Below are 70,572 nucleotides of genomic sequence, written 5' to 3'. Positions count from 1 at the left end.
GCAGAGCGCCGGTGGGTCCCGGGACAGCTGGGGAAGGACGGCTCCTCTCTTCTTCCGGGATTGGAGCCGTCTTGCGGCGGGAGGGAGTCCCGCGCCAGCCTGGAGCTCAGGGGGTCGAGAGAGGGGGTGGGCTCGTGCAGCCGCGCTCGCCGTGGGTGGAAGGGCGCGCGCGGCCGGTGGGGTTCTGCGGAGCGAGCAAGGCGCGGCCGAACACGCGAGCGTCCCGCGCGGGCACAGGCTCCGAGCGAAACCGGAGAGCACGCGCCCGGCTTTGGCGGGAGGACGCGCGGCAGGGATGCGCAGAGCAGGGAGGAGGCGGCGCGAGCGGCGGGCGGCGCTGCGGGCGTCCGCCCAGACGGCCACTGTCGCCGGAGCGCTCGGGGCGTGAGCTCGGGCTTGTGTTGCTGACAAACGGCGGGTGTCCGGCTGGACGAAGGCTGAAGGGGGCGACACCCGCTGCAGATGGGCACGGGGAGTGGGGGGCGACCCTGAAGGGTGGGAAGGGACCTGGGGCGAGTGTAGGCGGGCGGGAGGAGGAGAGAGGGGTTCGGAAGAGTTTGGGGGCGTGAACTCTCCAGGCCCTGAGCCGGCCTTAGGAGTGGGGATGAGTTAGGAGAAGGGAGAGAAGATTCCAGAAGACTCTTGGATGTGAATTCAGTTGGAAAGACGGAGGGAGAAACCATGATTGCCTTGGACTTGCCATCTTACTCGTTTATTCAACCTTGTGGTTCTGCTTTCTCCTTCAAATCATTTTGTGTCCTTATTACGTATAGAGCATTGCATTTCGGAGAGCAGAAGAGCAGCAGCGTTTCCTCTGCTGCTACTGCTGCTAAGTCAGAACAGTCGTGTCCGACTGTGTGTGACCCCATAGACGGCCGCCCACTAGACTCCCCGTCCCTGGGATTTTCCAGGCAAGAACACTGGAGTGGGTTGCCATTTCCTTCTCCAATGCATGAAAGTGAAAAGTGAAAGTGAAGTCGCTCAGTCGTGTCCGACCCTCAGCGACCCCATAGACTGCAGCCTTCCAGGCTCCTCCGTCCATGGGATTTTCCAGGCAGGATTATTAGAGTGGGGTGCCATTGCCTTCTCCGAGCGTTCCCTCTCAGTTCAGTTCAGTCGCTCAGTTGTGCCCGACTCTTTGCGACCCCATGAATCGCAGCACGCCAGGCCTCCCTGTCCATCACCAACTCCCGGAGTTCACTCAGACTCACGTCGATCGAGTCCGTGATGCCATCCAGCCATCTCATCCTCGGTCGTCCCCTTCTCCTCCTGCCCCCAATCCCTCCCAGCATCAGAGTCTAGGCAGGGTTTAAAATCTTATTGTTACAAGAATGCAGGGTGGATGGATGAATGAGTGGATGGGCAGAACATATAAGTCAGAAAGCATTCCTTCCTTACTTCTTCACGGGAATTTCTGCTGCTGATGCCCAGAAGGCATGACTACCGAGGAATCACTACCCCATCCCGTTTATCCAACGATTATTACAAGGTACCAGTACTACCTTGGGCTGGGCGGCTTATTCTTTCTCTCAGCCCTTGTGGCATTATTGTTTTCACCAGGGAACAGTGTATTTTCATATCTGGTGGGTCTAGCCCCTTGCCCCCACTGGCCCCTTTCAGGGCTTTGGTGCTAGCTGAACGCAGGCTTCAGGTCATCTCTTGGACAGTCGTTCACACTGGTGTTCACACTGGCCCCCTCTTGCTGCTAGATTTCCCAGGGCACTTAAGTGACTGATTTGCGTCCTGTGGTTCCAGCTGTTCCCTGCGTGTCTCCTCCCTTGGCTGGGTGTTCAGTAATGCAGGGACAGAATCTGAGCCACCCTGGGAACACCACATTCAGAAGGATGGTGGAGGAGGTTCTGGACCCACCCCCAAGCCCCTCTCTCCTGCCACCTCCTGCCTAGACTCGGTGCGCCTGTTTAGTGAACAAAGAGTTCACTTGGCCGGGAGTCAGGGCTTGACATTTGTTCTCTCTCAGCCACTACCCAGTCTTGACCTTGTGCCTTCCCCTCCGGGTCATCCTAGCCTAGTACAAATTCTGCCCCGAGAACAGGAAGAAACCGGCTGCGGTACAGGCAGTCCCTCCAGCGGGCCAGGTCCTCGGAAGCTATGAGAGCTGTGTGGCCAGAGCTCCCTCCAACCTTCCCTCCCCTTCCCTCCCTCACCAACACCCCCCTCCCCACCCCCCAACCGCCACCTTGAGAAGCTGCAGAGCAAAGGACACGGTTTGTTCCAGGAATCTCTCTAAACACATTTTTCAAAATATCCCTGTGCCCAATCCTGAATGGCACCTCACAACATTTGGGGAAATAGTTCTCAGGGCTCTGCAGCTTGGTCTCTCAGCTGGAAGAGTTAGGCCATGCGCCATCCTGCATACCCACCCGGAACCTTCCAGCCCCCCTCCCAGCCTCTGCTCCTGCCTTTCTTCCACCTACCCACACATCCTAATCCAATGTTGGTCACCCACAAAGCCCCTCTGTCCTGAACTCCTCTTGCTCAGCAGCCCAGAACCAACAGAATGTTTCCTTCTCCTTCACTTTCCTGTATCTTTACTCTTCCCTTGAGATGATTCCTTTACCTTTGTGGCAGAGGTTGCTCTGGAATTTTCTAAATCCTCTGCAGCAGATACACAAGAACTAATTTTAGCTTACTGATTGATTACTGGAGAGAGTTCTCTATAGAAAGGCCTACAAAGGACTGGGAGATCTGAGGATTTGGGGTTGAGATTGGGAGATGTGACCAAGGGTGTGGGGGGAGGGAGGGGAACTAGGAAGAGTGCCCAATGGGATCCTGGATTGGCTACTGAAACTTGAAACGGACATCAATGGACAACTGCGTAAATTTGAATAAAGTCTGTAGATGAGTTTATATATCAATATTAATTTCCTGGTTTTCATCATTGCATGACAGGTTCAGTGTTAATATTTGGGGAAGCTGGGTAAAAGGTATATGGGAACTTTATTATTTCCAAACTGTTTTATAAGTCTGAAAAGTACTTTAAAAGGAAAAGTTAAAAGTTGAAAACAAATGAATCACAGTGGAAGCCCTCAGACCTTCCTTTAGAGATTCTGATTCAGTAAATTTGGGGAATGGGCTTGGGGATTGTACTTTTAACAAACTTCCTAGGTATTTCCAGTATTCAGCTGTAAATTCTCCTGGATCAGGTAACCATTAACATCTCTTTGATTCATTAGCTCAAGAAGTATTTGAATAGTCCACACACATTAGTGGGTGAAAACAGAAATAAATGAATAAAAAACAGGTCAGGTGTGCAATGCAAGGGCAGTGGGAGTGGGCAGTTTTATAAGTTTCTGTGTCATGAATACATATAACTTCCAAGTTGTTAGGTTTTTTTTTTTTTTTTTTTTTTAAATAAAATGCTCCCTATGAATCAAGACACTTTCTGCTTTAACTGAATCCCCAAATTCTTTTATTCAAATATGTTATTAGTGGTTTTCTGTGCTAGTTACTGTGATCTGTGTCAAGGGGACAAAAGTTAAAAAGACACAGCTCCTGCCCCCAAGGAGTTTATGGTTCACTGAGTAAGACACATAATTGGAACTAACTCTTATAGGGGCCAGAGTGTGGACAAAACTGAAAGCGGGCTTGGATTTGGCCTGAGCTTGCAGGAGAGCAGGGAGCAGTTGGGATTCTGGAATGTGGGGGAAGGGAGCAATCTAAGAGGCAGTTGGGAGCCAGTCCTCAGTTGAGAAGACTGTTGGGAGAATGAGAAGCCTGCTGGAAAGGGATGGTCCAGGAAAAGTTTCAGATCTTAGAGAACCTGATAAAGGAAGGATACAGTGTTGTGATTCAAAATGGGAGGGCAGGGAGGGGATACTGGCTGGAGAGACAGGTAGGTCCTGTGTTGAGTGTGCTCGGGTCTTTGAGAGGCACTGGGAGACAGTGTGTCCTCCAGGACCCCACACTGGGGATGGAGACCAGCATGGCCACCCTTCTAGACAGAGTGAAGTTAGGAGGTACAAGGCATGAGTTACCCAGGCTCAGGCTAGAGGAGGGGGCTGGGAACTTGGGACTGGTTAGGCTTCAGAAGAAGACAGACATCCATGTAGAGACTGGCCTTTGGAAATGTGGGTCTGTTGATCAAAGAAGATGAAGGCCAAAAACAAAAAAATTGAGATTGGTCATAACTGCCAGAGGAGGAGTTATTAAGGGAGAATATGTAACTTGAGAGTCATGGAGGAGCCACAGAGTCCTGGGCCATCTCATTAGGAGGCTGTATGAAAGTGTGGTTAAGAGAGGGGTGCTTGATCCAGTAACCCAATTCAAACCCTTACTGGGTGCATGTAAAACTCTGTCATTGAGTTTTCTCACCTTTAAATCAGGGAATGAATAGAACTGATCTCAAAGCATTATTGAAGGATTAAAAGAGCTTGTGCTTTGATATGGGTGTAGTACTCAACAGATGCTAGCATTAATTAGGGGAAAGAGATCGAAGGAGTAACTCAAAGAGATAACCAAGGCGGTGCTATCTTACATGGAAGAACAAGGGTTAAGAAGTAGAATAGTCTAGACACCAGGTGTAGAATGTGTCTTATCACAGGCAATTCTTATCTTATGAGGGAATTTCTGTTATGGTCCCTACCCTATGATGGAACAAGCCCAAGGTCATGAGAGCATTGACTTACATTTCCTGTTCTGACCTAGACCTTGAGTCTTAAATGGCCCCTGTGTTGAAGGCTGGCCTCCCATGGATATGGTCAGCTGGAGGAGACCTTCCAAGGCCAAGGCTCTACGAAAATCCTGGTGACCCTGAGATGAATGAGCTTCTAGTCTTGCCCTCAGCAAGCTCCCTGGGTAAGGGTTCCTATAGCCCGTTCCTCCATTGAACCATGTCCAATATCCCAGAAGGCCTTTGCAAGGCCCAGACTTCCCTCTGGTTCCGATACATTCTATGGCTCTCTGTGGCCTCCAGTCCAGGATCTGAATCAGCTCTACCAAGCAGTCCTCTGTCTGCTGTCGGGGTCTTGTCTATGTTCTGAGCCACTCCGCCAGTGAGTGAGTGAGTGAAAGTCGCTCAGTCATATCTGACTCTGTGACACCCGTGGACTATACAGTCCATGGAATTTTCCAGGCCAGAATACTGGTGTGGGTAGCCTTTCCCTTCACCAGGGGATCTTCCTAACCCAGGGGTCTCCCACATTGCAGGTGGCTTCTTTATGAGGTGAGCCACCAAGGGAAGCCCAAGAATACTGGAGTGGGTAGCCTATTCCTTCTCCAGGGGATCTTCCCAATCCAGGGATTGAACTGGGGTCTCCTGCATTGCAGGCAGATTCTTTACCACCTGAGCTCAGGGAAGCCCCGGGCCACTCCCCTAACCCAGCTTTATCTCTCACAGCTCCCCAACACTTAACTTGGTTCCCTCGTCTTAACGAATCCCCTTCCTGACCTGTTAATACTCTCCATTCATCTTGGCCTTTTTGCCTGAAACCTGCTTCTCCCTCCTCCAGCCACTGAAATCTCACCCACCCCTCTCACAAGCCCAGCCTGCAGGAAGCCTTCCCTGGCTACACTTTTGTCCACACTGATGTTTTTCTCTTCTCTTTTCCTAGATTTAGAGATGGTCCCACAGCGTCACTCAAGGTGAGAGGTTATATTTGGGTGATATCGTGTGTGTGTGTGTTGAGTTGTTTATTTGGGTAGAAGTTCCTTGAGCCGATGGTACTTTCGCCATCTCTGGGATACCCACTGTCCTTGCACTAAGAGCTATGGGGGAAGTTCCAAAACCCCATCAAACTCCCACCACCATTTATGGCTATCTGATGCCCAGGCCCAGTTCTGGGTGCTGTGGGAAAAAGAGTACTAACTGGGAGTCAGTATCTTGAGGTCTGTGCCATTCCACCCAGTGCAAGTCCAGTGATGCTGAGAAAATGGACTTTTCCCTCTTGCTTCAATCTCTGCATTTCTAAACTAGATTTGGCACTGGACTGAGACCACCCTAAGGGCCCTTCTGGTTACTAGGGCCAGCATTCCTCAAACTCTGATATGCACACAAAACCTCTGGGGATCTGGTTAAAATGCAGATTCTGATTCAAGAGATTTGGGATGAGTCCTGCGTTTCTGCATTTCTAACAAGTTCCTAGGTGACATTGATGCTGCTGGTCTGTGAACCACGATTGGGTTACAAAGGCCTAGCTCAGTGGTTCTCAACCCTAGCTGAAAAATGTGGTCTGAGAGGTTGCTGCTTCTCCTTCATTTTTTCCCCATTAAAGAAACATAAAGATTTTGTTGGGAGACCAGAAAGTGTGATGCTAGGATTGCACCCTGGGACAATCAGAATTTCTGGGGGTGGGATCCTGGCGTCACTGTTCCTATAAATCTCCCTAGGTGAAGCTGATCTGCAGTCAAGGTAAAGAACCACTGCTCCACCTCGTGGACAGAGAATGTAACAAAGGAGCTGTTTTCTGGTCAAACTGTGGTCTTCTGCTGCCGTCTGCTGGCAGCAGAGATTTCTAGCTCAAGCTGGTTTCCCCCAGATGAGATAGGAGTATCAGAAGGCTAGAGAAAACAATGCTGTTGTCCAGGGTGACCGGGTTTCCCTGCACCTTCAGGACCCACTCTGCTATGAGTGAGGACATATAACAACCATAACAGCCTGCAGGGATCTTGCTGCTTCCTCTGAACGTGCAAAAACACTTCTTGGCAAGACACCTTCATACTTTTTCTCCTTTCCTGGGATGAATTCTGTTTCTTAGGGACAAAGGATGGTTTAGGCTTTGCTGAATCCCTTGCATAAGAAATATTTCCCACGTATTAAATTCTCAAGTGTCCAGATTGTGGACAGGCTTGTGAGTGTTCATGGGCAGGGTCAAGGTACGAGGGCTGGGAGAGTCACAGGAATCCCACTGGAGATGGACCTGGTAGGAGAGGAGAGCTGCAGCCAGGAAAGGTGGGTTGCTTCTCCAGGTGGACAGCCACTGTGACCCATGGTGAATTAGGATGGATGGAGGGAGGAAGAGGAAGCAGCTGGGACACGGGACTAGTGAGAAGGGGTATTGGCTATGTCTGTTCCACCCCCAACAGGTGCCTTCCCTTCTCCCCACATCTGTCTACCTGTTTCCTCCTCAAAACTCAGCTAAAACACCTTGTTTGTCATTAGAGCCCCTCTGACCCATTTCCATGGTACTTGGTCCTCCTTTCTACCAGCTCCGTCCCACTGCCTTTCATCAGATCTTTGTCTCACTGTGTTTCTTTTTCTGCCTCACTCAAGAAATTCCACGGAGGGAAGAACAAGTACCTTGTTTCTAGTCCTCGAAGTACTGTATCCAGTGGCTGGTCATATAAAGCCATCAATAGATGATGCTGGGCTAGGGATGCAGTAAGAGAGAAAAAGGGTCTTGTACACGATGGATATGGTTTTATCATCAGTTGGAATCCTGGGGATTCTCCCAGGGGTAATCTAGAGAAAAAAGGAAAATCTCTCCAGGAGGGGTCTGCCCTGAATCCAACCCTCAGCTTTCCTGGGTGGGGATCACAAGAAATCTTAGAGGTAGACCTAAGGTTCGGAGAATGCAATGGCACCCCACTCCAGTACTCTTGCCTGGAAAATCCCATGGACGGAGGAGCCTGGTGGGCTGCAGTCCATGGGGTCGCTGAGAGTCGGACACGACTGAGCGGCTTCACTTTCACTTTTCACTTTCATGCATTGGAGAAGGAAATGGCAACCCACTCCAGTACTCTTGCCTAGAGAATCCCAGGGACCGGGGAGCCCGGTGGGCTGCCGTCTATGGAGTCGCAGAGTTGCACAGGACTGAAGCGACTTAGCAGCAGCAGACCTAAGGTTTGGGTTACTTAGCAATAGCCAGCAGATGGCGCCCTGGCTCCACCTAGATCTTAACTTGGGTGCCCTAGTCCTCTCCCTCCTGACCAGAGATGCTGACTCCAGTGGCAGGATGCCCTCAAGCGGAATTTTAGCAACTCAGAGCCTCAGGCCACGGCTTCCTGTAGCTGGCTGGCTCCTTTCCAGGCTGAGTGCAGTGGGGAAGGAGGGCCCTGTCCACAGAGCCCACTCTCTGTGGGATGGAGAGGAAGAAGGTTCTGATGATGTCACCAGATCATGAATGCACCTTGGCCCAGGCCAAGAGCTCAGGTCTATTCCCTACCTCGCCACTGACTTTGTGATCTCGACATGTTCAGTTCTCCACTCTGGGCCTGTTTCTCCTCCATCAGATGGCAGGGTTCATCCCATCCAGCCTGAAATGGAAAAAGCCACCCTTGCCCAATTGCAGGCATCCGATATCCAGTCAAGAAAAGGAGCTGGGGCTGTTTTAGAATGAGTCCATTAGGGTCCAGATATGGGCAGTATAATGCCTTTTCTGTAAGTTGTCAGAACTCACTGGGCAGGTACGACATGCTGATTTCTGGCTACACTAGTGTCCCATACCAGTAAGAAATATCCAGAGAAAGGATGCTCTGTTGACTCATATAGTGATTGTCCCAGAGTAGGGGTGGGTTACGGAAAGGAAAAGCAGGGTAGTGGTGGTGGGTGAGCTTTAGAATAAGGTTTACTCATTTAAAAAACTAATCTGGCGCACACAGGGCAAAGGGGCAAATATCCATTAAATCTGGTGGGCTGTTGTTTTCTGAAACACACATTTTAGATCTGAATACATGTAAAGTAGAACAAAAAAATGTGCCTCTGAACAGTTTCCCCAAATGCCATTTCTTGACTGTCACAGGCCTCTGGATACAAAGGTGCCCTGCTGGGTGGTTTTCAGCAGGAACCCCGTGATCAAATTAAAGCTCGACCACCAGGAAGTGAGGACACAGGACGAACCCAGGGGCATGAATGTGCAGCATCATTCCCAGTCAGAGGAGGAAAGTGAAGTTTTCCCCTGCAGGACCGCTAGACCGCCTTGTCCGCAAGCAACCTCTTCCTGTGAAACAAAGCAGAGAGAAACTGAGGGAAGCGAGGAGAAGTTTAATGAAGGAAAAATAAGGAAACCTCAGGGATTCGCCACTGCTCATTGATTTCTAGGTATTGGCTGGCTTCTGGCCTCCAAGGAGCACAGAAAAGGTCCCGGCGGATGGAGTGAGCAGGCAAGTTTGGGGGACCCTAAACGCACAAGTGATGGACCTTGGCGCTGACTTGCTCCGTGAACCAGTAGCTCCGACAGGTGCCACAGGCAGGCGTGGCTGCAGCAGAAAAGGAGCAGCCAGCCGGAGAGGCACCTGCGGAGACCCACGCTGCGGGGAAGGTCGGGACGGGGTCTTCTCTGTGCAGACGCAGCGCCGGCCCGTGGGAGGAGGAGCTGCCCACGCCCCACGCTGCGTGTCCACGTCAATGTGTCAACCTCAAGTCCGCACGTCCTGTCAACGTCCTCACGTCCACGTTCTTGACTCCGCGTCTGCGCCGAGGGCCGCCCTCCGTGGTGCGCGGGTGCGGGAGGGCCGGGTCGGGCCCTTCTGAGGCTTTTAGGCGGCCACTGCGGAGGTGCGAGCTGGGTCCTTCCGCGAGTGCCCACGGGGCTCCGGAACCTGAGGCTCCCGGCCTGCGGCTCTGGCACTCGCCGGCTGCGTCGCCTTGGAAAAGGTGCCTGAACCTTTTTGTGTACTCCAGTCTCCTCCTCTGTCACGTAGTGACTCCTGGCAGGATGACTATGAAGTTTAAATGAGGTAATAAGTGCTGAAGCTTGTTTTGAGCGGGTTTTTTTTTTTTTTAAGAAGTATCTTTAAAAGTTTTGAAATACACTCTGCAAAGAGTATCTGACCTGAGTATCCTCGGGTGCCTGGCATTGCAGGGTTGACTGAGGGAGAGTGGTTGCGAATGGCCATCAGGGCTTTTTGACCCCCCCCCCCTCGGCCCCCCGCTTCAAAAACGGCAAAGCTTGGGAGTCTTTGGGTACGATGTTTCCTCTGCCAGGGAGCCGGTCTCCAGACTGAGCTGCTCAGAGGGGTTGTGACTCGAGTGGATGCCTCAGGGATTTGAGGTGACTTTTGGTTGGGAGTTTTTTAGCCTCTGAAATACTGACACTTGGGGCTGGATTGTTCTCTGTCGTGGCGGCAGTGTGCTGCCCTTTGTATTGTGGGATGATGAGCAGCGTCCCTAGCCCTCCCCACGAGATGCTAGTAGCATCCCCTCCAGTTTGTGACAATCAAAAATGTCTCCAGACATTGCCAGATATCCTCAGGGAGGAGAGATGGGGACAAGGTTGCCTCTGGTTGAGAACTACTGCTTTGCAACATTCCCTGTGGAGTGAGCCCTCAGAACGCGACTGTTAGGCGCTCTGGCAAGATTACTTTTCTGAACCTTGGTGGTCTCTGCTCACTTTTCCTGTGCACCGTCTGGAGGGTCCAATGAAGGCATGGCAAAAATGTTTTCAAAGGTGACGGACGCAGACTTTTTAAACCCTAGCCCTTTTAGATGTGAATTACTGGTTCCTAAATCTGGTTGGGTATCCCCATGGGCTAGAACTCGGTTTTTATTGTATTTCTTTTTACTCAAATCCAAAGGGTTTTTATTAGAGCATTATATGTAGTGCTCTAAATCCCTAAGTCCTTTACTATTAAAATAATTCTGTGGAGAATAAGGTCTTGAGATAATCTTGTGTGGTGAACACATTTTCTTTTTAACCACAAACTTCAGAAGTGGTAGTTGCTTATTCAGGGGAGAGACCAGAGGAGAAGGGTTTTAAGGAGGAGACCCATGTGGAGGATGAATTGGAAGCATTTGAGGTCCCCACTATTTAGGAGGTGATGTAAAAGCGCCGTGCACTTGCGGTGCCGTCATGCTGGGGCATCCTGGATGCCATGAGGATCTTTGGCCTTGTTTTTTTTTTTTAAATGATGATTCGTCCTCCATAGTCGAATCAGGCTTTCTTTTTCTTGCTTAATTCTTTGTATAGCTACTCCAGCACTTCCCCAGGGATTCCAAACCCCAGGATGTGTTGCTGCTCAGGAGTGAGGAATGTTCCTCCAGGCTTTGGGAGTTTTTTGTTTGAATGCTCATGTGTGACCTGCTTTGGGCAGTCCTTCAGTTGTAGGTCTGCCAGCCTGCGATTCCCTCACTGTGGGACTGTGATGTCTGGTACCAGGCAGCAGAAGCAAGTTTTGGAAATGCTCAGGGTATATGTAGCAAGGAGCACCTCCAGGTGAGGTAACTGAGTGCCAGTTTTTGCCTTGAATTGCTTCTGCACTCTATGGGATTTGGGGATTTTGACAAAGACCCCAGGCATAAGAGCTGGCATCAAGTCAGGCTCTGGGAAGTGCGTGTCAGTAGCGTTGAGTGTAGCCGTTTGAGTCGCTCTTTCCATTGTGTGTACCTGGATGGTTGTCTGCACAGCTGTCCCTGTGACTTCGATAATGAAGATTGCAGCTAGCGCCTTGTGGACATCACGGCTGTGCCGCGACAGATGTAATGTACATGGAGGTACATTGGGAAAGATGTGTGCACCCTGGCAACATTGCTGGGTGCTTTAAAGCATGGAGGTGGTTCTCTGCGGAGCAAATGTGGCCATTATCGTGGAGTCTCTAAAGATGCCACTGGGATGTTGAGGGCTGTGTGTTACAGACCAACTCGAGGTTGCAGATCACCACCGATGTGTAGGTTCAGAGGTTCTGGTTTCCCATGTGAGAGGTAGCCGTGAAGCCGGGGCTATCAGTCTTGGTGTTAATTGCAGATGACCCCTCTTCACGCTGGTCAGACTGCACCAAGGATTGTGGTGTGAATAGTTACAAGAGTGTGGAGCCCTCTGATTTGCTCTGTAGACAGCAGAGCCAATGCTGGAGTATGCCCAGGCTCCACAGGGTGGGACAGGCCCCATCTTAGAATTCTCACTTGGAAGAGTCAGGGAGGATGGCTGAGGAAGGTGATGATGGGGTTGGCCCGGGACTGGCCATGTTTGTGGCAATTGAGTTGGTTCCCCTTTGATGCTATGGCACTGGCTCTTCTCCATGGCTTTGCAGAAGTGAAGGGTTTCAGCAGAGCACAGCTATGTGACGAGACCTTGGGGGAGTCCAGGGCAAGGTGTCAGGGCTTCCTCTGCAGGCCGGGACCCCAGTTCAGGCTGGCCTCCTCCAGTGAAGGGCTAGGAGGGGCTCATGGGCTGTCTCATCAGTGATGGTGGAAGAAACAGTTCAGCCGGTGGTCTTTACAGGGGTCAGATAGTTGCTGGAAACCCAAACCTCAGATTGTCGTCTGCGTAGACTCTCTTGGGCAAAAGGAAGTTCTTACTAGGTGGGGGGTGGGGAAAGCACAGGTTGTATTTTCTCAGTAGGTCTGAGGGGAACCATAGGTGGGAGGATGCAAGGGGGTGCAGGGGGTCTTCCTGGTGGCGTGGGTGTCTTTGTCTCCATGTGACCGTGGAAATTGTGGAAATGACAGGCAGCCTGTGGCATCCAGCTGCCTAGAAGAGGAGGGTTTGTTGCATCTGTAGCGGGACCCAGCTGAACCATCCAGGAGCGGGGGGGTGCCACACGAGAGGCCTCAGGTGACCGCTGGGAGTGGTTGTTGGGGCTTCCAGTCCAGGCCAGGGTCCTTCAGCAGGGGGAGAGCCCCCACCCCCAGATTTCACCCGTTCTGATGGTTGGACAGACCACAGGGACCTCTGGTCATCGCAGGCATCTTCCAGGAAATTTCTGGCGGACTGCTTACATCTTGGAACTTTTTGAAGAGACACAGCTTGTTGGAGAGTCTCTCTTTTTTTTTGATGTGTTTGTCCTAAAACATGTCTCAAGTTGGCAGTTCCCACCTCCTCTGTGGCAAGAGCTCTTTTAACATCCTGTGCCCAGAACAGGAGTTCGCGGCTTTCCTGTTTAGATGGCAGATGTAAAATGTAGAGGATCTTGCTTGTTTTTCTAATTTTTTTCTCCAGGTCTTGGATTTTCTGGTGGTCCGTCCTGAATTTCTCAAGGAGCGTCTGCTCTTTCTCCTTCCTGGCTGGCTGGCTGTGCACCAGCGCAGCCTCGGGGCTTTGGCTTCATCTGTCAGGGTGCATCGATTGGCCAGATGCAGGGAGCTCTTGCCTCCTTCCCTGTTCCCTTTCCTCTTCCAACACTTGCCCGCTGGACACATCATCACACCTGGGACTGGGAGGCTGCGTCTTTTTTCCAGCCATTCCCTTTCTCCCTGATTTGTTTGTGTTATAGACCCATGACTTGCTGCTGCTGGCCTCTGAAGGCCTGTGTGACTTGCCTCTTGATTTTCCGGTAGAAGGTGACCTATGCGCCTTCATTGTCTCTCTGCTATGACACAGTGATGACCCCTGTCTCCATTTGGATGGGAAAGAGGCTACCTTTTTTGAACCGCTGTGGGCAGTCTTTTGTTGTGGGATCATTTCATCATGATCGAACTCATCAGACTTCTGATTTTCTCACCCTGGGATTCAGTTGCTTTCTGGCTTGTGGTGCATTGGATGCTGGGGTTGGGGACACGGGGTCAGGGGTGGGGTGTGAGCTGCAGGAAATGGCACCAGGAAGTTGGGGTATTTACTTGCCAACTCCAGTCTCTCCTTGATTGAGGGATGCTTCTCAGATGATAACTCTTCCGATTGTGTGGCCTCCCTGCGTTTTGGGGTCTGTTTCTTTCCCCTTTATACTTTTGCCTGGGGCTCTTCAGCTCTTTGCCAGTTAACCCAGCTATAGTTTCAGCTGCTTAGTCTTTGATACAATAACCTACTTCAGAGGAGTGCCTCCTGACGTCAGTGATCTTTCAGGAAAGTAGAAGCCAAGAGAGGGGAGTCCGGAGCAGCAGCCTCCTTCCTTTAGGACTTAGAGAGGCTCCCTTGGGGTGAGGGGAGGCATCCTCCTCTCGGCTACAACCTGAGCACAGCTGGCACCCCTTCAGTTTCATCTCTCGTTTGCTGACAGTATCCCCCTGAGGACGCACTTCCCTGACCACACTTGTCCCAAAACTGGGCCTGCTATGCAGGCTTTTGTGATTGAGAGTGTAGTTTTGTGGTCATGAAGCACCCTTCACAACTTGAGTTTGGTTTTTAAAATTAACATTCAGGAGCCTTGCTTTTCTTTAACTGTTAAGTTTCATTTGCAATGTCTGCTCTAACAAGTGTTAGCGATTTCTTCTATGGGGAGTTGTTGAGATTCTGGGTCCCGTTGGGGACAGGGATGATAACCCATCCCCTGCTTATGACAGGCTAAGGGGTCACAGACTGATGGTTCTCTTCTGCCCTGGGCTGATGGTCAGTGAGCTGATTTCTGTCTCCACATTGCAGGGCTTTTGGAGTGCACACTTTGAGCAGCCACAAAGGGCCCCAGGCTTGGTTTAACACTCTGCTCTCATTGCCTTGTAGTTCTTCCTAATTTTCTGAAGTGGGAGACCCCCGGTTTTCTTTTAGCGCTGATCAGCCCTATAAATCATTTGCCTGGTGAGTCCTGAAGAAGGGCAGTTACAGACCACAGTGTGTCCCTGGAATATTACTGAGGGCAGAAAAAGAGTTGTGCACAGAGGCTGGGGTTGAGGAGAGAGAGGAGGGTGAGCATGGAGGGAGAGGAAGAGGAACAATGAGAAATTGTATGAAAGATTATCTTTTGTATGGGACTCAAAAAAGGCAAAGACACCCCTGCAATCCAAGGGCGGGACAACCCCTGGAAGTATTTGCTGTCTCCTCCACTAGGAGCCCGATGCGGGCAGGTTCTTCATGATATAAACTGCAGTGTGAGTGTAGCTCACAGACTGTGGTTATTGCTCCAAACAGTAGTTGTCAAGTGATGACAAACTTCAGAACTGAGCTGAGTGACAGTGAATCTCTTGATAAGCAGCCAGGTCCTGATCCGTCAGGGCCCTGATTAAGCAGAAACCAGCTGGTCATTTGGCATTGATCACTGATATTTCTGTTGTTGGTTTAATGTGATGGAGCATGTACCCTTCAGGACATATCCATGGGATTTGAGCCTGTGGCGCTGACCCCGTGGATCTCTCTGCACCTTTTAAAGAACTTTCTTCTCTCAGCTCCTGGCACTCCAGTCAGGACTCTCTGTGTCTCTCCTGGGTTCTTTTTCCTCCCCACCCCCTCACTGTGGGCACCATGGTGCTCCAACTCGTGCACCTTTTGAAGACGTACACTGAGCAGGACGACAGACGGTGCGGTTGCTCCCTCCAGCCACTCTGTCACTTCCTGCCTATTTCCAGGTTAGGTGCCTGCGTCCCGCCTGGCCAGTGTTCCCAGCCTTATCCCTGCAACTATGCAGCCGCTTTGGTCAATGCAGGTGGTCCATACACGATTAACTTGCTTGCATTGCCTCTCTGGTGTCCACCCAGCCCCACCTGCCTTCCCTCTCCTGGGAGCTGCTCCCTCCAAGGCCAACTCTCCCCTGCTCTCTCCGTGTGTGGGTTGCTGGAGAAAATTCTCCAGGATGAAGCACCTTAGGAAGGTGATGATGCTCGGAGCCCAGGACAGGGGTCTCTGTGTGTGTCCTGGGCAGCTGCAGCTTCCTTTGGGAGGGGGCGTGGGAACCTTCAGGGCCTAGGGTGAATTTCAGCACACTTCTTAATCTGTTTCCTTTCTCATCTAACACAGCTTTCAGGCAAATGTGGTCTTCCGCTCTACATTCTTAAAACTCATTGAGATTACCCAAAGAGCTTTTGTTTATGTGGGTTAAAACTATTGGTATTTATTGCATTTGATATCAGAATGGAAACATTTGGAGAATTATTTATTGAGTCATTTGAAAATAGCAATGATGAACACATTGGGTTGACATAAATAACATTTTATCACTATTATGAAAATAGTTTTGACCTCACCAAGACTCCCTGTCCCACAGTAGAGGGTCAGTTTGTTCCCCAGAGTGAAAGGTCTGTCGTTTGTTTGTGTTACTTTACACTCTCTTTGTCTGGAAATAAACTCTGCAGTGCATTCTATTTTAGCAAAGTTTGCTCAGGTTGGCTGGGCTTGCCTCGTTGGTTTACTGATTAATACCATTGGCTGTGATTGCAGCCATGAAATTAAAAGACGCTTACTCCTTGGAAGAAAAGTTATGACCAACCTAGATAGTATATTCAAAAGCAGAGACGTTACTTTGCTGACTAAGGTCTGTCTAGTCAAGGCTATGGTTTTTCCTGTGGTCATGTATGGATGTGAGAGTTGGACTGTGAAGAAGGCTGAGTGCTGAAGAATTGAGCTTTTGAACTGTGGTGTTGGAGAAGACTCTTGAGAGTCCCTTGGATTGCAAGGAGATCCAACCAGTCCATTCTGAAGGAGATCAGCCCTGGGATTTCTTTGGAAGGAATGATGCTAAAGCTGAAACTCCAGTACTTTGGCCACCTCATGTGAAGAGTTGACTCATTGGAAGAGACTCTGATGCTGGGAGGGATTGGGGGCAGGAGGAGAAGGGGACGACAGAGGATGAGATGGCTGGATGGCATCACCAACTCGATGGATGTGAGTCTGAGTGAACTCCGGGAGTTGGTGATGGACAGGGAGACCTGGCGTGCTGCGATTCATGGGGTCGCAAAGAGTCGGACACGACTGAGCGACTGAACTGAACTGAACTGACAACATAGAAGGTTATTTTTTGACAGCAGAGATGTTGTGTCTACCAGAAAACTTTTTGGTGCTTTATGTTGAATTTATTTGTTGTATCCTAGAACAGACCATTTTGTCACACAAAACATACAAACTCCTTATTTGGTGAGTGATTTTTAGTATCTTATTAGGTTGTGCGGCCGTCTGCCTCGTTCCAGAACATTTTCATAATGAAACCCTACACCAGTTAGCACTCACTCCCCAGTACCCTTCCTTGTCCCCAGCCACTGCTCCAGTCTCTGACAACCATTGGTCTACTTTTGGTATCAGTGGATTTGTCTGTTCTGGACATGTCGTATGAATGAAACTATACAGTATGTGGCCTTTTGTGTGTAACGTCTTTGTGTAATGTTTTTGAGGTTAATCCATGTTGTAGCCTGTATTAGTACTTCATTCCATTTTATGAGCGATTAATATTCCAGTGTATGGATATGTACCACATTTTATTTATCCATTCATCAGTTGATGGGCATTTTGCTTTGCTTCCACTTTTTGGCTATTATGAACAACACTGCTGTGGACATTTGTGTGCAAATATTTATGTGGACTATGCCTTCAATATTCAGTATGCCAGTATTTTGGTCACTTGATGTGAATCGCTGATTCATTGGAAAAGTCCCTGATGCTGGGAAAGATTGAGGGCGGAAGGAGAAGAGGGCATCAGAGGATGAGATGGCTGGATGGCATCACTGATGCAATGGACGTGAACTTGGGCAAACTTCGGGAGATGGTGAGGGACAGGGAGGCCTGGTGTGCTGCAGCCCATGGGGTCCCAAAGAGTCGGACACGACTGGGCGACTGAACAAAAATGAACAACATGCCTTCAATACTCTTGGGTCTGTCTACTTTTAAATGTTATTTAAATGGGTAACCAGGGATTGTTTCTCAGGCACCCACAATCATATGTTAATCAAGTGTCTATATCTCTTCTGATCTCTCTTTGTAGATTTTGTCTTTTCAATAATAAACATAGTAAAAGAAAGGACACTTTCAGGATATCATTTACATGTACTGTGTTCTTTGACATTTATTTCTCAGAGCAGCCCTGGAAAATCACAAAGATTTGTTTTTGCATCTTATTAAAACAGAGGTGCCAGAACGAATTAGGTTTATTTAATATATTACTATTTTAAGATTTGCATAAGACTTGTCAGATCAGAGAGTGTTTTTGGCCTTCTTGTGGTTATGCTTATATAGATGAAATGTTAATGTAAGTGTGTTAGAAGCTCCTGTTTATGGAAGCTCCTGGCAACTTGTCAGTGCCTCACTGCCCATATATTTTTACCCTTAGGGGCGCGGTTCATCCAAAGTCTCATGAGATTGTTCTGTACTGTAGTCTGAGAGAGAAGTGTACTCTCCTCCATTCTGATCTTATTGGTTAGAGTAATACATTAACTGAAGCCATGAAATCTCTGTCGTCTCAGAGACGTTTTTGTTTAGTCTGGTGTTTGCCTGAAGGCTCTGCTCTAAGCTGCAGAGTGCTTGAGTCTTCAGTTAAAGAGGATGGTCTTAGAGCCTCGTAATAGAAGACTGTACCAGGTACTTCAAACTGTCCATACTTTATATGAAGAATAGACTCTTGGGCTTCTGAGTTGACTTCAGTTAGGTGGCTCTCAGACTATCCCCGTGGATTGAGTTGGGATTTCCAGGACTTTTTTGGTCCAGAAGCAGGTAAGAAGGAATTATAGAGCACTGCATGGAGGGATGTGGGAATTTCTTTTCTTTTCTTTTCTTTTTTTAATTTTTGGTAATGTTTTATAACACTGTGCTTACTGGCTCTATAAGGAAGCCTTTTTTCTTCTTCGGCTCCCTGTCATCCACAACAATTGAGTAGATTCTGTTTTTGTAAATGGGAATAAGACACTTAAAAATGACACTCAGTTTTCCACAGTGGCATTTCCCTAATGGCTGATGAGGTCAGTCATCTTCAGTGTGTTTATTTGCATTTATAAATACTCTTCAGTGAAATGTCAAGGGGTAAGAATTTGAAGGATGCTTGCACACTGTCCACTCCAAGCTTCCCATTCTACAGATGGGGAACTTGAGAGCAAAACCAGGGCTGTCTGGCCGGGTTCTTTTGGTTGACCGTGGTCTCTGAGTGGACACAAAGGACTGGCATAAGGAGGACGGAGCACCCGGAGCCAGACTTGTGGGCAGTTTCTGGGACCCTCATGGGCCTGGTGTATGAGGTCAGCTGCGGGGCTGCAGCAGACAGAACCGTCCCCTTGGCGTGTCTGCCAGGCTCAGAAGACTCCCACCCCTGAAGGAGGACGTGGTACACCAGGGGGGTATGCCTTCTCTAAAAGGTGAGACTTGCCAAATTTGGAGCTAGCTGGGTCCCCGTGAGTCCTGGGGCAGCCCCAGTCACACGGCATGAAGAAGAGGAAGCCCCCTGGGTGCCAGCCACAGCAGACATCATCCCCGCAGCTTCCAGTTAGACTCCATGCTGGGCCCCATGCAAAGCGTGTGAAGCCAGGTTGATCTGGATCCTCACAGAAACACTTGGAGGAAGACACGTCCTTACCCCTATCTCATAATGTGCCAGGAGCACAGATATGGAATAGGTGGGTCTGTGTTTTGGCCTGTGTTTCACTTCATGTTGCTGCTGTGTATTCACTTCCAGTTACTACAAACTTGGCTGCTTAAAACAACACAGGTTTATTACCTTACAGATCTGGAGGTCAGAAGTCCAGGTTGTGTTAAAATCAAGGTATCGGCAGGCCTGTGGGGCGGCTTTAAGGAAGAATATTCTCCTGCTTTTCCTAGTTTCTAGATGCTTCTCACTTATGCATCATTTTCATTCTGGGTTTGGCCTCCATCTTTCACCTCCAAGGACCTTTGTGATGACTTCAGGTGCACCTGGATCATCTGAGATAACCTCCCCAAAGTCAGCTGGTTAGCAACCTTAATTCCTTCTACAAGTAATTCCCCTTTGCCACATAATATACTCACTATACATCTGGGGATTAAGACTCAGACACCTTTGGGGTCACTCTTCTGTGGAGCTAGGGACACCAGGTGAGGAGGAGGCTGGGCGGACTGGTGCCCTCAGGTATGTGGGTGGCGCAGGTATGGGCGGGGCGGTAGGGTGAGAGCACTGCCCTGGAGGACTTGCCTTCACTGGGGAAGCGCCTGAATGCGCATCCGGGCATGTGGTCACGTGCTGTGGAGAAAGATGTTCCCGGGGAAGGGGTTATGGGGTACGGGGTGTGGATGAGTGGGTTGCAGCTTCAGGGTGGGCCTCATTGAGGAGGTGACAGTTGAGCCATCTCCTCAAGGTGGCTCCTCAACAAGACCAGAAGGAAAAGAGAGAAACTTCAAAGCAGCCTGGGGAGAGATGGCCAACTAAGCCTTCAGGGCTGCAGGGCCCTGCAAGAGCTGGTCCTCTCTGGTCTTTGAGCTTTATCCTCTGAGCTGCTCCCTTCTCAGCTTCAGCTCCCAAGGGACTAGCATTCACCACCAACCCCAGTCTCCACCCCACTGATCCTGGCTTCATCTGGCACTGGTGCCTGCCAGGCATTCTCACCAAGGAATTCCTCCACCCTTAGGGGCCTCTTCCCTGCTTTTTTCTGACCCACCACTTACCAGGCTGAGTTGCTAGTTTCCTCGTCTCGGGCCTGGGAGCTTTTAAGCTCTCAGCAGCCAGGCACTGGTCTGCTCTCTCCTTTGTCCCCAGCACCTGGCGTTTGTTTATCTTGCAGATGTTCGTCAAAAGCAAACACCGTTAACCTGCCGTCTATTTTCTGTTGGTGTCCTGACGGGCACCTGATATCAGGCAGCACGTCCCACATCCTGGTTCAGTCGGTTCAATCACTCAGTCACGTCCGACTTTTTGCAACCCATGGACTGCAGCACGCCAGGCCTCCCTGTCCTTCACCATCTCCCAGAATTTGCTCAAACTCATGTCCATTGAGTCGGTGATACCATCCAACCATCTCATTCTCTGTCGTCCCCTTCTCCTCCTGCCTTCAATCTTTCCCAGCATCAGGGTCTTTTCCAGTGAGTCAGTTCTTCTCATCATGTGGCCAAAGTATTGGAGTTTCAGCTTCAGCATCAGTCCTTCCAATGAGTATTGACTGATTTCCTTTAGGATTGACTGGTTTGATCTCCTTGCAGTCCAAGGGATTCTCAAGAGTCTTCTCCAACACCACAGTTCAAAAGCATCAATTCTTCGACACTCAGCTTTCTTTATAGTCCAACTCTCATCTCCATACACGACTACTGGAACAACCATAGCTTTGACTAGACAGACCTTTGTTGGCAAAGTAATGTCTCTGCTTTTTAATATGTTGTCTAGGTTGGCCATAGCTTTTCTTCCAAGGAGCAAGAGTCTTTTAATTTCATGGCTGCAGTCACCATCTGCAATGATTTTTGGAGCCCAAGAAAATAAAGTCTGTCACTGTTTCCATTGTTTCCCCATCTATTTGCCATGAAATGATGGGACTGGATGCCATGACCTTCATTTTATGAATGTTGAGTTTTAAGCCAGCTTTTTCACTCTCCTCTTTTACTTTCATCAAGAAGCTCCTTAGTTCCTCTTTTCTTTCTGCCATAAGGGTGGGGTCATCTGCATATCTGAGGTTATTGATATTTCTCCCAGCAATCTTGATTCCAGCTTGTGCTTCATCCAGCCCAGCATTTTGCATAATGTACTCTGGATATAAGTTAAATAAGCAGGGTGACAATATACAGCCTTGACATACTCCTTTCCCTATTTGGAACCAGTCCATTGTTACATGTCCAGTTCAAACTTGCTTCTTGACTTGCATACAGATTTCTCAGGAGATGGGTAAGGTGGTCTGGTATTCCCATCTCTTGAAGAATTTTCCCATAGTTTTCTGTGATCCACACAGTTAAAGGCTTTATCGTAGTCAATGAAGCAAAAGTAGATGTTTTTCTGGAATTCTCTTGCTTTTCCTGTGATCCAGGGGATATTGGCAATTTGGTCTCTAGTTTCTCTGCCTTTTCTAAATCCGGCTTGAACATCTGGAAATTCTTGGTTCATGTAGTGTTGAAGCCTGGCTTGGAGAATTTTGAGCATTACTTTACTAGCGTGTGAGATGAGTGCAATTGTGCGGTAGTTTGAGCATTCTTTGGCATTGCCTTTCTTTGGGATTGGAATGAAAACTAACCTTTTCCAGTCCTGTGGCCACTGCTGAGTTTTCCAAATTTGCTGGCATTTGAGTGCAGCACTTTCACAGCATCGTCTTCCAGGATTTGAATTAGCTCAACTAGAATTCCATCACCTCTACTGGCTTTGTTCGTGGTGATGCTTCCTAAGGCCCACTTGACTTCGCACTCTGGATGTCTGATTCCAGGTGAGTGATCACAGCATCGTGGTTATCTGGGTCATCAAGATCTTTTTTGTATAGCTCTTCAGTGTATTCTTGCCACCTCCTCTTAATGTCTTCTGCTTCTATTAGGTCTATACCGTTTCTGTCCTTTATTGTGCTCATCTTTGCATGAAATGTTTCCTTGGTATCTCTAATTTTCTTGAAGAGATCACTATAGTCTTTCCCATTCTGTTGTTTTCCTCTTATTTCTTTGCACTGATCACTGAGGAAGGCTTTCTTATATCTCCTGGCTATTCTTTAACATTCTGTTTTCTGGTGGATATATCTTTTCTTTTCTCCTTTGCCTTTTGCTTCTCTTCTTGCCTCGGCTGTTTGTAAGTCCTCCTCAGACAACCGTTTTGCCTTTTTGCATTTCTTTTCCTTGGGCATGGGGGTTTTGATCACCTTCTTTTAGACAGTGTTTCGAATCCCTGTCCATAGTTCTTCAGACACTCTATCAGATCTAATCCCTTGAATCTGTTTGTCACTTCCACTGTATAATCATAAGGGATTTGATTTGGGTCATACGTGAGTGGTCAGTGGTTTTCTCTACTTTCTTCAATTTAAGTCTGAATTTTGTAATAAGGACAAGGGGCTCTGGCTGCAGCAGACCTGGGAGGCACAGCGTGTGTCATAATTCCTCTTGGAGGAGGTGGCTGTTAGCCCCATCATAGAGCCACCAAGCATTGCCCCACAAACTGGAGAAGAATTACACCAAAGAAGTTCCTGAACTGTTGCAAAAGTTCTAGGACCACAACAGATATCCCAAGCTGGTGATCCAGCAAAGGGACTGAGAACCTCCAGGGCATTTGACTTGGAAGGCCAGTGGGTTTTGAGTACAGAACTTACACAGGACTGGGGAAATAGACTCTTGAAGGGCACAGACAAAACCTTGTTGTGCCGGGACCCAGGAGAGAGGAGCAGTGGCCCCACAAGAGACTGAGCCAGACCTGCCTGTGAGTGTCCAGGAGTCTCCGGTGCAGGCGTGGGTCAGCAGTGGCCTGCCACGGGGTCAGGGGTGCTGAATACAGCAGTCCTGAGAGCTGCAGCGTACTGGTGTGCTGGTGTAAGCCCTTTTGAAGGAGGTCGCCATTACCACCATGACCCCTACCATAGTTTGGCCTCAGGTGAAACTACAGGGAGGGAACACAGCCCCACCCCAACAGAAGATCGGATTAAAGATTTATTGAGGACGGCCGCCCGTCAGAGCAAGACCCGGATTCCCCCACAACCAGTCCCTCCCATCAGGAAGCTTTCACAGGCCTCTTACTCTTATCCATTACAGGGCAGACAATGAAAGCCACAGTCATATCCCGGTTACCCTTGGCCCATCCCCAAACATGCTGTCTGCCTGCTGGGTTACTGGCGTCCACCATGCGCCCAGTTGGTCCAGTTAATAGCCTTGGAGCCATTCCTAACTCATTTTTCTCCCATATGACTTATCCAGTCTTCAGCAAGCCCTTTTGATTCAATCCTAGAAACAGGCCCAGAATCTGATATTTGCTGTCACCTCCCATCACTTCTTGGTCCAAGTCATCAGCATTTCTCAGCGGCCCTGGTGCACTGGCCTCTTAGCTGATATCCCTGCTTTCCTAAGTTTAGTGTTGACACAGGGGTCAGAGCGGCCTTTGAGCTCATGTCACTTCTCTGGCGTTCCCCTCTCTGTGGCTTCCTTTGACACAGCCCTTTTTGTCCTGGCCTCCGCCTGGCCTCCCCCTTTTCCCCAGCCCTATTTACTGTTCACCCCGCTTCCGTTATTCTGCTGTGGCCCCAGTGACCACATTTCTGAGCTCGCCAGGAACTCTCCCACTTCAGGGCCTTTGCACTTGCTGTTTCCTCCATCTGGACTCCCCGCTCCACGATGGCAGCATGGCCCGCTCCTCTCACTTCATTCATTTCTCAGAACCTAAATAGGTTCTCTGAACCTAAAATAGATTCGTATATCTGACCCAGGTTTATCCACTCTGGGGGCTCTGTTGCTCCAGGTAGGTTCCTGGTTATCAAATGGACACTTCCAAAGTTACTTAATGTCTTTGCACTTTAGTTTCTTCACCTGAAATAGTATTCATTCCAAGGACTGTTGGGACATGAAATGAGGTAAAGTCAAAACTCATCTTGTAGACAGTCAAACCTGATAGCATTAAAAAAAGCACACACACACAAGAACAGTTTTCTCTCTATTCTGAAGCCTCAAAGAGTTCTCTGCACCCAAAGGCCATGCTGACCCTCGGGCACCTGATGTGTTGTTGTGGGGTAAATTGCATTTTGTGGGGAGAAGTTAAGTTTTTGGTGTCTGGAACTCCTGGGTGGAGGTCACCCCTACTCAGGGGACACCTAGTTCCATTACCACAGACTATATGGTATCCCTATTGTGAAGAGACATCCCTGGTGGTCCAGTGGTCAGAACGCCATGCTTCACTGCCAGGGACATGAATTCAGTCCCCAGTCAAGGAACTAAGATCCTGCAAGACATGCAGCATGGCCTATTAAAAAAGTGGATCCGATGCTCAGGAATCATACCCTGCCTCTGCGCTGCCAATTGGCCCTGAGACACGGGGCTCATTACTTAACCTCTTTAATCTTGAGTTTTCCTCATCTGTTCAGTGGAGACAGTCACAGCACCCCTCTCCAGGGACTGAGAGACACTGCAGGTGAGCTGTTTTGCACCATACCTGGCATTTAGTAAATTTGCAGTGAACTGATAACTGCTGTTATGATCTCAGAAACCTAGAAGCAAACAGGGAGCAGAAAAACGACAGGTTGATGGAGAGCAGGTGGTGCGTGGCAAGGGTGAGCCCAGAGCCCTGGGGTTCTGTGCCCTTGCTTCCAGTGCTTACACCCCGGTTGGGTGGTTCCCCTCAGCATCCCCACTCACTTGAGAACAGGCTCTCTCTTTGTCAAGAGTTGGCTGTAGAGAGAAAGTTGACCACTTGGCCAGAACTGGGAGAGCTTCCACAGGAGAACATTTTATTGTCTGTAAACTCTTCTTTGGTAAACAAGAAACCCAAAGGGAAAAGGCGCACACTGCATCAAGAAAAGGACAAGGCTGATGCCCACCACAAACAAGGAGCTCGGAGAGACAGCTACACCATTAGCGAGGTGGGGCAATGGGGCCTGGGGGGTTGGGGTGGCCGGTGGCATGGGGGAGAGGCGGAGGAGAGGGTCCACTCTGTTGGACATAGACGTCTAAATCATACAGCGAGTGAGCTCATGCATCACAGCAAAGAGAACCAGGGACCCCCGCCCGTGCCCCCGCCTACCTCCCACGAGGTTGGTGCCCCCCTGCACAGAGTGCTGTGCCCGGTCAGCCAGGGTGGGGTTGCAGGGGCTCCAGGGGGCCCGGCAGCAGCCCCTTCTCCATTTCTCCTTTCCTGCTCTGCAGGCTGGCATGTGCAGGTAGCAGGGACAGTCACAGGGATGCTCAGGATCTCTGGGTCTGGGTGGCAGTGGCAGGGCAGCAGGGGCAGGTTTGAGGGGGAGGTGGAGAAGCAGCCCCCATCCCCTGTTTTACAGGGGGGGCTCACTGCAGAGGACAATCTCCAGGTCCTTGCGGTAGAGCTTTCCCGCCTCAGCCAAGGACATGACGCTCTTTCTGTAGCTTGTGAGCTGTTGGATGTTCATTTCCTGTGAGACAGAGGGAGAGGTTAAGAGCAGGTTCAGGGGAAGGTGCCCCCCGCCCCCAAATGGCCCTCCTGTTCATTCACCAGAACCTTTCCCTTATCCCATCTCAGTGCAAGTAGCTGAGAGGCATACAGAGCATGGGCTTTGGGGTCTGAAAGCCCTGGGTTAAAATGCTCTCCCTTTCACTTACTAGCTGCATTGCCTTGGGGAAAGTATTCAGCTTTTTCTAAGTCTCAGCTGCCTCATCTGTAAAATCAGCACAGGAATAAGTCTGCCTCACTGAGGTGTTACGATGATTAGATGAGAAATGAATGTAAACAGCATCGAGCACAGTCCCTGACACTCAGCATGCTCGCCAAACAGCAGCTGTTGACCCCAGTCACTATCTACATACAGCCTCACTGAATTCCTCTACCTCACTGGGCTCCCATTCACTCGGTCTGCTGGGTCCCTTTGGGTGAGAAAGAGAATGCCAGGGAAACTCCGTGGTTTTGTCTTTGCCCTAAGCCTCACCCAGCGGAACAAGGAATTCTAATTCCTCTCTCTTCCAGGGGCAAAGCCTACCAGCCTACTCCTTGTTCACGGGCACCTTGAGGCCTTCAGAGGCTCTAAGACAGGTGACCCATGGTCTCATATAAAATGGAAAACTGAAAGTGATAGTCATCCAGTCGTGTCCGACTCTTTGAGGCCCTATGGACTGTAGCCTGCCAGGCTCCTCTGTCCATGGGATTTTGGAGGCTGGCACTAGACAGAACACCAGCATCTGATACGCCTTGTGTTGCTTTGGATGCAAAGAGCCAGTAGTACTGAAATACAGCAAAGTCATCATCATTGGAAAATCACTTAAGCAATTTTCTTTTTCTTTCCCTCCTTCTTCCCCTCTATACCTCTTTCCTTCCTCCTCCCCTCCCTCCTTCCTTCCTTTCCCCTTCTCCTCCTCTTGTATTGAACCTGTTGGCAGATCTTTTTTTTTTTTTTAATACTTCTATGCTACTGGGTCATTATCCCCATGAGAAAACTGAGGTGTGAAGACTAAGGTATTGGCTAAAGGATGGAACCAACCCTACAGCCACGAACAGTCTTAGTCCCCTGAGTCCTGAAGGCTGTGTAATTCTTTACCTGGCTCACCTGTACTCAGTGCTGGAGGGTCAGTCTTTTATTGCGTTCTTTGGTGACATCTCCTCACATGACTGATCTCTGGGTTTGTGCTACCAGCCAGTCCCAAGGCACTTTGCAAACATCTCTAACTTCCCTAAAGTTGTGGAGTTCCTGGAAATGTCACCTAGTCCATAACACTGAGGTGTGCCTGAGCGACCTATCCCTCAATCAGGAGCCAAGGAAGGGACCCCATATATCAGCCATGAGCCTGAGAAAATCCTGAGGAGTTCAAGCAGAATGAAGGGAAGAGGCTGCTTCCTTTCTCTATCTAGAAGCACTGTGTGAAGCTGGGGAAGGCTTTAGCAGTTGCAGCTGTCTTAGGAATGCTAAGAACATGTCAACGTTTGAGCCCATCAGCCTGTCCTGCAGGAGCCTCAGACATTAATCTGCTTCGAAACCGATTCACTGTCCATGTTCTGCTGCTGCTGCTAAGTCGCTTCAGTCGTGTCCGACTCTGTGCGACCCCATAGATGGCAGCCCACCAGGCTCCCCCGTCCCCGGGACTCTTCCAGGCAAGAACACTGGAGTGGGTTGCCATTTCCTTCTCCAATGCAGGAAAGTGAGAAGTGAAAGTGAAGTCGCTCAGTCGTGTCCGACTCTTAGCGACCCCATGGACTGCAGCCTGCCAGGCTCCTCTACCCATGGGATTTTCCAGGCAAGAGTGCTGGAGTGGGGTGCCATCGCCTTCTCCGCACTGTCCATGTGGGCACCATCAAAATGGCATGTGCATCTGCCATGTGGGGTCACCTAAAAATGGTCATTCCCTTCCCAACTCAGGTCATTTACAGGCATGTAGCTCTCTCTACTGATTCCCTTTTCTTGATCTCCATGTGCTAAGCCTGGAGCTTACTACTGGTGGAAGGTTCCCAGGTAAACCACTTTATTAATATCCTTGTTCTCTAACTTTCAGAATTTTTCTTAACCACAACACCTGACTTTGTGTTTGTTTGCACATCTCAGAAAGTCAAGCTGTGTAGCCATATGAGTTGTCTTTTGTGGGAATCAGGGGAGAGCCTAGTTAGGTGATGACCACGGAATTCAGGTCTCTCCTAAGATTTAATGCCTGCCCTCAAGGCCCATCAGCCTCGGGCGTAACGTCAGGTCATATGGAGAAAAACTATACCTCATTATTCCAATTCAGTTAAGCATATTTTTCATTATGATGCCCAATATCCCTTGAAAACATAAGGATACACAAACAATTTTCTCCTAGAGTTTGGTAGCAGGAAAAAGTTTGCCAAGTTCAAGCACATGATGAGTAATTCCTTCTTCCTAGGAAGTATTTGCACATGATTTATTTTCTGCCTCTTTCAAAAAGCTATTATAGGTAACATTAAAAAAAATAAACTTAGGGTGAAAGAAATGGATGATATCCAGGATAAAGATAAAGAGGTCAGAAGACACTTGGAAAGGGAGACAGACTCAGCGGCCACGATGATTTTTTTTCCTGAAATTAGGAGTTAAATTTAGTTCTTGCCTGACTGTCCAGGCAGTTAGACAACGCAGGGAATTATAGATCACTCATCATCTAATTAAAGAAAGCAGCAAAAAAGCTATTTGCCCAGAGAAAGACATTTTCCAGGAGGTGGAGGAAGATGCTGCCAAGACTTGTCTCCTGGTTCCTTTTTGGCCTGTGTCCTCCCATCCTAGGAACCGAGATGAGCCCCTGGGGACTGCCCAAGAGGCAACATGACCAGGCAAAGTAATGGAGTCCAGTTCCCAGCCTTTCCTTCCAGGGAACAAATTTGTCAGGGACTTCTGTTAGCCCCTTCCCCAGCTCAAGATTCTAGAGTCAATTCAGAATACCCTCAGCTCCCACTGGCCCTGCTCCTCCAAATCTCCCCTAGTGTAAAAGTCTTTTTTTTTTTTTTTGGCCACATGACTGACACTTCCAAGAAGTGTGCCACGTCGAAACTGCCATGGCCTCATAGCTGCGTTGTTGACATCAGTCAGCAGGTGGGGGCAACCCACGTGTCTGTCTGTGGACGAACAGATAAAATGTGGGAGATACACACTACGTTATTCAGCCTTAAAAAGGAAGGAAATTCTGACATATACTACAACATGGATAAACCTTGAGGAAGTCACATGAAGTGAAATAAGCCAGACACGGAAAGACAAATGCTGTATGACCCCACTTGTATGAAGTGTCTAGAGCAGGGAGATTCACAGAGACAGAATGTAGAATGGTGAGTGCCTGTGGCTGGGGGGAGGCAGCAAGGGGGAGTTACCATTTACTGGGTACAGACTTTAATTCTGGGGAGACAGAGTGCTGGCCACAGGGGATGGTTGCAGAATGCTGTGAATGTACTTGATGCCACTGAGCTGAACAGTTAAAAGTGGTTAAGGTGGCAAACTTTGGTATGTGTATTAAAAAAAAAATCAACCATGAAAAGAACCCAAAAAACTGCTGTTGCCTTGTTAGGGATAATCAGAGGGGAGCAAGATACACTCCTTGGGCAGCCTTCCCACTCCCACAGCACCTCCGTGACAGCACCCCACCTCTGGGCTCAGCCCCTCACCTTCTTGTTTTTCTCATACAGATCCTTCAGCAGGGCGTCCAGTTCGTTCTCATCAATGTAGCCACTTCCATCCTGGAAGGGAGCCAAGGGTCAGCACAGAGCCTCAAAATTCATGCTGACCCCCGACCAGAGTCTGGCTTTGCTAAGGGTCTTTACTCTGAGCAAAAGAGGTACCCAAATAACATGTCACTTCTGACTTTGCCAGTCACTGCAGCAATGTGAGGGCGCAGGGCAAACTGCTGGCAATCTTCCCTTCTGGTATTTTACATTTGCGTTGAAAATGTAAAGGAGGTTCAAGAAGCATTTTGCTAACTCCCTGGGTGTTGAATCCCACAATAGTATGTCAGGATAACATGGGGCTATTTACCCCAAACCTGTAGTTCTAAGGAAAACCACTGGAGTCACCAGGCAAGGGCAGCTAAGAGAGGGGTGACGGGTACAGAGGGCCTCTCACTCCCCACTTCCTAGAAGGACAGCAAGGTGATGGCCTCGTACCAGGGGGGCAGTACTAAGCACCTCCTGCCTTTGGTCCCCAACAGTGTAACCACATCCTAGTCCTGGGCATGACTCTCTTCCCTTCCACGAGTTACTCTCTCCTGTACTTTGAAGGAACCAAAACCTTGGGTCCCACAAGCCACACGTCCTTAAGGACATTTATCTTCTCATACAGCAGAAGATGCCGCAGGACATCCAAAGGGACAGGAAGGGACTGCGTGGCCCCGCCTGCGGCTCCAACGGCTTGCTTACTTCTAAGGACCAAGGCGGGCATTCTGGTGGGGGGGGGACTGGGATGGGCCTCCTGCCTTTCCATCCACACTGTCCTCTTATCTTACCTTGTCATAAAATGTGAAGATCGCGTTGAACTCCTCCGAGGTCAGCTTCATGCCCTAGAAGGCCCAAGGTATTAAAGACAGAAGCCAAAGCCCTGCAGAGTGTGTGTGTGTGTGTGTGTGTGTGTGTTTTGAGGAAGGGTGAGCTTAGCGGGATGAGGGGAAGGGAGGAATCGAAGAAAAGCAAAGTCGCTCTTTTACCTGAAATTTAAGCAGGAAGTTTTCCTGTACAGGCAAGAGTCTGGAAAGATAATGTTAGAGCAGTAATTAGGAGCTAGAGCAGAGGCAGCAACAGTGAGGACCTGGGGGGATGCAGAGGTAGAATCTAGTTACAGAAATGATTTCTGAGCACTTCAGAGGAAAGTTCAAAAAAGAGGGAGGTGGAACGTTGAGGTGATGATGATCACTATTTGATCCAACTTTGATTTGAGCTTTGGGACACCTGACCTGTCACTTTCCCCACTGGTTGATCTTGGTGATGAAATGGTAGCCCAGGGGTTATCTGCCAGGGTCTTGCGAAAAGTGATGCTGGGGTGAGTGAGGTCGGGCACTTACCGGGACATCTCCGAGAGGCCCAGTTTGCCATCCCCATTCAAGTCAAACATCCGTAGCTGTTGGGGACAGAAAGCGGTGCTTGGATTATTTGCTCTGACCTTCTCTCATGTGAGACCTTGCCCCGCCATCCCCTGTACTGGAGAGGGAGGAACATGGCAGAGCACGCTCGCGTGTCCTCTGAGGTCGCCTGGAGGCAGCGAGCAGCATGGGCTAAATCAGCGGGGACTTGGTCATGGCTCTCCTCTCCCCTTTCTGAGGGACAGGGCTGCAGAGGAGAGAGGCCAACACTGAAGGCCCCCTCTCCAAGTTTACCCTCCCCTGGAGCTGAGGAGGCTGTCACACAAACAGATGCTCTGGTCTTACTCTGGCCCAGGAGCATCTGGCTGAGTGGGAACCTCAGAGAGAAGGTGCTGGGGCCATGAACTGGCATCTCTCTTGCCAGCTGCTGCTGGGAGTCACTTCTCCCCGGCCTGAAGAATCAGCTAACTAATGACCCCGCAAACCCCAAATCCCACCGATTTGGGTCCCATGTCCTGTGCCCTGGCCACTCACTATGGTTTGGGTGTACTCTTGCAGCTTGGGTTCATCATATGGTCGGTTCGCCTTCTTCAGCAGATCAGACAGGAATCCCTGGAATATGAAAAGCCTCTTCAGAGCTCCTGACCCAGTCTCTCTGCCCCTGACTCCCTTACTTGTTCCTTCAGTCACTCGATCTTGTTTTCTGAAGCCATCATTTGCGTAGCTTGCAGCCCTCATAATCCCCTCACCCTCTAATGCTTGTGGAGTAATCCCAAAGGAGGCAGGAGCTGCTAAATGCAACCTCATCCCATAGGACAGGTGGTAGAAACCGGCTCTGGCTCCTCAGAGAGCTCAGAACACATGCTAAGTCATGCCTGGAGATCCCTGGGTCTAGAAGTGTTTGGTAGACGTACAAGCCAGAAGGCCAAACTGCTGGAAGACTTTGAGGATGCCTGTTCTGGGCACTGATGTGCTGAGGAGTGTAAACTGGTTGTAGTCTGTGGCCTTGCAGCTCCAGGTTGCTGATTTCACATGGCCAAATATGTCCAACCATTCAGAGCCAGGCCTGGGTATCCCTGATCAGGCCACACACCCAACTTCCTCACCCAACATCTCCTCCCTCCCCAGGTTCCTTAAGCCCACCACCACGTGGGCCTCAGGCCCATTCTCCATCTTTCTACACCCTCCCTGACAAGGCCCATCCTACCTTGAGCTCATTGGCTTCAATGTAGCCGCTTCTGTCTGTGTCATACTTCCGCCAAGCCTGCAACGGGAATGTCAACCTGTTCACAAAGATTTATCCACACCTATAAGCTTCCCTCCATCTCTATCTAGCGGGCCAGGCTGGGTCTTGATATTCAAGAATATCACAGTGGGACGGGGACACTGAGATGGTTTAGCCCAGTGCCTTCCATTTTGCAGATGAAGAAATGAGGGCAAGTGTCTTGGCCAAGGTCACATAGAGGAGAAACAAAACCCTGCTGGGACAGGGTCTGCCTACTCTAACTGGCTTTACGATCATCTTGTAACCAGGGTTACAGTCTTCTTAGATCCTAGCCAGGCAGATTTTACCAGGACTAGCACTAGGATCTGTGGATCCTATTTTTGTTGTGGGTGTATTGAGTGTCCTTTTACGGTTCTGGAAGCCTCTCATTCTCTGCGCGGGCCCTGGGGGCAAGGGTAAGACCCCTCTGGAAGGGGCAGAAACAGATTCTGGTTACTCCTCACTGTACTGTGTCCTCTACCCCTCATCGTGAGGCCTGTGGCAGCCATGTCTGAGGATGGAACAGAATTGGTAGTGTAATCAGTTTGTTTAGACTATCCCAAGGCCACTTCGCCATCTTTCTGATAAAAATCATCCCCCCTCCTTTGTTTTTTAGGAAACTACCCCTCTCTCGTGCTCAGTACACATGGTTCAAGAAGGGCTGACCAGTCTCCAGAGGTAGACATGTGACCTAGGCCTGGCCAGTCAGTCCCTTCCTGGAGTTCGCTCCATTACTGGTTCTGGGCTCTGATCTGAGTCCCAGTTAGTAGGTACATGCATTGGGTCCCTGTGAGAAACCAGGGAACTGCCCGCTGACCACAGCATCTGGAGGATCAGAGAGAAACAGAGCTTCAGCAGGTGACGTGGTTCTGACCGCCTCTTCCCTCTCTGTTCTGTCCATCTGAGCAGGCACAGACATTACACAGGAGAAACAGGATAAACAGTTGGAAGGGTTTTAAACTGTCCATAAACTCTCCACCTCCCTAATTCCCTTCTCCTTGAATGTGGACTGAACTCGGCGACTCACTTCTAATGAATAGGTCAGATGTGGCGGTTGTGGCTTCCCAGACGAAGTCATAACGGCAGTGAGGCTGCCTTCTTGTTCTCCCCCTTGGGTCACTCACTCTGGAGGAAGCCAGGTGCCATGGTGTAAGGACACTCAAGCAGCAGCATAGAAAGATACATGGAGTGAGCACCTGAGGCCTCTTGCCAACAGCCACAGGTGACTGCCATCTCGGAGGGGCATCTCCCAGCCCCAGTCAAGCCTTCAGATGACTGCTGCCCTGCTGACATCTTGACTCTGAGCCACAGCCACTTGGCTGAGCTTTACCAAATTTCCACAGAAACTGAGAGATGATAAAATGTTTGTTGCCCTAGGCTGGTAAATTTGAGGGGGCAATTTGTTACATAGCAATAGGTAACTAATAGAGTGGTCCTGAAAAAAATCTGGTCCTGAGCACCGCTGTCCTGAAACCCAAGCCATCTGGTGGGAGGAGGGAATGCCATGTTGAGGGGGGTGGTGATGGACGTGGGCGTGTCTGTGAAAAAAGGCCCAGGGAACCCTGTTTCCCTAAACTTCGGTCTGTTTTGGTGCCTGACCACAGTTCTTAGATTTTCTTTCAAGTCATCTTCCCTTAATTTTCACTCCCTTCTCCCCTAGCCCCAAACAGCATACCTAGACACCAGCAACACTTGATTTTTCTAAGAGTCATCAGGCACTCATTCTTTTCCCAGATTTGATCTCCTGCATCCCTAACTCCTCCACATCATGCCCTCCACTTAAAGAAATTGTTTTCATTATAGTTGATTTAAAATAGTGTTAGTTTTGGTGTACAGCATCATGATTGAGTTATGCATTCAGTTTATGCACACACACGCACACACACACACACACACACACATGTTCTTATGTTTTTTCCTATTGTGGTTTATCAGAGGATAATAAATACAGTTCCCTGTAAATACAGGGGCTTGCGTTATATAGTTTATCTACTCCATATATAGTAGTTTACATCTGCTAATCCCAAGCTCCCAGTCCATGCCTGCCCCCCTCGCCTCCCCCTTGGCAACCACAAGTCTGTTTTCTGTGTCTGGGAGTCTGTTTCTCTCTCATAGATAAGTTGATTTGTGTCATATTTTAGATTTCACATGTAACTGATATCATATGGTATTTGTCCTTCTCTTTCTGACTGACTTCAGTTAGTATGATAATCTCTTTCTCTATCCATGTAGCTGCAAAGGGCATTATTTCTTTGTTTTATGGCTGAGTAATATTCCACATATATGTGTGTGGTATATATGTACCACACATTCATCTGTCAACGGCCTGTCCCCCTTTTATTGTGAGGAGTGTGAGGATCTTTCCTCCCTTCCACCAAACTAGGCTGTGACTCTCACGGTATAAGGTTTGTCTTGTTCAGTCGCTCAGTTGTGTCCAACTCTTTGATATAGTACTGACTCAAAAAATTTGATCCTGGTTTTTTGGAAAGTTATGTTGCTTGTGGACTTATTCTACATGAAACTTGGATAGATAGCTTTTGACTTGGGTAGAGAACTTTCTTTGGGGAAAGAAATGCCCAGTGCCATCAAAATATTCCGTCTCATGCTCCGAAAGCCCACCCCGAGTTAAGCACAAAGAAATACGTGCAGATTTTCAAATATGACTTCACCAACCACCTGCATGCATTGAGTGCATTAGAATTTGGTTTCTAGGTTGAGTCTTGACTGGGAGAAAAGTTAGATGCCCCCCAAATTGCCTGAGGTTGGGGGGGTAACCTGAAGGGACTCCAGTGCTCACAGGAAGCAAGGCATTCAGCTGCCGTCAGAGTGAGAGCCTGCCAGCGGGTCAGCCTTCCCTCCCTGGGTCCACTGCGGCCCCGTGGCCTCATGCTGGGCGTCTCTCCCCTTCCAGCACTTTGTGCACGGCCATCAGTGGGGCATTGCTCTCTTCCCATTCAAGGAAAAGAGTTCAAGAGACCCGGGCTTTGTGAAATCGCAAAGAAATCCGGAGGTGTCACTAAAATTAGGAATTAAAATGTTGTTCTGAGCAGTGGGATGGAAACCATCCGAGAGCATGAGGCCTTCGGGGCTGCAGAGGGGCCTTTTCAGGTTTCCAGCCAACAAAGATGGAGCCAATGGACAACCCCAGGAGGGGATGGTCCTGTAAGGCAGTGGGGTTCCCGGAAACTTGTGGGATGGGGCGGGGATCGGTAGTTACGCTGGGCTCAGCTTAAAGGATAAAGACAGGTAAAACATGGAACCATGTCAACTACACAGAAAGAAACCACTGATGATTTAGAAGGGGGAGGGCGGGTTTGGGTTTTGTTTTGCTCCTCTTTAGGCGTCTCTATACTCTGTAAGCTGTCATCCCCATTTTCCTGATCATCAGTGGAACAGAGCCAGGGTCTGGCTGCCTCCCTATCGAGAAAGGAGCAATCAGGTATAAATGCTCCCTTTTCTTTTCTCTCTTTTGGCCACACGGTGTGGCTGGTGGGATCTTAGCTCTCTGACCAGGGATGGAACCTGTGCCCCTGCAGTGGAACCGCAGAGTCTTAACCACTAGACCACTAGGGAAGCCCCTTATCTATAGACAGAACATTGACACTCACGATAGGAGCCCCCCCGACAAGTTCTACGTATATGCGACTTCTCCTTCTAGACAGGCAAGGGGGTTGCTAAGAACAGAATCCAGCATGTCAAATTACCAGCTTATGGGATTTTGCCATCTTGAAAAAACCGGAGAAAATCCTTTAAAGCACCGTAAAATTAAACCCATATCTAATGCTTAGGCACGCTGCCACTTAAAAAAATGAGTCTTCTACCCTGAGAATCCATTGTTTCTAACTGACTTTCCATCCGTGTGGGGAACTCACTGCCGTGTGTGTTTCTGGACGGTCTCTCCAGTCATTTTTAAGCAGTGAATCACAGACAGGAGATTACCGGTGGCTGGAAATGGATTTAACGTGACAAATGGCAACTGGAGTTGTGTTGAAGGCCAGTTAGTTATCACAGCAGGCAGAGAGAGAGAGAGAGAGAGAGTGAGAGAGAGAGAGTGTGTGTGTGTGTGTGTGTGTGTGTGTGTGTGTGTCGGGATGATGAGGGGATGAGTTGAATCTCACCTTGACGGACACATACATTGAGGGGCTAGGGTACAGAGCCCCAGAAAAATAGCAGAAAATATTTGGTAGTTTGCTGGATTAGTAATATATTTGGTTAAACTGTAAGGAATTTCCAATTTTTGTAAATAAAGAATGATTAAATATGAGCAGTTTCTCATGGTTCAATCTATTTGAATATTACTCAGAAGACACTTGAGTTTCCTTGTCCTGTTCACATGAAGATCTCAAAGAACCCCTACTGCAGAGATGGCCACGTCCCTTTGAAGATGGACAGTGAAGCCATGACCACAGTCAAAGCTCAGGCCTGGAAAGTACCGGACACTGGGATTCTCACTGGCCTTTTTCAGTTTTAGAGTGGTAGCTAAATCCATCCTTTCCCAGAATGCTTCTTGGAAGTCTGAATTCTAGGAACACTAATGCTATTGAGTGAGGAGAAAACATGAACGAGTCTAGAAGCAAACTGAGTAAGCCGGTCTATTTACTGCAGGCCTTCCCAGAGCCTGTAATACGCAAATATCTGTGTCAGACACCCAGACGGGACGCAGAGTGTATACATGGTTTCCCAAAGGGACTTAGTGAAGTGAAGTGAAAGTCGCTCAGTCGTGTCCGACTCTTTGTGACCCCACGGACTCTACAGCCATGAAATTCTCCAGGCCAGAGTACTGGAGTGGGTAGCCTTTCCCTTCATCCAGGGGATCTTCCCAACCCAGGGATCGAACCCAGGTCTCCTGCATTGCAGGCGGATTCTTTACCAGCTGAACCACACAAGGGAAGCAAAAAGGTACTTTACCCAAGCTTACTTCTCACCATTTCCTCCACACTGTAATGTGCGCACGCACCACCTGGAGATCTTGTTAAAATGTAGGTTCTGAGTCAGCGGGTCAGGGACTCGGCATTTGTAACAAGCACCCAGTTAATGGTGACACTGATGCTCCTGGTCCACAGACCACACTTGGAGTAGCTGAGCTACTCAGAAGGGGTTTGGTATCTTCCAGAGACCATCACTAGGCATAGGGTGGGCCTGTCTCTGAATGTGAGAGCAAGGCAGGCCCCAGTGTGCAAGAGAGAAGGCAGCGCCTTGGTCTCACCTCCATAAACTCGGTGCTGGAGCCCACGTGCTGCCTGAAGCACAGAAGGAAGTTCTCCTCGGTCGGCAGGATCTGTGCCAGCTGTGGGGATCAGAGAGTGACAGTAACATTACAGCCCTGCCGGGGAAGGACGGAGAACAGCCAGTGCAAGGCAGCATGGAGTCACGTTTTGTTCCATTTTGCTTCCTCCCTTGAAAATAGGGGCTGGCAGCCCTTTAAATGGGAAGAAGGATTTTCTAAGAAGCGCTTCTGGGTGCCCCCAACCCTCTGGGTATGAGTAGCTGGAGGGACCAAAAGTGGTGCCACTTTAAAATGCATGTATTAAGACTCAAAGGAATACTTAATGATTCCATAGATACACAATTCTAGAAAATGCAAAGCAATCTGAAATGGGTGGTTGCTGGTGCTCAGAGGACCCTTTTTGGGGTGGTGGAGATGCTGTATTTTGATTGCGGCTATATACAGCTATCTAAACTCATGGAATTTTACAGTTCAAACTGATGCTACTTACTGTATATAAGTTATACTGCAAATAAATCTGGTTTCTAAAAAAATGCAGGATGTGCCATTGGCTCCCCCCACCACCTTCTCTGCTCCCAGTATGCTGGAGTCACAGGCAAATCCTAATCAGTCTCAGTTAAACGTAATAATCGCATTTCCCTGGCCAGTGATTGGCTTTTGGGTAGGAGTGACCTAGTCCTGGCCAATGAAATGTGAGGGGAGGTCTGCTGAGGGCACTCCTGGGAAAGATTTCCTTGGTTTTATCAGGGACCAGTGAGGTGGGCCCTTTCTGCATCTGGATGTGATGTCTAGAACTTGTGTAGCTAGCTTTCTTATCCAGCCTGGGGATGAAGCCGTTGTGGGGCAGAGAATAGAGCCAGGAGAACTGCAGAGAAGCCAGGCTGGAGACCTGGCCTCTTTCACCACCAGCCAACCCTTCTGATGGCCTTTCTCCTTAGGAGTCTCTTACAGTTTAAGCCAAGAGTCAGTGTATTATAGCCCATGAGCCAAATCTGGCTCTTCATCACCCCCCAAAGGGTCCTCTGTGTACTAGCAACCCCCCGTCTCAAATTGCTTTGCCTCTTTCTGTAAAGAAACTTGCATTGGAGCGCGGCAGGGCCCATTTATTTACATACTGTTTGTGGTTGCTTTTGTGCCACAGTGGCAGAGTTGAAGAGTCAAGACAGAGACTGTACAGCTTGCAAACTCTGAACCATTGACCATAGTCTGTATCTTTACAGAAAAAGCCTGCTGACCCTGGCTTAAGCCCATCTGAGTCAGGATGTCCCAGCACCTGCACTTTAGGCATCTATAGTGGATGGCCTTGGTGCCTTTTGCAGATGGGGGCCATCCCTCAGCTGCTGAGGAGGCTGTGAGCTAGTGGCTCATAGCTGCCCCCTGCAGGAGAACTGCCCTCCACCAAACGGGCTGCCTCAGCCATCCTCCCCTCCAACCCCCATCCTGGAGTGGGAAGCCTACATCCAATACCTGATTGACATAGGGGTTCAAAGGACCGCCCTACCACCCCTTACTTCAAGGTGGGACCAGCTCTGTGGCACAGTCCACCCTCCAGAGGCCCCCATGAGATCAGCTGAGAGCACACCCTTGCTTGGCTTCTTCCTCTGCCCTTTCCTGCTGCTCTATCTTCCCTTCTCTTGAAGTCCTACCCACTCGAATCTCTGTCTCAGTATCTGCTTCCAGGGCACTGCCCTCAGGCACCACGGTAACCAGTCCACCCCAGAAGGACTATGTCTTCCTTTGTCATTCTGGATCCCTTGACCATGGGTGGCAAACTGATTTCCAGAAGAGTTTGGTTAGGCCTGCACACATGTGCTCATGTATATGTGTATGTATAAGTGTGCATATGAAAAGTGAGAGCGTCGCTCGCTCAGTTGTGTCCGACTCTTCGCAGCCCCACGGACTGTAGCCCGCCAGGCTCCTCTGCCATCGTTAAACAGGAAGTCTTTAGACTGAGGTGGCCTTAATGCCTTAGTAGCCTACCGAAGCAAACCAAAATCTAAACACCCAACCAAAACAGCCAACTAGGCTTTCCCAAATAATGTAACCACTCAGGCTGTAGCCAAAGAACTTCTTTGTTTGCTACTGTCTCTTCTTTATAGAAGTCTCCCTTAGCTTCGTTGGTAGAGTGTTCCTAACTATTTCGGCTTGGTACTGCCCCATTTGAATCGATTTTTGCTTAAAGAAACTCTTAAAATTTTTAATATGCCTCGGTTTATCTTTTGGCAGTATGTGTCTATCTATGCATATATAAATGTGTGTGTGTGTATATATATAAACGTTATGCATACTACATATGTAAATTGTACACACATACACGCTCCTGTGGATGCCTTCAGGTGGGGCACGAACTCTCCTAACTCCCCAGTGCTCACCCTGTTTTCTGTCTTAAGTTCATCACACATTTACAGTGCCTATTGGACCCTGAGAGCATTAAAGTTCTTTATCCCTGTCTTAGGCCAGTGTTTGTTTGTTCCTCTTTCTTTGTGAGACAAAGAAAAAGTTCCATCTGTTCTCTTTGATCAGCCTGAGTGCGAGGGGCTTTAAGACCACCACCTCATCAGACTCCTGGAAGGATGCTCGTGCATGGGAAAGATACAAGCAACCGATGACCCTTCCCACGTAGTTCTTAGCAGCTAGGACTCAGGTCTGATGACTATAAGCAGCTTAGACACTAGGACTCACCTCTGCCATCTCGATTTTCCCATCTGAGTTCTTGTCATACTTCTGCATGAATTCCTTCATCTTCTCCCCTAAGTTGTCACTCTTTGACACCTGCAGAAAGACAAAGAGGACTGATTTTGCCACTAGGTCCCCTTCAAACCAGGGATCTCTCACCCATTTGGTGTGGCAATGATGGGGAGTTATTTTGCACCCCAGACATACAGGTTGAACCTGTGTTCAGTTGGGTTGAACCAGTGGTCTGAGTAATCAAGGCTGTACTCTTCCCTTTTCAGGGTCCTTCCTTTTCAGTGTTCTCTTCTTTGAGGCTCGTGCATGCCTGCTAAGGTGTGTCATCTGTGTCTGACTCTTTGTGACCCTGTGGACTGTAGCCCGCCAGCTTCCCTTGTCCATGGGACACTCCAGGCAAGAATACTAGAGTGGGTTGCTGTGCCCTCCTCCAGGGGATCTTCCTGACCAAGGGATTGAATCTGCGTCTCTTCTATCTCCTGCCTTGGCAGGCAGGTTCTTTACCACTGTGCCACCTGGGAAGCCTTCTCTGAGACTCAGTCACATAATTTGCAAAGGGGAACAGGACATGTGGAGATGCTGTGTACCACATAGGTAAACACACCCTCTACCTTTGGAATGGATTAAACGATAAGTCTGTCAGAAGGGTGAGGATTTGTTCCCATTGCAGATGTGAGAACTCAGGTGCCAACATTTTACTGAGGCAGCTTCTAATAAGCCCAGCTTATTGCAAGGCCCCCCAGTAGGTTCTAGGCACTCCACCAGAGCAAGGGGAATCGCTCGTTTTCTTCTTTAAAGACTAACTGGCAATTCTACAATGCTTTTCACTGTGATTTTAGGCCTGGAAGAATGTGAAGAGAAAATTTATATTAGCTGAGGGGTTATTTAAATAGTCCGCTAGATGAGTGTGACTACTAAAAAGCATTGAACTTCAAAAGTTCTGTTGGGCCATCATCACCTAACTTAAATTTAAGCCCTTCTTGAAGTTCTCAGAGCTTCTCTTGGTCTGGGGTGCTGCTGATTGATTATTTGCATTAACAAGCTCTTCCTTATCCTTAATTGATGAATTATTTTGGCATTTGATGCCTTTTCTTTGCTTCACTGAAGGTTTTCTAGTGGATGTGTGTTACCTAGGATTGGGCCTAGAAGAATTCTACCAATTCTTACAGTCTTTTCTGAATCCCTTCTATTGTCTTTTATTTTTCTTTAACCTTTGGGACTGGTCTCAATTTGCCAATATGTGTTTGCTTATCAATATTTATTGCTTTACATTTATTTGCAGATGTGCATGGAATGATCCTAGACCCTTATCACAAGAAAGGGTCTATTTACCCTATTTACATTTCACAACAATCCCCTTGAAGCCAGTAACCTGACTGTTTTACACACAAATGGAGGCTGAGATGCAGTGGCTTCTCCTGAGGTTACCAGTTAGTATAGCCAGAATGTGAACTCATGATTCCCGTTTCCAAGACCAGTATTTGTCCTGCCACGTAACAGCTGCTCTGAGAACCAGTCCACGATGATGTTAATTGAGAGTGTTGTTGACAGACTTGAAAATCACCCCTGATGCCATCGGAGGAAGAGAATGACTAAGAGAAGGATTTCAGATTTGAAGCACTTCATAAAATCACATTCCTCCATCTACCTCATGATCCCAGTACCAGCTGAGAAGCCTGTGTTTTCCATGATCTGGGCTTCATTATCCTAGTAATGAGGAGTGATAGAGGACTGTTGATAAACAAACCCATGAATCACCTCCAGCACCTAAGCCCATCTCTTGGACATCCTCCTCAATGGGGCCCACTGCCGAGCTCAGAACCGTGCGCTCACCAGTGGGCTTGTGACTCATCTCTCAAAGGCTCCATGAAGACTTGCTAATAATCAGTGGATTAGCCAGCAGACACGCATAAGGGGAGAATGGAGAGACCCGCCCGTGAAAAGACCCACAGGAGCTGGGGGAGGGAGTTGGTCTGAGCCCATATTTTTGAGAGCCAGATGAGAATCACAATGGATTAGCTCCAATCACCTTACCTTTGCAACATGTTAGACGCCCCCAGAAGGCTTTAGTGTCAGTAGTCCCAGGTTGGCACCGGGAGGGACAAGGTACCTGCCATTAAGGGGCTGGGATGTGATTGGGAGTCACTCCAGGCCATGAAGGGCAGTCTGACACCTGCACAAATGAGCCAGTGCAGTCCAGCTCACATACTGGTTTGGAGCAATCCTCCTTTCTCCTCTAAGTCCTTGCTGAGGTTCCAGCCTCGGTTGGTCTAGAACAGTGGTTCTTAAGTGGGGACAATTCTGTATCCCCTGAAGGGGATATTAGCAGCGTCTGGAGACACTTTTGATTGTCACAGTTTGGAGGGGTGCTACTGGGATCTCATGGGTAGAGGCCAGGGATGCTGTTATTCACCCTACAATGTCCAGGACAGCCCCCCATGATAAAGAGTCATTTACCCCAAATATCAGTAGTGCTCAGGCTGAGAAATTCTAGTCTTGAATAAAGGCCCTGGAAACCCTCTAGGCATCCAATCTTGAGTCATGACGCCTCTAAGCATATTAGGTAGGCTATGGAATCTTCCCTGGGAAAAAATAATGTTTATAGACACAGACACAAAATTTTGCAGTTTTGGGTGCATTTATCAACCTATGGTAGACATGAACACCCCTCAATTCCAGATACCCAAGGATAGTGTGGTAAGGTACCCTTTTTAGGGACTGTATCAATTTAAAAAATCCTTCCAAATAAAAGAAAAACTCTAAGGGTCAAGACAAGAGATGTCAGGCTGCTGATGGAATGCATGACCTAGGACAGATAATGCTCAAAGCCATGTTCAGGATGACAGAAAATTCCAAGCAAAGGGAGAGGGGACTGGGCTTACCATGCCAGAGCCTTTTCTTGCTTTCTCCAATTCTTGGAAAAAGTTTTCTAGCTCTTTACCTTCAATATACCCATTTCCTGCAAAGATAGCAAAGAAAAAAAAAGCAATGAATCTCCAAGCTAAATAGTAAGATTTACAGTGGGTGGGGTGGGGAGGTCGGGGGCTTCATGGAGAACTTGTTTTCCTCACTGGTCATCAAGCAGGTGTCTGGGCCAACCCTGGACTGTTAGGGATGTGGGTCCTGTCCTCCAGGCATTTGCGACCATAGAAATCCAAGATGAATAACGGTGTTATCTTTGGAGTGTACATTTAGCAGAAAGCACGGGGAGGGGCCAGCGTCAGGACCATGCCACAGAGGGAGCAGGGGCTGGCAGCTGTCCCTCCATTGTCCACTGGGCAAGCTGCAGGAGCTGGAGCTCTAACAGGGGACAACAGGTTATCAGCCTCAAGGTTTGTGGGCAGGTGGCAAGCCCCGGTCACCAGGGTGGATTGGGTCGGAGGCAAAACTTGATTGAGTCTTTGGTGTACTCAAGTTAGAGGCTATACTGAATTGAAGGTTGTCCACCTGGAACTCAGAATGTGACCTTATTTGGAAATAGTGTCTTTGCATATGTAATTAGTTAAGATGAGATCAAACTAGCCCTAAATCCAGCGACTGGTGTCCTTAAAAGAAGTCATTGTGAAGACACAGAGAGATACTCAGGGAAGGAGGCCACATGAAGACAGGCAGAGATCAGAGTGGTACATCTCCAGACTAAGGGGTGCTGTGGGTTGTTAGCCACCAGCAGAAGCCAGGAGAGGGACATGGAACATACTACCTCTCAGAGCCTGGAACCAACCCTGCCTACACCTTGATTTTGGGCTTTGTGCCTCCAGGACTGTCTGAGAATAGATTCCTGTTGTTTTAACCCCAGTTTGTTGTACTTTGTCATGGCAGCTCCAGGAAACTGATGCAGAGAGAAGAGTGGAAGGAGAAAGGCGGGGTGTCTATCCCATGGTATGGGGGGCACCTGATGTTTTAAAAAGCTCCCCAAGTGATTTTCATGCCTATAGCAAGATTTGGAAACCACTGGCTAAAGGTCAAGTTCCAAATATGAACTGAAGCAGTTGAGGAAGTTTCTCATAGAGAGTATTCAACTTGGAAAGGGAGGTGGTAGCTTGTGTCAGGGGCATACAGAGTTACACACTAAACAAAGAGAATAAAGAAGACGTGTTTACCCTGGCCTTGGTGGGGGCTTCTGAGAGGGTGGAGGGGGATGTCAGCGTGGAAGTGTATGTTCTTCCCAGCCTCCCCTCCAATGCCCCATGATAATAAGTAACCTTACTGGCGCACTCTAATAGCAAAAATGCCACAATATGGAGAGTGTATGGAGGGCATCATGTGAGATAAATTATGTATTTTTATCTGCAGGGAAAAGATACGATTGTAACTGTGGGTGGAGGGGGGTTAGTGCATGGTGGGGAAAGATTTGAGTTCCCTTTTTCCCTTAGGCTAGGGAGATCATCTTTCTTCTAGGATGTTCTGCAAAGCTTCTGAGGAGAGCTGGAATTTCACGAGTGTGTGCCTACTGCCAGCGAGGCCAGCTGGAGTGGGGTGGTGGAAAGGGGGGCGGGGATGAAGGGCTTTCTAGACAAAAAGGCAGTCGCCAGTGGACAGTGACTCCGAGTCGGAGGAACCAGTACTTTGTGTCTCCCTGGGTTGCCGTGATCTGGCTGTTCTTCTATTTCTCAGGCAGGAAGCTGAGCTCACCTCTGGGTCCAGGAGAAGCCCAAGGCTGCGATTGCAGTGGGGTGGTGTGTGTGGAGCTCGTACAGTGAGCATACACTGGGGTTAAGTGTAGCAGAGGCCTCAGAGGTGGGCTGGCCCAGGGCTGGATGGACATGTGAGTCAGTGCCTGTGAGTCTGTTTCATAAGTGTACTAGGAGGAGGCTGAAATAACTATGGGGCTACTTGGACGGTGTGGGCGGAAGACCTCGCTGAGAAACCCCAGCTACTAGCAGAGGCAGCAGGGGGCCAGGAGCCAGCCAGCGCCCCCGTGGAAAGAAACTCCTCCTTGAGTCTGACTTGTGCAGGCTGAATAGCAGGGGCTGCATGACCCCTCTTGCCACCAGCACCTCATTCTGTGCAGAGGAACAGAAATGTGGTTCAATTCTACAGCCTTTTTTTTTTGAACTGAATAACAAGTTCAACACTGTGGGAACTATAGCCAAGTTTAGATATAGGCCTGTTCCCCAAGAGCATTTAATGGTCTCCTGGGGTGAGGGAACCACACAAGAACAGAGGTATCTGCCAGCTGAAGGGAGAGGGTGAGGAGCAGAGGTTAGGCAGGCTGCAGGGGGCAAACGAGGCATCTGCCATCACCGGGGCGTGGGAAAAGGGCTTCCACTACCCTCGCTTCCCTCAGAGCAACTCCCTGCCCATCAGGCAGGAGGCACCTGTTACTCAAGGCGGGAGTAGGGGACGGGTTGGCCTACCAGCTTCCAGGGAGGACTTCAACACTAGGCAGGTGGTTCGCTTTTTCTATGGCCATCTTATATGGGGGGGGGGTGGCTGGCCACCCCACACATCTCGTGGATTGGCATTGATAAGGGTGTGGTTAACACAGCAACCATCCCTTCTAATCGCCACATCAAACCACACCCTGCGAGCATTAGCGAGGGGGCTGGGTGGGGCCAGGGACCCTGCATCTTTCCTCATTCCAGGGTCGCCACCATTCTTCACCACCACCGTGCCTCGGTTTCCCCAAATTTTGAAGTGAGTCAGCACTTCTTTACAGTTAATCTGGCCGCGGACACTTGGAAAAGCTTGACTGAAGAGTGCCCAGCCCCACGGAGGAAAGGGGTCTGTTCCTCACTGGCGTTTGTGTATACGGATTTTCTGAGAGTTGAACAGGTAAGAGGAGCCTGAGTAAGAGCTGTAAGCCTATCACCATTTCTGTGACTGTTCACGTGATGTTGAGCCAGTCAATCTCTCTGAACTCTTGATCTTTCTTGATCTCTAAAATGGCTGTAACTGTTGATGCTCAAAACTACTTATGCTTTTTTTTTTTAAAAAAAACTTTATATAGTCATTGTGACAGCCATGCAACACAGAGCTGTGACAGGATTCTGGAAAATGTAAAATCTCACATAACTTAAAAGCATCATTTTATACTCTGTGCTCTTAAGGTCTTCCAAACCAATCCATGGCTATAAACCCTTTGGCCCAAAGAGCTGCAGCATTACTGCTCAGCTTCGGAATCCTGGTTCTCAGCCCAGGCTAGGTATTAGAATCACCCAGAAAGCTATTAAACCAGCCACCATTGCCTGGGCCCCACCCCGAGAGCTCCTCATTTAATGGGGTGGGGGTGTCTCACTGGCATGTTTTCAAAGCTCTCTGGGCAATTGTGAGGTGCAGTCAAGACTAAGGATTGCTTTAAAGCAGCCTGTCTCAAATTTTAAGGTATGTAAGAATTACCCGGGGAGCTTGTTAAAATGGAAGTTCTAATTTGGCAGATCTGGAGTATTGCAGCTTGATGTCAAAGTGTGGTCTGTGGAATGGGAACGCGTAACGGAATTACGTGGTAGCTTGTTAGAAATGCAGAATCCCAGGCCCCACCCCAGCCCTGCTGATCAGAATCTGCATTTTAACAACATAGGAGCGTGAACATTTGGGAACTGCTGCTTTTGAATGTGAGCTCTCCTCCCTAGAGAGACCATGCCTTTGGTTTCACCTTTGAGGTTGAGGTGGAGGGCTGGTGTGAACCCTGAGGTCGTAGACCAGGGTTTCATTTTAAGTGACAGCGCCTCTTTTGACAAGAGTGGCCTAGACCAGCACTATTCAGAGAGTGATCAGGGCCTGATGTGTCAGTATCCCCTGGGAGCTTGTTAGAAATGCAGATTTCTAACTAACCCCAGACTGGCTGAATCAGAATTGTTGGCAGTGCGGCCCAAAAATGTGCTCTTGAACCAGCCCTCCTGTATGCTCCAGTTTGAGAAGCATGGACCTGGGGCTGTGGCGGTGTGTGCTCACCAATCTGTATTATTCGATGTTCCTTCTGTTTAAGGAAATCAAAGAGGGCAGTTAGGCAGTTTCAAGTTAGCTGCCCAAGAAAGCATCCAGAAGGCCATGCCTCCTGGCTCCCTGTCAGGAGCTCAAATTTATGAAAGGGCAAGTAACCTTTTACCCTCAGCCCCGGTTTTCTTTGGGACACATCTTACCCTTTGTGGCAAGAAATGGGCTTGCTCTGGCTCTGCTCCAGTATTAATAATATGCCTTTGCACAGTGTACACCATATAAAGAGCTCTCCAATTGCTGTCCCATCTGGTCTTCAGGACCCTGCCAGGTAAGCAGACGGGTGCTATCGACCTCATGTTAGAGAGAAGGAGTTTGAGGGGAAAGAGACTGAACTGCAGCTTACAGCCTGTTTTCCTTTGACTTGCTCCAGGGACAACCTCTGTCCATATCTCTGTTTTGTTTTGGTTTCTCTCTTTGTCAGTCTTACACAGACGCAGACAGACAGACACAGACATATGTTTCCCAGAGGCTCCTGGGGTAAGAACCCAGTGCGCACAGCTACTGGATGAATATTCAGACACTTGGCTTTATCTGTGTTTCTGCGCTGAGCTGCTTCCAGAACACTGGCTTTGGAGCTGGGTCCCCCGAACCTGTGGACATCTGGCAGCCTAATGCTGGGCCAGCTCCCAGGGGTGGAGGCCAGAAGGATGGGACAGATTGGGCAAGAGAGGAGGGGAGGCAGAGGGCTGAAGCCAGAGGCCCTGGCTGGGCAGAGGCGGGATCTGATGCAATCTGCCAGGACAGCCCTGTGGGTCAGAGCTGGAGAGGCTCAGTTCTTGAAGACCCGCATGCCTGCTCTATTAATTCTGGCTCCCTGGGTACTAGAAGAGATTTCCCCGAGAGGTCTCCTTAGCCCTGGAAACCTACCCCAGGGGCTCAGCTACTGAAAGTACTGAAGTCTAGAGGGAGATAAACAAGGCGAGTAGGGCAGGGATGCGGGATCACTGCTGGCTGCCCTGGAGAGGCAGGGCAGTCTGAAGTGTCTTGTTTGTGCAAATGTCCCCATAGCTGCCTCCCTGGGGAGCCCCAGCTCTTCTCAGACACAGCTGCCTCCCCACTCAGCTGGCACCATCACCCTTGGAGAGGTTGGGCCATGGGGCACGAGTCCACACAAAGGGCACCCCGTGCAGGGCTGGCATGCTGTGGACATCCACACCAAAGGGCACTGTGGGCAAAACAAACGGGGGACTTGGGGGTGAAAGCAGAGGTGGGGTGGGGGCCTTATTCTTAGGGCTTATCCAGGTGGGGCAGGACGCTGCTCCTAAAGAACCCCAAATCCCGACCTCAGACACAAACGGGACATGTGGACCCCACACAGAAACACTGACAGGTTTAAAAGAAAACCACCCACAGACAGCGCTGGCTCCCTCCTGGCCTCAGACCCTCTGCCTTTAATGCTCCAAGAAGCAGTCATTTTTGTAAGTCCTGTGGTCATCTCGTGAACAGCACAGTTGTGCTGCACAGTAACAGCTGCCGTGTTTGTGCAAATGCCTAGGTACAGGGTACTCTGTCACCCTTTCTGGGCAAGTCTTTTTTCCTTTTACTGAGTTTGATTGGAGTATAGTTGCTTCACTTTGTTGTACTGGTTTCTGCTGTGCAGCAAAGTGCATCGGTTATACATATATCCACCCTTTTTTAGATTTCCTTCCATTTAGGTTACCACGGAGCATTGAGTAAAATTCCCTGTGATCAACAGTAGGCTCTCATTAGTTGTCTCTTTTATTCACTGTGCTGCACTTAGTTGCTCAGTCGTGTCTGACTCTTTGTGACCCCACGGACTGCAGCCTGCCAGGCTCCTCTGTCCATGGGGACTCTCCAGGTAAGAACATTCGAGTGGGTTGCTATGCCCTCCTCAAGGGGATCTTCCCAACCCGGGGATCGAACCTAGGTCTCCCACAGTGCAGGCAGATTCTTTACCGTCTGAGCAACCAGGGAAGCCCTGTTTTATGCACAGAGGTCTTCTTTTCAGTATCTCCAAAGCCCTCTTCATTGAGAATTCCAGGGCAAGCTGCCTAGGCCTCTCTCCACCTCTGAGAGGCACTGCCATTCAGCTTTCTTCAGCTTCCTCCGTCAGGGACACAAGCTCATCGGTGACTGAGAGCTGGCCTGGCCACTCCGTCTGGCCGGCCAGTGTTCCCTGTAGGGGTGGGCTGGGAGGATGCTTCTGTTCTTACCCCTGTGGAGAGAGGTGGGAAGACTGGGCAGGGCCTTCCTTAGTTCTTGGTGGTCCTCTCCATCAGTAATTTTCAGTCCTTGGCGCCACACCGTATGGAGCAAGGCTCAAGCCCTCTGCAAGGCTTTGAGAGCTTCCTGCATCACCAGGGCCATCTGGAGGCAGACAGAGGCCCAGAGAACTCTGGGCACAGGCCCTCAACTGGAGAGAGGGATGTATTTCTTTTGGGGGGCAGTGCCCATAAAATTATTTTCTTCTCGACTCTTTTTATTATTTTGCTAATTATACAAGAAACACAGGCTCTTGTAAAACACTATAGAAATTAACATCAAAAGTTAAAGTAAATGCCTTTTAATTTGACATCATCTACTCTGCAGAGAAGACCACTATTGTTATGTTCTTTCTAATATTTTCCATCATACTTGTTTCATTAATAGTAAAAATGGGCTCATACTATAATAGTGTCATGCTGCAATTTAAAAAAATGTCGGTGACACATCTTGGATGTTTTTCCATGTCAGTATAGAAGCCCCATCCCAGTCCCATCGGTTGTATAATATTCCACTGTAGAAATTAGAGGATTTATTTTCCTGTTCCCTAGGGAAGCACATTCTTTTTCAAAAGTTCAGTATCCCAAAGAACTTGGTAATAGACCCCTGTGTTCACACAGCTTTATGTGTATGCAGGAGTGTATCCATGTAGGATGCTTCTTGGGATGAGTGGGATTTCCTGCGCTGACGTGTGAATGTCTGTTGACCTCTGGGAGAGAAGGTATCCCCACGCTTGCATCAGCTTCCAAAGAGTAGCGAAGGCCAAGGGCAGATCTTGGCTCCTCACAGACCCCCTCCTAATGGTCAGCAGAATAGGAGCCTGGGGCCGTGTGGTCAGAACCACAGACAGGACAGCGTGAGCTTGGAACTGGGCATCTCTCGGAAGCCCGAATCTTGCACAGCGAGAAGGGTTCTGAGAAAGGAGTGACCAGGCAACAACAGAACAGTGGGCTCAGTCATGTACGGCACGCGAAGGTTGCCCAGCCAGGCTCGCAGAGCGCGCTCGGCCGCCGTCTCCTTCACCTCTGCCTTTGAGAGACGACACCCGAGCCCTTCCAAGCGCATGGCTTTGGGTGGCCACTGAGGAGGCGTGGGGAGGGGCACCAGGAGAGGAGTCGTGGGCCCCCCACCCTCTCACTTTGCGATGTGGTATTGTGAAAAGAGTGCTGCCTCTTTGAAGCCCAGTTTCCCCCTCTCCAGACACCTGCTCCTTCCTTTCTCCACCGCAAGGCTGATGATAATCTTGGGGATACTCTCTTTGTGCGAAGCCACCAGGATGCTGGCGTTTCCTCCTTGTTAGAAATGGGCTGAGTAAAGGTTAGATCCCCTGCCTCGTCCTCACTCTCCTCGAGTCCAGCTTCTCCTCGGACTCCTGGCCTCTGTTTACTAGAGTCCAGGAGGGGTGGGTTGGTGCTCCCTAGTGGCTGGGACTAATTGGGCTCCAGTGAGCTCACTCCAGAGACCTGGTGAGCTGAGTCTTCCCGGAGGTCTTTAATTCTGAGTGGCAGGAGAGTCGGGAAGAACCCCAAGATAAAAACAGAAGCCAGAGTTAGTAAGAGGAGGCCCGGCCAGGGCAGGGAGCACCTCGGGGGTGAGCGGGAAGCTCAGGGGTGAGAGTTCAGGAGGGGACAGATAGTGAAGATACAGAGCAAGGTGACCCACAGGATAATTCTTGGTCCTTTAGTGGAATTTCAGTTTGGCTGTAGCATCATTTTCTACCATCTCTGGCGTTTTAATCTCCTGTGCTTTCCTTCTCTGTGAGGTCCACGGTCCCTCCTTGGAACTTCTCTGAAGCAGTGATCAGAGAGGGCAGTGGGATGCCAAGTGGGACAACGAACCAAGAAGCAACCTAGCTCCCTTTCACGGAGGAGCAGAAGGGAGCCCGAGGCACAGTGGTTTGGGAGTCTTTAATGACTCTTTGGCCTCATGCTAGCTTAGCTATGCTCCAGCCATGCGAAGGACCCCTTTCTAGTATTAAAGGAACTGCCTGTCACCTCCAGGGCTGGGTCAGGGGCTCTTCTGTGAGCGAATGGCAGGGGAAGCAGGTGTCCAGAAATCAGAGTGGGCATATAAGCACTGGCCAGAGGCCACTTTGCTCCATGACCTTAGAAAAGTCACACTTCATGTCTGTCCCCTCATCCGCATGAGGAGGGTCATGATCTGCCCAGAGCCTCTCTGTGTGGAACTCAAGAAGGTGTGATTGTGTTTTGAAAAGTACAAAGTCTCAGACAAGTGTGAGGGTTTGCCTGATTATCAAGAGTGCTATTGGTTGTCCCTGTGAGAAAAGGGGGAGAGAATAACTGGAGTCCTCTGTTTATAGCTGACTCATCTGGCAGGAGGCCGGTGGTATAACCTTGGCCACTTGGTAACTTTCCTTGAATCATGCAAGTTTCCAGTGCAGATAAACGGGCAGGAGAAGCCTTAGGGACTGTCATGTCACCTGGAATGTGAGACAATCTTCTCATAGCCCTTGCCCCCGAGGGAGTTTTATGGCACCAGCCATGGACTAGAGACACAACCCCTCCTTAGCCCCATTTTACAGATTTAACAATCTACCCTCCTCCTTCAGTAATTCTTAGGCAGATCACACAGCCTCTCAGCCCCGATTTCTTGTTGGCTCCTAGGGAACAAATCTTCACTCATCAGCATACCCGTTAACCCCTGCCTCTCCATAGCACTCTGGTGCAAGGTACCTGTTCAGCCACCTTTTCCATCCACACTGCTGAGGCAAGGAAGGGAAGGGAGAAGAATGGAGGGACCCTCCACCTGATCCTCCTTCTGGTTTCCACCCCCTTCTCTCTTAGTCCCAGGATAAACACCCTGGACCACCATCCTGCCAGTGATGTGAGATACCAGAACATTTCAGACGCCCACCCCAGGCAGGACTTCTGAGAAGGAAATAAGACCACAGAAGTTGGGGTGGGGGGGTGGGGGTGGGGTTTAGTCGCTAAGTTGTGTCCAATTCTTGCGACCCCATGGACTGTAGCCTGTCAGGCTCCTCTGTCCATGAGATTCTCCAGGCAAGAATACTGGAGTGGGTTGCCATTTCCTTCTCCAGGGGGAGTGGTAGAGAAAAAAAGTCTCTAGTGATATCTCAAGCCTCTAAAAGGGAACCTCCCTTTATGCCTGAGTCAGACCATCGTAGACCTTTAGAACCCCTAGAGCCAACTTCCAAAGGTCATTCAGTCCAGCTCTGGGTTTTTGGTTAGTCAATATCAAGATCACACAGACCACAGGGTCAGTCACTGAGGCATTTAAGATGGTGCCTCCCCTGACCCAGAGAAGGAAGGAGTCACCCAAAGCACCCAGGATTAGCGCCCTGAAAGAATGCGTCAGGCTGGCATCCCAAGCTTGCCCCCCACCACACCCACTGCTGCCGTGAGTGGGACCTGCATGCTGGTGAGGGATGGAAAATGGCAGAGGAAGCCCAGGGGATGCTCACTGCCCAGCTGTCCTCTCCATTCCTCCTCATACCAAACAGGCTGGGGAGGCCAAGCGTGTTCCTTCAGCAACCCCCAGCTTGCCCCAGCCCCCTGGACCCCTACTTGGCTAACCTGGTATTCAACAAAAGGGGAACTTGGGGGAAGAAATGAGTGGGCTTCTGAGACCTGTGGCTGCAGCCGCTGAAGGCAGGCTGTTAGCTTGAAGGGGAAGGTGGGGGAAGATGAAATGGCAGGGGGAGTCTTGGGGAGCCTTGCCAGCACAGGCGTCCTGTCTGGGAAAGCCCCAACTTGCCCGGAATGAGGCTGCAAAAGCCGGTGGGCTCTGTCAAGGGAGAAAAGTTCCTGACAGTTGTTACTGGGCAGCGAGGTGTCTTCCAAACTCAGGACCCCGACCTCAGCCGGTTCTGCGGCCAAAACATGCCCTGGGGGCAATCTAACACCTGCCCACATCATCACTGACCCCTTCCCTCCACTGCAGGTCCCCTGGGGGCGAGCGGGCACACAAGTTGGAGCTTTACTGACCGTCTGCATCGAAGTGCTTCCAGATCTCCAGGAACTGGGTCGCCGTCAGCTCGGCCAGGTGCAGGTAAGGTGGCTGCTGCTGTGGGCCAGCCATGGCGAGCCGCTCAGAGACCTCAGAGCCGCTCAGCTACGCGCTGTCCCTGCGCGCCGGCTCCGCTCAGGCACTCGCCAGGTCCTGCGCGCCACGCTGCCTTTATATACAATCCAGAGGCTGCGCCCACGCCCCGCAGCCAGCAGAGGGAGCGCGCGCTCAGAGAATCGGCTTGCGTCTCAGCGGGGCGGCGGCCGCCCAGGGGCTCTGCAGGGGTTTTCTGGGTGGGGATGCCTGTCTGTGCTGAGACCACTCTGGACCTGGACAGGGAGAAGGCTCTCAAGGGCAAAGGAGAGGTTGCCCTGGCCGTCCCTCTCCCACTCTCTGATCATCTTGAGAGCAGCCACCACATATCCTCACTAGCAGCGGCAAAAATAAATAACTGTAGTAACAACACCACAACCAACAGTAGTAATAATAAAAGTTTGACAAATCTTTAGCCCTGGCACTTCGGAGTTCTTCTAGGACTCTCTCATGCGTTGTCTCGTCTGACCCTTCCACAGCAGGAAGACCAGGGACCACTTTTCTGATAGGGGGACTTGAGACTTCAAATGACTTGCCCTGCCCAGCCCTCTTTCCTTGCTATCATGGTCCCTTAATGGCCAAGGCCTGGGAAGAAGCCGAGGTTCTCTAGGCTTTACTGGGGTAGGCTGGAATCAGCAACCCCCAGGGAGTGGCGGAGTGGCTTCCACTGATTGCCCTCACCTGGGTACCTCGCTCCACCCTCTGATGCCTGCTAGCTCCTAGGACAGGCCCTGGGGGCTTTCAGGCCCTCGTCCATGAACTAGATGCTCCTGTCCCAGGTCTTAGCCACTCCCACCTACGGGCATCATGGGAATTTGCTGAGGCTGGTGGGCCCAGAGGCTCCCACATTGACCTAGGAATGATTTCAAAATGCTGGTCTCAGAGAAGATGGAGGCAGCTGCTGAGGGTACAGCCTGAAAATATTGACAGGTCTCCCCCACCTGGGAACTGGGCTCCCTCCCATTCTCCTGGGGGGCCTGAGCCTGGGGGGCTGCCCTGTCCTTGTGAACCATCACCCCCAGAGTGGCAGCTTGTCCCCACCTTTCTCTCCTCTCCCGCTGAGTGACTGAGAAATGAATTGATGCTCATTAGCATGTGCTAATGAGTGTTAGCTGAACTGCCTTCGAAAGGGAGAGCAGAGGCAGGGAGGTGAGAATGAAAAGGAGGTCACCAGGGGAGAGAGGAACACCAGGAGGAGACTGAGGGGAGCGAGGGGCAGGCTGCTCCTTAGGGGAGGGATGAGCCCTGAGTGAGCAGGGCTGAAAGAGGCAACACAATGAAGATTACAAAACCACTTGTGGGGTTTTTTTTTTTTTTTTTGCCTGGCACAAAAGTGTTTCGAGTTACTTGCAGGAACAGAGTAAGAGAGAGAAGCTGTCATAAAAAGCCAGCTTTCCAGGCCTGTATGGACCCTCTGCCCCCATGGTGTCTGGTCCAGGGCTGAGGAATTCACCAAAGCCACCAGGTCTAGAGTGGTAGAATTGTTCAGTGGTTAAGAGCAGGCGCTCTGTATAATCAGGCTGCTTGGATCTGAACCCCAGAATAAGCTGTGTGACCTTGGGCAAATTATGTAACCTATCTGTGCTTCAGTTATTCTCTTTTAAAACATGGGAATGTAGGTATCTACCTCACAAGAATTGTTGCAAGGATTAAATGAGCTCCCACTCCAGCTGCCCTTTGTGGAGATGGAGATCAGCAGCAGTTGGCTTGGCAAGAAATTTCTTGGCCAGCATCCCTCCTTGAGGGGGCTAACCTCTAGCTTCTAGAGGGGCTGGCCCCAGCGTGAGACCGAGGAAACGCTGCACCAGACTCTTAGCGTCACACTGTGCTCCCGGCCCCTTTTGGCTCTGCTGCTGTCATCTGGGCTCCTCGGCTCACCTCCTGTGCCCTCCCCTGGCCCAGACAGGGGCGAGAGATCTCATCTCCGGTTCTCTAAAGATCCAAACCAGCATCTCTTTGCTGCTTTGGTCTTCCTGGGGAGAAAGAGAGAGTGGAACTCATGCTTACTACTTTTCATAACTGCTGAGATGGGGGAAGATGTTGGCCTGATTAGGAGAGGTCCTGAGTATGACTGCAGGGTTCCACAGTGGCCTCCAAACCCAGCATTGGGACAGCCCTGCGTTGTTCATTTTCGTGCATGCTTGGAGTCTCTTTCTGGGAGGCATGTCCCTCACTCCCAGATACAAGCCCAGGAGGGGTGGCAGAGCCCAAGCAAGTCCTTTGTCCCCAAGGTGAGTCCTGCAGAAACAGTCACGTTTAGTAGTGACAAGTCCCTGCCCTGGGATTGGAGAGATGTGGGTGCAAAACCTACTTTGAGACCTGTGCTCAGTTGCACCTGAGTCTGTGACCCCATGAACTGCAGCCCACCAGGCTTCTCTGTCCATGGAGTTTTCCAGGCAAGAATACTGGAGTGGGTTGCCATTTCCTCCTCCAGGAGATCTTAGACCTTGGGCAAGCTATTTAACCTCTCTGATCTTTAGTAGAAATACAAGTCATAATAATACTGGTGGCGCAAAGTTAGTGTAAGGTCTAAAAATAATGTACTCAAGGAGTTAGTTAGCAAGAATCCTGGCAGCAATAAGTGCTTACTTACAAAGTAGATATTATTATTAATATAGAATGTTAGAAATTTTTTCTTGTTCTGAAATAGTAGCACATGAGGGACTGAGTACCCCACTTGCAAAGCTCCTCCCCAGGAGCCAAATATCTTGTGTTCTGTCTGCTGGGCTGCCCTCTGCTTCCAACCAAAGCCATGGGCTGTGAAAGGAGAAGCTGCCTGGGGGAGAGGGAGGAACCTTAGTCTTCAGGGAGTGTAGCATGTGTGGTTTCTCTGAAGCCACACTCTGTTGGGGAGACTCTAGAAAACTTCTCCAGGTCATGAGGGGTGCCTTCTGTAAGGGGACACTGGCAGGCCCGCCTCTTCCCCGAGCAGAATTCTGGAGTCTGCAATGAAGACAGAACTGGTGCTTTTGTCTGACTTAGAGCTGTCTGAAGGCTCAGGCTGTCCTGTCCTGGGCCTAGAAGAAGATGGGAGTGATCACACCCCACCCCGTTCCTGGTCTCTGCAGCCCCTGGAGGTCACTATGTTTCTGTGAAAGGTGCTTGGAATTGAGAAGGAGGAGCAGAAGCCAGATACTGCTGGTTGATTCTTGGTGTTGAAGGAAGCTAGGGGAGAGCTGAAAATAGCTCTGATAAAACCTTCATTCTACTATGCAAGGGGCCCTCAAACTCCCTAGAGACCAGCCCACAGCAACCTGAGGTGACCAGATAGCTAAGATCTCCTCCTGGCCCCGGGCCCCCTGCTCACTGAGGGAGGAGACATCTCCAAACCAGCCCACCGCTCCTCTCCATGATCAGCCCCAACCCAAGACTCTCAAGTCTCTCAGCCAGTTTGCAGTGGGGGAGGAGGAGAGCTTTGAATAAGAGCAGAGTCTGGAGTTTTAAGCTGGACCTGACCAGGTTTAAATACCTGAACGTGAGAAGAAGGGCATGGATCCAGAAATTACTCAGGAATGAGAAAGAGATTCAATGAGCATATTTGGAAGCAGTGACTGTAGAAACAAACTTCTTTTTATGTTTATATCTAAATTGAGTCTTGTGATTGTTTTGGGGCATCTGAAGTTCTGCTACTCTTCCAGAATCTCCCCACACGATTTACAACGATGACGATGAGGACCACAAGGATACCTTTAGATGACTTTAAAAAGAGGGCTTTACTGTGTCTTGCTTGGTTAAGTCTTCACAGCTATCTTAACAGTGCAAGAATTGGGCCCATTTTAAAGATAAGGAAACCAAAGCCCAGAGAGATTAACACCCAACCATGAACTGGCAGGAGTGGGATACAGGGAACATTCTGGCTTCTCTGGTATATGGAGACTGTGTGGACCAGGTGGCAAGGCCCTGATGTGCTTAGTCACTCAGTCCTGTCTGACTCTCTGTAACCCCATGGACTGTAGCCTGCCAGGCTCCTCTGTCCTTGGGATTTCCCAGGCAAGAATACTGGAATGGGTTGCTATTTCCTTCTCCAGGGGATCTGTCTGACCCAGGGATTGAACGCATGTCTCTTGTGTCTCACACTGCACATGGATTCTTTACCTGCTGAGCCATCGGGGAAGCCACTGGGGAAGACAGTACTTACAAAATACTTCCCATTTTCTGACCACCGGAGCCGCAGGGCACTTCCTAGTGGCAAGGAACCTTGCCACGTCTGCTGTTCCTGAGATGCCCAGGCGCTCAGCTAATGGTTGCTTCCTCCTTTTCCAGAAGGGGCAAACTGGGTACATCCTCCCTTTTGCACCCCCAGGCTACCAGCTGCATCGTGAGTGCTATAGTCCAGTACCAAAGATTGGCAAGAAGTCTTGCCCTCTGCCTCAGACCCCAGACTTGCACCCCCAAGAAGGGAGGGCGGCCTGCTGACTGAAACGGTGAGATGCAGGAGAACAGATGACAAACCACGTTCCAGCCAGTATCCACTGGGCCGAGGTAATTGGCAGAGCTGTTCAGAGCACCTGGTGTTATTTTGGAGAACATCAGAGGAAAAAATCAGAAACCCTGTTTGGTTCTTCCCTCTGCCTGGAAATATTTCTTCCAGATATTACCTCTTTGGTCTTAATAATGGTTAGGCCTGGCTACTGGGGTGCCCGAGAGCTGGCCTTGCTTCCCAGGAAGAAGGATGAAAGGGATGCAGGAGCCCAGCAGTTTCCATGGAAACGGATCAGGTGGAGGGAGAAAAGAGTCCAGAGGAACCCAGAGGTGGGAGCAGGACTTTTGAGTAAATTTGGTCTGAAGCCAGAGAATCTGTGGACAAAATACTTCCCTCCGAACCAAGGATTTGGGTCACCAGGATAGCAATACGAAGTGGAATGACAGTAGCTGGGGCTGTTTAGTGACACCCTCCCCCAACAGGCAGGGACACAGAAGAGGCTGAGAGCTCTGGCTCCAAGATCCCCCGGCCCCTTTTAGCTTGGTTTTGCTGCTAATCAGCAGCTCTGCCACGTGATGGCCATATGACCCTAGGCAAGGCCTCTAACCTCTCTGTGCTTTCCTGTCATTGTTGGTAAAATAAGGATAATTCTAATAACTTCCTCATTGACCGTTCTGATCATTAAGAGTTGGAATGCACGTGAAGAGTGATGAGGCCCTGGGACATAAGGAACACTCCAATGTTGTTATTATAGGCGAGAAAACTGAAAGCAGATGCTAGGGCAGATGCATTGAGTCAGTGCAGCCCACTGCTTGGCCAAAGTGCAATCAAAGATAGGCAGTAAGAGATCGCATTCCAGAATGGGAAGGAGCTATTGGAAGGGATGCCCTCTTTATGGCAAACAGACTGGGATTCAGCTGTGAGGTCTGGAATTGCTGCAGCCATCTTGACACCATGAGCTAAGAGTCTAGAGTGGCCCAAGGTGGGAAGGGCATGGAGTGGGGGTGAAGTCCAATCACAGAAGGCAAGGCAGAGAAACTGCAAGAAATTGGATCGTATGTAACATCATTTGAGCTGCCGGATTAAGCTGAACCTGAAGCCTCTTGGCCTTTTCAGTTTTATTAATTGATATATACCCATTGATGTTTAAACCCATTTATATTAGATTTTCATTCATTTGTAACCAAAAAAAGCTTAGCTGATAATCCAAGAAGAGGACAGTTTTTCTCATGAGACTTGGACTTGGGAAACCTTCAGGGACCGAGGCCCTCTCTTTCGTTTTATCTTGTGGCAGCAAGCCACTCCTGCCAGGGTTCTCTCTGCACAGTCAGCACAGTTCTTCCGGTTTCTTCTGTCCCACAGCACATGTCCTGATCGATCTGCCTTTCATTGTCTATCATACCCGCCTGGTCTCCACTTGGCCTCAAGAGTCACATCTTCCATTTCCCTTAGTGGCCTGGGTCTCTCGGTTTCCCTTTCCTAAATGCCCAAGAGAAGGATCTGACTGGACTAGTTCACTTTTTTATATCAAGTCATTGATATCATAGGTTACTGCCCAGCTGTGGATGACACCCACCCCTTGATCCCATTAGCTATGGATCCAGTCAGAAGAGGGTGAGGGGAGTTGAGGTGTGAAGCAGTACAGAGAAAGGGCTGTTGCTCTTAGAGGGAGTTGTGGGCACAGTGGCATTAGTGCTCACCTCTAGCTTGGGTGCGCAGTGTGGAAAGCTCAAACATGCAGTGGGAGGTGTTTGCAGTAGGCCTGCATATAAGACCCTCTGACCAATGAGTCCAAATGTAAAAACACCCAGACAGGGGGTGTCGTCCAGAACAGGGGTTGGCAAGCTTTTGTGGTAAAGGGCCATTTAGTAATATTTTTGGCTTTGCAGGCCACAGAGTATCTGTCTCAGCTACTCTGCACAAAAGCAGCCAAGGATGATATGTAAACAAACATGGCTCCATTTCAAGGAAACTTTATTTACAAAAACATGCCCTGGGCCAGATGTGGCCTGTGGGACATAGATTGCTGATCCCTGAATGAACGAATCCTAGGCTCTCTCTAACTTCTTAAAGCCCCAGTTTCTTCTTCGATGAAATAGGGACACTAATAGAATCTCCAGAGAAGAATAGTAATGATTCAGTAAAATAATGCATGTAAGTTACTTTGCACAGTGTTTGGTACAGAGTAGATGGATATTGGCTGCATTTTTTCTCTTTATCACTGGATGGGATCTCAGAATAACGGGACTCTGTGTATTTATTGGCTGTGGGTCTTCGTTGCTGATCTCAGAATAACTGGACTCTGTGTATTTATTGGCTGTGGGTCTTCGTTGCTGATCTCAGAATAACTGGACTCTGTGTATTTATTGGCTGTGGGTCTTCGCGGCTGCGAGAGGGCTTTTCCCCGGTTGCCGTGAGCGGTGGGCTACTCTCCAGTTGCGGTGCTCAGGCTTCCCATGGCAGCAACTTCTCTTGATGCGGAACATGGGCCCTAAGTGTGCAGGCTTCAGTAGCTGGGGCGCACGGGCTTAGTTCCCAGCGGCACGCGGACTCTTCCCGGACCAGGGACCCAACCTGTGGATTGGCAGACAGATTCTTAACCCCTGGACCACTGAGAAAGGGCCATACCTGAATTCTAGATCCACTGGTTTGCTTTATGAACCTACAGGAGTCTCTTCATCTTCTCTGACCTGATAGTGCCTCCCTCTAGAAGATTACAGATCGCTAAAGGACCGGGGTGAAGGAGATGGAGAAAGACAAGGTTCAGAGGAGCGCAGAGGGAAATGTAGCTGCACAGGAATCTGAAGCTGCAGGGCCTCCGGGTGAGGCTGGTTTGGCCTTTGTTTGGGGACCTGGCAGGGAGCCCTGGGCTTGAGTTGCAAACAGACCTGCTCTGTTTCCTGATGAAGGGGACTTCCTGATGGCGTTGAGTTTGGATCCTTTCTCTAAGGATAGATAAAGAGTGCCTAGGGGAGCAGGGTCCCACTTCCAGGATTTTCTAGGATGTGGCAGGGAGTTGGAGTGAAATACTGAAAGCCAAGGGATGCCTTCCATTCATTCATAAGCTCATTTAAAATCAGAATTGTTCATGCTCTCAAAGATATATTTAATAAGCCTCAGCTTTGTGCCAGGCACTGTAGTTGGCCCTAGGGATTCACTGGTTAGAAAATCAGAAATAGTCCCTCCTCTCAGGAGGTTCAATTCAAATGGGAGAGACAGGTAGGTACTGATCAAACTACACAATGGAATGTAGAAGTGTAGACTGTGTAAGAGCAGTCCCCGAAATATAGTGTCTAAGAGAAGTCATTCTGAGAGGGAGTTAGCTGAGAAGGGAGGTGGGGAGCATTCCTGGGATTTGAACCCCATGTTCTGTGGTGGAGGAACTGTAAGAAGACCAGTGGACTTGGAGCATAGAGGGTGTGGGGGGTGTGGTGGGGAAGACCCTGGAGAGGCAGGCATGGGCCAGGGTCCATCTCCAGTGGAGATGGGTGCCTTCCTTCCATCAGGGGCAGTCCCTGGAGAAGGGTCCTGGTGTGACAGGTTAGCAGCTGTGAGGTGGGAGCCCTGGTCAGTGAAGGGGGTGGATGGGGACCCAGCAGCGGCTGCTGCACCCCGGACAGGACAGGTGTAGCGGAGCCGTCTAGGCAATAGCAGACCAGGCCAGCCACTCAGCAGCAGCAGCCGGCGGGAGGACCCAGTGTTCCTCCGAGTGATGTCCACCCCTCACCACTAGTTATCCAGTTATCACTGCCCTCCCTCACCCTCAGACACTGCTCTGGAGATGGAGGTGAGGAGAGGATGGAAAAGACTGCATGTTCTCCAAAGGAAACCAACTCCTTCAAAAGCGCCCTTCTGAGCAAAACAGCAGGGTGGTTCCACAAACTGGCAATTTTAAAGTGTGCTCCCCCATTCCTGCTCCCACTGCTGGGCAGAGCAAAGGCATTTGAGGAAGACTGATCCAGTTATCAGATCTAGTCCCTTAAATCTATTTCTCACTTCCACTGTATAATCATAAGGGATTTGATTTAGGTCATACCTGAGTGGTCTAGTGGTTTTCCCTACTTTCTTCAATTTAAGTCTGAATTTGGCAATAAGGAGTTCATGATCTGAGCCACAGTCAGCTCCTGGTCTTGTTTTTGCTGACTGTATAGAGCTTCTCCATCTTTGGCTGCAAAGAATATAATCAATCTGATTTCGGTGTTGACCATCTGGTGATATCCATGTGTACAGTCTTCTCTTGTGTTGTTGGAAGAGGGTGTTTGCTATGACCAGTGCATTCTCTTGGCAAAACTTTATTAGCCTTTGCCCTGCTTCATTCTGTACTCCAAGGCCAAATTTGCCTGTTACTCCAGGTGTTTCTTGACTTCCTACTTTTGCATTCCAGTCCCCTATAATGAAAAAGACATCTGTTTTGGGTGTTAGTTCTAAAAGGTCTTATAGGTCTTCATAGAACTGTTCAACTTCAGCTTCTTCAGCGTTACTGGTTGGGGCATAGACTTGGATTACTGTGATATTGAATGGTTTGCCTTGGAAACGAACAGAGATCATTCTGTCATTTTTGAGATTGCATCCAAGTACTGCATTTCAGACTCTTTTGTTGACCATGATGGCTACTCCATGTCTTCTAAGATTCGTGACATTGTACAGGAGACAGGAATCAAGACCATCCCCATGGAAAACCAAAAAAGCAAAATGGGTGTCTGGAGAGGCCTTACTAATAGCTATGAAAAGAAGAGAAGCAAAAAGCAAAGGAGAAAAGGAAAGATATAAGCATCTGAATGCAGAGTTCCAAAGAATAGCAAGAAGAGATAAGAAAGCCTTCCTCAGCAATCAGTGCAAAGAAATAGAGGAAAACAACAGAATGGGAAAGACTAGAGATCTCTTCAAGAAAATTTGAGATATGAAGGGAACATTTCATGCAAAGATGGGCTCGATAAAGGACAGAAATGGTCTGGTAACAGAAGCAGAAGATATTAAGAAGAGGTGGCAAGAATACACAGAAGAACTGTACAAAGAAGATCTTCATGACCCAGATAATCACGATGGTGTGATCACTCACCTAGAGCCAGACATCCTGGAATATGAAGTCAAATGGGCCTTAGAAAGCATCACTATGAACAAGCTAGTGGAGGGGATGGAATTCCAGTTGAGCTATTTCAAATCCTGAAAGATGATGCTGTGAAAGTGCTGCACTCAATATGCCAGCAAATTTGGAAAGCTCAGCAGTGGCCACAGGACTGGAAAAGGTCAGTTTTCATTCCAATCCCAAGGAAAGGCAATGCCAAAGAATGCTCAAACTACCACACAATTGCACTCATCTCACATGCTAGTAAAGTAATGCTCAAAATTCTCCAAGCCAGACTTCAGCAATATGTGAACCACGAACCAGATGTTCAAGCTGGTTTTAGAAAAGGCAGAGGAACCAGAGATCAAATTGTCAACATCCTCTGGATCATAGAAACAGCAAGAGAGTTCAGAAAAACATCTATTTCTGCTTTATTGACTGTGCCAAAGCCTTTGACTATGTGGATCACAATCAACTGTGGAAAATTCTGAAAGAGATGGGAATACCAGACCACCTGACCTGCCTCTTGAGAAACCTATATGCAGATCAGGAAGCAACAGTTAGAACTGGACATGGAACAATGGACTGGTTCCAAATAGGAAAAGGAGTACATCAAGGCTGTATATCATCACCCTGCTTATTTAACTTATATGCAGAGTATATCATGAGACACGCTGGGCTGGAAGAAGCGCAAGCTGGAATCAAGATTGCCGGGAGAAATATCGATAACCTCAGATATGCAGATGACACCACCCTTATGGCAGAAAGTGGAGAGGAACTAAAAAGCCTCTTGATGAAAGTGAAAGAGGAGAGTGAAAAAGTTGGCTTAAAGCTCAACATTCAGAAAACTAAGATCATGGCATCTGATCCCATCACTTCACGGGAAATAGATGGGGAAACAGAGGAAACAGTGTCAGATTTTATTTTTTTGGGCTCCAAAATCACTGCAGATGGTGATTGCAGCCATGAAATTAAAAGATGCTTACTCCTTGGAAGGAAAGTTATGACCAACCTAGATAGCATATTGAAGAGCAGAGACATTACTTTGACAACAAAGGTCCGTCAAGTCAATGGGATTGCAAAGAGTCAGACCCGACTGAGCGACTGAACTGTACTGAACTGAACCAGTTATGGGATATAGAGAAACTTTCTTCCTTGCGCATCTATCTGAGTGATCTGTGGCCCTCCCACACACAGTCGTTCCTTGTCACCCTCACTAGAATGGAGGTGAGGACCCTGCCTATTTTGTTCATCACTTTTCTGCAGCACTTAGCACAGTGTGTGGCCCTTAGACGCTCAGTGAATAACTGCTGAGCAGATGAATGAATGAATGAATGAATGAATGGCAGCAGGGAGGAAGAGATATAACTACTTAGAGACTCACAACCCTCTGAAAGCCCTAGAAATGACCCTTGTACCAACGTGACCAGTGCAGCTCCTGGTGATCAAGTGCCAGGCAGCAGGCCTCAGCAGGTCACCTTCGAGAGGGCAGCTGCTCACCCTGCTAGGGGCTGAAGCACCGTCTGGGGAGGAGGAGCTGCCTTCTCTTGTCCTCTCTTTATTTGTTAATCCCTAGGCCTGGCTCACAGCTGCTTCCCTACCCATCACGTCAGTGGGGATCCCCTTACAGGCAGAACAGAGGATGAGGCTCTGGGGAGAAGGCTCAGGCCGGAAGGACCTCACTGGGCACTTCTTGGGAACTTCAGCTCTGGCTGTGATTCCTGATGGTCTCGTACAGGAGCCAGAGCCCGGGCCAAGCCCAGCCCAGCCAGTGCTGGATGGTGACAAAGGAGGAGATCCAAGGGGAAGGGAGGAAAAGGAGGAGAAAGGGGAGGGGAGGGAAGGAAGTGTGGTTTTCCAGGAGTCACAGAGACGGATAGGTCGGGGCCTCCAGGCTCACCTATCCAGAGTACATGCCAGTTGTGTCCTGCTGAGACCCTTCTAACTCTGGGACTATGCTCCCTGGCTGCTCTGATTGTTGACTGCTAGGGCTCAAAGCTGCTCCATTCTCTGGAGAATTGCCACCTTGCCCAGAGATGTTCCCCCATCCCCACTGGGGGACAACCCATGATCAATGACTAACAGATGCAGGGTCTGACCCCTTGCCTCAAGATGAGAGAACTCTGTGGTCCGTTCCAGCTCCACCGGGGAGCTCCCAGAGATCAGACTGAGGCCAGACTTCAGCTGAACCTATACCTTCTCCCCTCGCTCCTCAGGGTTCCTCCTGGGCGCCTCCCTCAATAACTCACTTGCACAGAATCCCTGTTGCAGGCTCTGCTTTTAGGTCAGACCTCAGACACACTCTCAGAATAAGATGACAAAGATTCCTCTCTCACCACTCATTGAGGACCCCGGTTTAGTTTAGGACCCCGGTTTCTGACGCTATCTAGAAAATACATGTTCTCACAAGAGGGCAGGATATTTCCAACATGTCAGAGATTCTAACAAAGAGTTTTACCACTGCCATTCATCAGCTGCATGAACTTGGACCAAGACTTGAGATTCTCATGGTTTATATTTCTACATCTGAGGAACTGGGATCATGACACAATCTTGGAGTGTGGCTGTGAGACAGAGAGGGTCAGGGGAGCTGGTGACAGAGAAACCGGCTTTAGCGTCAGATGGAATCTCCCCCCGCCCCCACAGCTCCATGCCTTGGGTGTGCTGTTAATACCACTTTTCTCTGTTTTCTTATCCGTAAGATAAAAGTGATATTGGCACTAAAGCCTAAGTACTTGCCAAGCACTTACAGCAGAGCCTGGTCCATCCAGGGAATATGAGCCACGGAAGGTTTATATGGCACCAGCCCAGACCGGGTACCCAGTACACAGTGAGTATTGATTGCTGTTTTGGTAAGAGGGGTGGTATGGCTAAAGTCAGATGCGATCGCAACAACAGATACCTTCGGTGGTTTGGGAGAGGTACCTGAAGAGTGGCCCATAGTGCGGCAGATGGGACCCTCAGGAATTGACAACGTCGGAGGTGGGCTGAAAGGCAGACGGAGCCCACCGCGTCAGCTGGCGTGAGCCGGAGGCCGCTGTCCGTCAGCAGCCTGCGCCGGTGGCTTGCCGGCGTGCCATTTGTCACCCTGTCATCTCCTGCACACGTGAAAGCAGATCCCCAGGGGTCACAGACAAAGCCTGCCAAACAAGGAGCCGATTTTCTTTTCTCGAGGGCTGGAGAGGGGAGGCAAGAATGGCGAACAGCAAAGAATGACCACGGGCTCGCCCTTGCAGAGAGGATGGTTTGACAAGATGGGAAAAGCGCAAATTCTGTCTTCCGTGAAGGACGCGGCAGCGAGCTACGGCTCTCGGGCAAAAGCCAGCCACCTCCCATGTTTGCCTGGCCTGCAGGCTAAGAATGGTTTTTACATTGTAAGTGATGGGAAAAAGTTAAAGACTATTTTATGAAACTGATACGAAATTCAAATTTTAGTGTCTGTGAGTAAGGTCTTACTGGGGCACAGCCATGCCTGCCACTACATTCACTTACATGATGCCTGTGGCTGCCTTCATGCTGCCGTGGCAGAGTCCAGTGATCACAGCAGATATTCTGTGGCCAGAAAAGCTGAAAACGTTTACTGTCCGGTCCTTTTCAGAAAAAGCTGGCTGACTTCTGACTCAGAGCACCAGGCTGGATAGAAGAGAGTGATACTTCACTCTTGCTTACGTTTGCTCCCCTCCATGATTCCATCTCTTTTCAGTAACCTTTCCCTTCAGATGCTTGGTATTTTCTCAACGCCTGGCTAAGGCAGAAGGAAGAATCTGATTAATAAATTCACACTAAAGTGTTGGTGACTTAAGGTATTGCACTCTCCTTCTCCCAGGAGATGGGACTGAAGGAGTAAGACTTTGAGTGGTGGAATTTGGGAACAGTTGACCCTGTGTGTGTGTGTGTGTGTGTGTGTGTGTGTGTGAGAAAGAGAGAGAGAGAGAGAAATGGGGAGAAAGAAGGAGTTAGGGAAAGAGATGGGGAGAGTAAGAGAGAGATGGGGAGAAAGAAGGAGATGGGGAGAAAGAAGGAGTTAGGGAGAGAAAGGGGGAGAGTAAGAGAGAGGGGGAGAGTAAGAGAGAGGGAGAGAGTGAGAGAGAGATGAGTAATGAGAAAGGACGACAGCTGTAGAGCCCTGGCCTAAGGGTATAATAGATCAGTAACTTTCTTGGGAAGGGCCTACCTCGGAATGAGCCGTGAGAGCCCCCATCAGTGGCCCCAGAACTTCTGAGGGCGGGTTAGAGAAGGCACAGTGCTTCTAATGTGAACTTTCAACCCAGATGGTACAAGGTGTCTTTGATGAGCAGATGGTACTGGGAGTCTGTGAACAAGTCAGGGCAGTGGGGGCACCACCTGCTCTCAGGTGCTGCCCAGGAGGTCAGACCCCCACGGCATGGCCAGGGGACAGGTGACAGCTGGCTCTGTGCATGTGTTGGCCTTGACACTTGCTCTGGTGCCCTGGGTACCAGATGCTTGCCTTTATTCAGAGGCATACTTTTGTTCTCTTCTCTCTGCTGCCTGGATCTGAAGGTCAGTCGCAGCCAGAGGGCAGGGTCAGTGCAGCTTGGCTACCGCTGCTCAGCTATCCCGCAGACTGCGGACTCAGCCACCCAGACTTCAGGCTCTGAGTGGCTGGTTTCACCCAGCCTGTCGCCTCTGGTTTCTCCTACCAGAGCCACGGAGAGCTTTCTGAAATGCTTACTGGTATGGGCTGAATTGTGTCCCCCCACCCCAATTCACATGTTGATATTTGAACCCCCAGCATCTTAGACTGGGACCGTACCTGGGGATAGGACCTTTGAAGAGGTAACTAAGTTAAAATGAGGCCCCTGGGGCGGGCTCTAATCCAGCCTGACTGGTGTCTTTCTTAGAAGAGAAAGTTTGGACAGAGAGAGAGAGAGACCAAGGATGTTCAGAGGATAGACCACGTGAGGACACAGTGGGTTTTCTGTGGGGTTCTCTCGTGGCATCCCTGGAGAACCAACACCTCTGCCGAACTGCAGAACTTGTGTTTGAAATCTGCATCGGCCGTCCATCCTCTCAGATCTGCTCTCTGTGCGGCCTCCGGCCCCGGCCTCATCTTCCACCACCCCCAACTCAGCCTGCATCCACCCTCACCAAAGTCCTTGCAGTTGCCAGAGCGTGTGTTGTTCCCTGTAGGCCAAGCCCTTGCACGTGTTGTGTGCTGTGTCGGAAAGCTTGTTCCCCAACCTGGCAACTCCCATCTCTCCTTCGAGACTCCTTTCCAGGGTCACCTCCTCCCACCTCTGTGATGGGACCGCTAAGCAGGGCTCTGGTGGAAGTTACATGCTAGGTCCCCCGGCGACCCGTCATGTTTTCTCCTAGACTAGTTTTGTTCATCTCAGTGGCCCCAGAACTCAGCACACGACCAGACTTGGGATACAGTAGCACCTTTTTGGGAGCGCTTCCTCCGTGGCGGGTGATGGACTGAGCATCCCACCTGGATGACATCATCTAACTCTCAGCTACGACAGGAGCACCATGTACTTACACTTCCTACCACTGCACCAAGGAGTCAACAATGAAATGTACCACGTTCAAGGGAAGTGCTCACGCGGGGCTCAAGCCAGGCTGGGGCTTTACCTGAAGTCATGCCCTGGCTTGGCCTCCTTCCCTTCCCTTCCCTTCCCTTCCCTCCTTCCCTGCTCCTTCCACCCCTGTACTGATCCCTCCTGGCAGCATTCCCTGGATAAATCACTTCCCTCAAATCTTTGTCCCACTTCTGGGAGATTCTAATGTAAGATGGGGTCAGCAAACTTTTTCCATGAAGGGTGAGACAATAAATACTTAATACATGTTTTGAACTTTGTGGGCTGTCATAGTCACTCACCTCTGCTGTCCTAGTTCAAAAGTACCCATAGGTATTCTATGAATGAAGGTGCCTGGTTGTGTTCCAATAAAACTTTATTTAAAGAAATAGCATGTGGGCTGTATTTAGTCTGGGGGCCATGGTTTGCTGACCTTAGACTAAAGACAGCAGCCTTGGAAGCTTGGTGCTCTGTCACATCCTCATTTTTTTTTTTTTCCCCAGAGAGAGTTTATTTTTATTTTTTGGCTGTGCCGCTCGACTTGTAGGATCTTAGTTCCCTGACCAGGGATCGAACCCACACCCCCTGCACTGGAAGCACAGAGTCTTAAGCACTGGACCACCAGGGATGTCCCCACATCTTCATTTTTATAGACAAAAAAACGGAGGTGCAGAGAAGTGAAGTAGCCTGCCCAAGGTTATATGCTGGTGAGTGGCAGGGCCCGCAGCCTGGCTCTGAAGCCGGTATACTAAACTGCTCCCTGAAACCGGGGGCTGGTGGGGGCAAGGCAAGTGCCTTCCAGGGTGAAGGAAACAGGGTACAAAAGAGAGAGTTCTGTCTGGCTTCACTCCCTCCGTCTCTAGAAGTGAGTGAGTGAGTGAAGTCGCTCAGTCCTGTCCGACTCTTTGCGACCCCATGGACTGTAGCCTATCAGGCTCCCCCGTCCATGGGATTTTCCAGGCAAGCGTGCTAGACTGAATTGCCATTTCCTTCTCCAGGGGATCTTCCCGACCCAGGAAACGAACCTACCGTCTGAGCCACCAGGGAAGCCGCTCCATCTCTAGAAGGAACAGTAGCAAACATGTCCCCGGGGTGAGGGTGGGGTGATGTGTCTCCTCTAAAGTTCTGGGCGATTTCTACTAAATCATTAATCGTTTCATTTGCCTTCCTAAAGCACGGGGTGGACTGAGCAGGACTCCTGGAATCCTTTGTGAAACTATGAGGTGGAAAGATTTTAAAAATAGCACCAGGTTTTTTGACAAGTGAAGTGTTAATTACCCTGTCGATCCAGCACCCTGGCCCGAGTGCTGCCATCGTCTGCCCATGGGCTTGGAGCTCTCCCCCAGCTTTGAATCCTTTGTTGCGGAGTGATGTGAGGCTATCTGTGTGTCCCGAATTTTCTAGTCAGGTCAGGGAGCTGCATCATAATAAGCGCTTCCAACCTGAACGTGATTCTGATGGGGGTGTGGCGGATTCTTGCTTTCTATATACTCCAGGGAGTAGGGTGGAGGCTTGAGGAGCCCAGGTTGGTCCCACCCAGTGACGACCAGCCCAGGAAGCTTTCTGGCTAGCTTTCTGTGTGTTTGTGTATATGTAAACTACTCTGATGCTGGGAGGGATTGGGGGCAGGAGGAGAAGGGAACGACAGAGGATGAGATGCCTGGATGGCATCACCGACTCGATGGACATGAGTTTGAGTGAACTCTGGGAGTTGGTGATGGACAGGGAGGCCTGGCGTGCTGCAGTCCATGGGGTCACAAAGAGTCAGAGACGACTGAGCAACTGAACTGAAACTTTTCCTGAGCAAGAATATTTTATATTCATTGTAGTAAACGCTGCTAAACAAAAAGAAAAACCACCCACAATCCTATCCCCTGGGTTAGTGATTTATCAACATTTGGTTTCTTTCCAGTCTTTTGCTTATACTTATACACATTATTTATTTATTACCAAAATGGGATCCTACTGTGCAAATGGCTTTGTTTCAAAGACATAGTTTGACCATCTCTCCATGTCATTGCATATTCTTCCACAATGTCTTTTAAAATGGCCACGCATGAGACACTGGGTACATGCATCCTAAATTTATTTACCAATTCCTGCTTACTAGGGAAAAAGGTATCTTTCCCAGTTAGTTTGCTTGTATAAATAAAGCAGCTAAGTCTTTGTTCATCTTTGATGATCCCCTTATAGTTTTGGGTGTGAAATCACTGGGGCTTTGGGTAACATGGAGGAGGCTGGAGTGTTATTCATCTGTTCTTGGTTACCTACAGTTTCTTGACAAGACATTCTAAGGGGGCAGCTGGGGCATGTGTTTTAGATTGATTCCCAGCTCTGTCTGGAAAAGGTTTGAGAACCTGTGTGTATATTGTTTAACCTCAGTTTCTCTGTCTGTGATGTTTGAACAAGGGTGCTCGACCTTTTCATGTCATAGTTATAAAGATCTGATTCTCTTCCATTGATCTGGCCTGGTCCCCTCACTGCCTCAGTTCCCTCAGGTCTTGGCTCAGATGAGAAGAGTGTGAGCTGTTTATTTTCTAAATGCAGCTTTAATGAGGTGATTCAGTTCCTCTTTTTTCATGCTCCT

The 70,572-nt window shown here is 49.5% G+C and overlaps 1 protein-coding gene across 1 annotated transcript; it reads right to left on the bottom strand.

Annotated features, from left to right (window-relative positions):
- Positions 1–24,773: 24,773 nt before the first annotated feature.
- On the bottom strand, positions 24,774–53,012 carry CALB2 (calbindin 2). The gene is made up of 11 exons (XM_040251706.1): positions 52,843–53,012; positions 42,598–42,674; positions 39,710–39,799; positions 37,007–37,087; positions 31,744–31,800; positions 31,071–31,148; positions 30,519–30,574; positions 30,165–30,204; positions 29,967–30,020; positions 29,134–29,205; positions 24,774–25,456 (listed from the first exon to the last, which is right to left on the bottom strand). Exons 1-11 carry the CDS (start codon positions 52,934–52,936, stop codon positions 25,340–25,342), a joined length of 816 nt encoding a protein of 271 aa, XP_040107640.1. The 5' UTR covers positions 52,937–53,012; the 3' UTR covers positions 24,774–25,339.
- Between the last annotated feature and the right edge of the window lie 17,560 nt (positions 53,013–70,572).

This window comes from Oryx dammah, unplaced genomic scaffold (assembly GCF_014754425.2).
Source record: "Oryx dammah isolate SB20612 unplaced genomic scaffold, SCBI_Odam_1.1 HiC_scaffold_13, whole genome shotgun sequence".
Taxonomy (NCBI): domain Eukaryota; kingdom Metazoa; phylum Chordata; class Mammalia; order Artiodactyla; family Bovidae; genus Oryx; species Oryx dammah.
The sequence above is the reverse complement of the archived record's forward strand: the minus strand, read 5'-3'. Positions and strand labels throughout refer to the sequence as shown.

Bases quoted from the DNA above. Each gene is read 5' to 3' on its own strand.
- CALB2 (XM_040251706.1), bottom strand. From the start codon at position 52,936: ATGGCTGGCCCACAGCAGCAGCCACCTTACCTGCACCTGGCCGAGCTG. The intron at 37,088-39,709 runs GTGAGTCCTAGT...TGATCCCCACAG, and splicing joins GGAAAATCGAGATGGCAGAG to CTGGCACAGATCCTGCCGAC. The intron at 30,021-30,164 runs GTAAAAGAGCGA...TGGGCCTTCTAG, and splicing joins ACTTCCTGCTTAAATTTCAG to GGCATGAAGCTGACCTCGGA.